This window comes from Chrysemys picta, chromosome 1 (assembly GCF_011386835.1).
Source record: "Chrysemys picta bellii isolate R12L10 chromosome 1, ASM1138683v2, whole genome shotgun sequence".
Taxonomy (NCBI): domain Eukaryota; kingdom Metazoa; phylum Chordata; order Testudines; family Emydidae; genus Chrysemys; species Chrysemys picta.
The window spans coordinates 137,818,617-137,879,564 of record NC_088791.1 but is presented as its reverse complement, the minus strand read 5'-3'; the positions used below and the strand labels follow the sequence as shown (position 1 = coordinate 137,879,564).

Sequence of the window (60,948 nt, the reverse complement as noted above, 5' to 3'; positions counted from 1 at the left end):
AGCGGGAGTGTCAAGCAATGTCTGCTGCTGCTGCTGCCTCTGCAACTGGCTGACTGCTTGCACTGTACTCTGCCATCACTAGCTACGTGCTACCACCTCTGTTGCTGTTATCTCTGCTGCTGTTCAGCTCTGCTGCGGTCATCAGTGCTGCTTGCCACTCACTGCCACTTCTGTGATGCCCCATTCTGAGGTTCTACCACTTAGCCCAGCTCTTAGTGATTTCTCTGGATAGTGAGGAATCTCTCTACTGTTGCCTCTTGTCTTCCATTGCAACACTGTCTTCACACCAGGTTGAAGGCTTAAAGCTGCTCATCAGTGATTTCAGCTCTGATAATCACTCAACAGAAACAAGAACTTTTAATTGAGTTTACTCAACTCTCCCTTTGAACACTAAAGAGAACAGAACCAAATAGTATCTAGAACCCTTCAAAGCAGAGCCCACACCACTAAATAAGAACATCTGTCCCTAACCATCTAACTTTCACTGGGATGTGACATCCCTACTCCCTACTTAGCAAGTGGGTTTGAGGTTAGGGTGACCCCCTCAATCAGGGCATGCTAAGCACAGTTCTGCTGCCCTTTACTCATACAGTAAGGATAACAACATTTCATTACCCCTGCATTCTAAGTGATTTGTATCCCAAAACCAGCCAAAATTTATCACTTTGGCAACAGTAGCTCTGTCTGCTGAACACCTAGGTGTGTGTATGCAAATATAATCTGGTCCTGAGGTCTTCCCCCCACCCCCCGTTTCTTTTTGCTGAATTTTCTTTCTGCTGCCATGGTTGAAACTCCTGCATGGGGATGGGGATCATTACTGAGACAGCCCCTTTACCCCAGTTTGTTTCCTATTGGTTACACTTCATATTGCTTGTTAGGATATAGATATTCAGGCCTATTTCCGATCGAAAATAAGGAAAAAGGAACTTGGGATTTAAGCTTGCTGGAAGTTCACCCCAATAAATATTGAACTGTTTGTACCTTCGGACTTTGGTTATTGTTGCTCTCTGATCATGCAAGAAGGAGCAGGGAAGTGGGAGGGTGAAGGAATAAGCCCTCTAAACATTGCTCTTTACAGAATGAGGCTGGGAATGAAATACTTCATTTTTACCTTATTACTTTTGCAGAAAAGGACAAAGAAGAGAATTGTATAATAACTAGTAAACCTCTATTGTGATCTGTCACTTTGCAATTTCACCCTTCCACCTCTCCTGAGAGGTGGTGGCATGATGATTCTCCCTCCCCAGACCTTCCAATTCAGGTGAGTTTGGAGTTAAAGTGGAAATGTGTTAGAAAAATAACAACAGGGTTTTATTCAGAAGTCAAATTCAAACTAGCACAAAGTGCAGTGAATACCGTATCTCATTTGAGCCAGTTACAGAGTGAGCCCCACTCCTCACCCACAGCCTCTCCCACCCTGAGCTTCCCAAATACAGTATTTTAGCAAGATACTAACAAGGGATGTAACTGGCTCTCAATCTCTCCTGCTGAAGAGCTTCTTCATATAAATAATTAAATATTCATTGGATAAGAAAGAGGAGACAAAGCAGGAGTTTGACTCTGTAGCTCAGTGGTCAGGGCAATCCCCTGAGATGTGAGAGAGGCCCAGCTCCAAAAATATTTTATCTATATCAAGTGGAACAGCTTCAGCAGGGAAGACTGAGACATAACCACCCCAGAATACTCAACAACTCAGTAGTTAGAGCACTCACCTGGGATGTGGGAGAACTGACTTCAAGTCCCTGCTCCAATTCAGGCAGAACAGGGATACAAACCTGGGCCTCTTACATTATAGGGGAGTGCTCTACCCACTAAGCTAATAATGTTATTAAGTTGCATTATTGTAGCACATAGGATCTCTAGTTGTGACCAGGATCCCATTGTGCTAGGCACTGTACAAACAGAACAAAAAGACAGTTCCTGCCCCAAAGAGCTTACAATCTAAGCGTAAAGCAAGAGACTTGTAGGGGAATAAAAGGAAACAATGAGACAATAATGGTCAGGCTGATCAGCATTCTAACCATTGTCAATATATTACAGGCATCATGGCAAAGGAGAGTTTTGCGGATGTATTTGAAGGTGGATGCTTTGTGAATGTTTTCAGGGAGCCCCTCCCACGTGTGCTGAACAGCATGGGAGAAAGTAGAAAGATGCTTGTCTGAAAATGTAACCCATGGCCAATGGAGGCTGGCATGATGGGCCCATCAGAGATGAGCATCAACATTCAATACCAAATGAGAGATGCTAGGTAGGGTGGGAAATGGCCAAGAAGGGACTAGAAGATGAATACAAGCAGTTTATATTTGATGTGATAGAGAAGGGAGAGCCAGGGGAGGAATTAAAAGCTAGGGATGACATGGGCAAAGTGATGGTGTACACATACACACACACGTATATACATACACCCACCAAATTTTTGACCTGCTTGCTCCTAGCTGTCTTTGTTCAAGGCCTGATCTGAATCTGATAGGTATGCTCCGAGCATGCCTCTGGGATCAGGCCCTGCAGGTGATAAAGGCAGGGTATTGCTTAGGTTGACAATCCTACTAGGGGTTATGCATGAGCTAGGGAACCAAGCAGCTCAGTGGCATCAGGAATTAAGTGATTTTGTGTATGTTCACAGGCAGAACTTAGGTGCTTAGGGGACTTTTCCAGCAGAACCTTAGGTGCACTAGGAATTTAGGCAGCTAAAGGGTTAGGCACCAGCTGAGCAGAGGTTTGAGGATCTCAGTGGTGCCTAAATGTTGGACTTAGGCACCTAAAATGCCTACATCCCTTTGTGGATCTAGCTCTGTGTACCTGAAAGTGTGAGAAGAACAGTGTTACATGGAGTTTAATGATATTATCCCCACGCACATGATGGAGACACCCCCTTTTCTCTGACTCCACCTTTCCAGGGTCACAAGGGTCCTCCTATTCCTTCCTACAGAGCTGCAAGGGAGTCCCTGGAAAAGGTGACAGCTCCATTAATGTAAAATGGGAGGTTAATTTCAGAGTGGTTGGGTCTTCATCTGGTCTGGGGTCTGTCAGAGGGGGCGCAGGAATAAGGGTAACTGAGTTAACTGTCCCTTTTATCCTGAAGTGTCCAGAGATTTCTCAGACTTTGGATCAACTGAAAAGAGAAAAATAATGAGATTCAGGGTGACAAAAACAATCAGTAAAATGTCATTCTCTTCCATGTTCTGCAGCTACCAGGGTGATGGTAGGCTAATATTAACGGCTTTCCCTTCCCCCTGCCCCAGTTCTTGTCATGCAAACAGAAAGCAGAAGACCAGTAGTAGTGCACCTTTGATCCTACCCCTTATAATTTATGGTCATTTTGGAGGGTCTGGGGGCTTTAGTACCACCTCTTCTGTATCCCATGGGAGGAGTAAGGAGTGAGGTTGTGCTCCAGTCAGGGACAGGGACTTCTTTGGCTTTTAGTATTTCTTACACCTTCACCCCCATTCCTCTTGCCTCTCCCGACTGGCTGCTTGACCTTATCTCAGGAGAGGAGTTGAGGCAGGACTGTCCTTCAAATGTCTGCTCGTATATTACACACCCATTCTGCCCAACAACACTTTAGCTCTATCTCTTCTCTCTTTTCACCTGATCTGCTTGTGAGCAGATGTAACACACAGTGTCTTTGTTCATACATATTAGTAAGAATATAAAAATATCAAAAGTCAAATGGGCAAACAAGACCTGAAATTCTGTCTCAGGCAAATATACAGGCCTGAGTACTACGTTATCATCACTAACACTCCTAAGAGCTACCCCTCTCCTCCCTAGCAAGAGGCACTGTAAGAAGAGAAGCAGGAGAACTAGCTACGGAATGATCTCCCGGTTACTCCATTTCCAGCTTCTCCCTCAAGGAGGCACAATGGAAAGGAGGTAGGAGCACGAGGTATGAGGGGAGCTCCCAAATACTCCAGTCTGGGCTTCTCCCAGCAAGGCTGCTGTAGGGAAGGAGGCGGGACAGCTGGTTGTGAGGGAGCTTCCAGCTATGCTACTCCCTACAGGAAGCACTGTAATTAGAGTGGCAGGAGCGCTAGCTGTAGCAGGTGCTCCAAGCTACTCCAGTCTCTGCCTCTCACAGCCAGCGGCACCGTAGGAAGCAGGGCAGGAGCTCTGACTGTGGAACCTCAGACTAGGGAGAGGGCTGAAGTGCTTTAAACTCTTACCTGTTTTTCTTCTCCTGAGCAAGAGGCCAACGAGAGCAGCAAGGAAGATGAAAGTAGCAATGAAGGCTCCCACAAGCTCTTTAGATGTTTTTTGCTCTGTTGGAGAAAGAGGGGGAGTCAGTGATGTGAAGCTCATCTGAGTCTGTTTCAGAGAGCTAAAATTCTTCACACAGATCACACACAGGGCAGGGTTGGGATCCTATTGGAGGAGAGATGTGGAAAGTTCCTGGGGAAAGATTAGGATCTCATTAGAGAGAAGTGACAGTCCATAGGGCAGCATCAGGTCCCATCAGGGGGAGAAGTATGTGGTGGGGGGAGGGCAGAGTATGCTTTCAGGCAAAGCTGACTTCTTATTGGGTAGAACAGTGCCACAGGGAGCAGGGACTATGCTGAGTTCCTATTGGGGAAGGAAGGGGGTGAGGGCAAAGAAGGTCCTGGTTCCCTTGGAGACAACAGTGTATAGGGGTCCTTGGGGCATGGTTAGGTTCCCAATAAGGAGTCCGCCGAGCAGGATCAGGGTCCAAGTGCTGCCTTTTTGCTCCCTTGAAATGACTGCCCCCTTAACAGAGTAAGGTGCTGCACGATGCAGAGAACATGCTTTACAAAGTGCTTTAGAGGATGCAATAAGAGCTGAAGAAGTGCAACTGAGAAGCCAGGAGAGGAAAGAAGGGATGGGGAATGAGGGCAGGCAGGGAAATTGGGAGAAATTGGAGGTGCTCCAAATGGGATGGGGTTATAGTACCCACCAATTGAGAGGTGAGGGAAGAGCTGGAGCTAGGAGATCAGAGGGTTGAAGCAAAAGCTGAGAGGCGGGGCAATAAGGAGCACTCACCCTCCTTTCCCCCTGTTTACCTGGTGCTCTGAGCTGGGCACTAGCTGTGATTGGCTCTTCAAGGGCCAGATGTGAGACATGACAGCGGTAGGTGATAGGTCCCAGCTCTGTGGCTGTGTTGATACTCAGGTACGAATTGATGCTGTAGGTGCCATCCTGGGCTTGCCTATGGCTGGAGAAGTATGTGCTTGAGCCTGAGATAGGGACCTTGTCCTTGTCATCAGGGGCCTCCCGTGTCCACTTCACCGACACATCCAGGGGGTAATAGCCAGAGATCTCACAGGTCAGGGTAGTGGCTCCATCCCCCTCACGTGACACCAACTCTGGGAACAAACGGACTCTTGGGGGCTCTGGAGGGGGTTAAACATGAAATTAAATCCAGCCGGTGATAAACTGTGTTTGAGGGGATGGAGTAGTACAGAGGAGTCCCTCAGCCCCACTGGGTGGAGCTGGGGAAGCAAGGAGGGGAGCAGAGAGATGGGGGAAGGGTGAGGTTCTGGTGAATGGGGCCTGTCTCCCCTATTGCCCCCTAACTAGGTATCCTTAGAGCATCATTGCCTCACCGACCAACTGCAGCTGGATGATGTTCTGGGCCTGGTGCTGGGGGGTGGACAGTAAACAAATGTATGTCCCTTCATCCCCCACACCCACTCCATGCAGGCTAAGTGATGCATCTCCAGTCTCCAGCAGTTGCCCCACATCCACATGGGCCGTTGACTGTTCTGCTTGTGCCACATCCCCCGCCTGATAGTGAAACACTCTACGTCCGCTGCCTCGGTGCTGCAGCCTCCACTCCAGCGAGGCCAGTGGAGAGCTGGAAGCCAAGGCAAAGCTGCAGTCCAGGGTGACGGAGGTGCCAAGTCGGGTACGCAAAGTAGGGGTGCGAGATGACAACTGGAATTCAACTAGGAACAAAGAGAAGGAGAAAGACGAATAGACTGAGACAGTGTTAAATATATGTGGTTATGGAAGACTCCCCCTGGCAGGACATCAGGGACTGGGTCACAGTTCCACCCCCTTGGAGGAAGCATGCTGTGGACTGATTGGCCATGCTGGGTTGAAAGGTTGGAGATGTGTCTCCCCGCAAGAAGATCCCATCCTGCAGGTTGCAGCGCTATTAGCAGGGTATGGGGAGTACGTGCATATTGCTCTCCTTGCTACACCAAACTCTTGGAGAGCAGACATAGCACTTGCCAAGGGTCACAGTGGTGTGGCAAATAATGAACATAAGAACATAAGAACAGCCATACTGGGTCAGACCAAAGGTCCATCTAGCCCAGTATCCTGTCTACTAACAGTGGCAATGCCCCAGAAGGAATGAACAGAACAGGTAATCATCAAGTGATCCATCCCCTGTTGCCCATTCCCAGCTTCTGGCAAACAGAGGCTAGAGACACCATCCCTGCCCATCCTGGCTAATAGCCATTGATGAACCTAACCTCCATGGACTTATCTAGTCCCTTTTCAAACCCTGGTATAGTCTTATAGTGACAGTGGTGGGGAGAACAACGGGGCCAGAATTGTGGAGTCAAGGGGCACAGAAATGCAAGGGCAGAGTGATCAAGGGGGCACATTGGTGGCCCAGCAGTTACATCCTGCAGATAGCAGGAGGCCCAGAGGGCCCCGTACATTTGAGCTTCCCTCAAGAAGAGGATTATCTATCCTGCTAACTCACAGCATGTGCGGTCCCTTTCTCTAGTTCCCTTAAGTCCCGGACTACAGAGTGGGGTGGTATTCCTGGGGTCTCTAGTTCCCATAGCACTCCTTGGTGTGGAGGCTTCAGCCCTGGAGTGTCTGGCTCCCCTAGTATTCCCTGGTGCAGTAGGTGCATTCCAGCACTAAGGTCTTTTCCCCTAATTTGCCACTTTCTTTACCTGTGGTCAGCACTGTGCCCTCCTTGCTTACAGGGACCTTCAGCCTTGGGTGCAGCACAACCATTCTGTCATCTTCCTCCCTGTCACTGCTGACCTTCAGCACCAGGGCTATGCTGATCCCACTGGACAACTTCAGGGTCCCCATGAACCAGGAGGCCTGGCTGGGCCCCTCATCTGCCAGGTGTAGGCTGTATGGAGAGATCTCACAGGTCACTTCCTCCCCAGCACAGTCTGCATGCAGCAGGGATTCCGCATATGGGACGGGTACCAAACTTGCTGTAATGAGAAAGAGAAGACATGTAGTTTGATGAATGGAACAGGAAAAACAGGATCAAGTTTCAGTAGGGACCTATTCTGGTGAGACGCCAAGGGCTGTCTACACCTAGTGTAAAATGGGGTCAGGCTGCTGCTATGCAAACACAAGAGCCTTAGCATGTAATATTGGTCTCCCAGCTTGTTTAAAGAAGTTCTTGTGGCGAATGAAGGAGTCATATGTATTATTTTTATGAATATCATATATTCTTCAGTTTACCTGTTTGCTTTAACTATGCAGCCAGACTGGATAATCTCAAAGGCTGTTGGGGGAAAACAACAGGGAACAAAACAATAACAGACAGACGATACCTTAAAGGAACAATAGGGAGAGCTATAATTTGGGAAATACCTACCTGCCTACATACCAACCATGCTAGCAAGGTTTATTCTTCCCAAGCCTAAACCTAGGAGCAAAGGGGATGCTGAAACATTAAAGGTCCCAGCCTGAAAAAGGAAGAGGTATTGAGGGCACAGCAACAGCTAGAGATGTGAGTCTGTCAAAGAGAAAATCTACTTGCCAAATCAATTATTGTTACTGAAGCACATGCCAATCTTTCTTGTTGCCTGCACTCTCTTCAGCTATACTCCACGTGACAAAATATGGGAGTGCTTTTAATAATTTGTTAATACTGTATATTGGCCTGGCTCTGGTGAGGTAGTTTTTGTGAGAATGTCTTTGATTAAGGTCTTCCCAACAGGTGACCATCTGGGATGGTCCAGGCAGATAGGAGAAGATGGCTCAAGATGATCCTGTAACAGCTTTGCCAACTTTTTCTTATAGCCCCCGCTGAAATCAAACATTTGCATGAGAATTTCAGCTTTGATTAAAAAAGTAAGTTTCTAACCATTGTGATTGAGGAGAAAAACTTTGTTTCAACCGCTAAGTAAAAATATTTTGTTTTAAAATATTTGATTATTTTGTTGGTCATTATCACTGGTCACAGGTTCCCAAGGGAAGGAAACACAGGTGCCCAAAACCTAGCTGGACCTGCACCGTGATAAGCAGCTGTCATACATGGGGCACTGGTCCCAGCCCTGATCCAAGTATGGAAGAATCACAAGATTCCATCCCCAAACAGACAAGGGCAAGAGGCCCAAGACCTGATTTGGGTTCTCTGAGAGAGACTAGAAAGGGGACTGAAGTGCAGCTAGTCCTGTAGCTGTGATAGTCCCCTTCTTGCACCCTCTCCTCTCCTTGTACCCAACCCTTATACCCCTGGCAAGTTGCAGACCCAGGGTGAAGTGTACGTTCTTCCACAAAGGAACTTTGTCCTCAGTTGAAGGCAGCAGGTTCTGTGGCTTGGTGTCTAGGTGGGACATGAGGGCAAGGAAATGTATAGTATAGACCACGAGCATAGCGAGATGTTTCAGAGATAGTCCAAATGTATAACATGCAGCCAGTTTGAAAAGTGCACAGTGAGGAAGGTGCTTGCAGAGCCCGGTGAACAGGGTAGCTGTAATTCTGCTGCTGGTTTGATGCATATTCATTATGATGATATGATACATTTTTAAATTACATTATCACACATGATTTTTCTCTGCTTTTATCATCAACTGGTTTGAACTCAGGACTTTCAGATCAACAACACAGACTTCTACCACTTGATCTCACTGGGTATGTCTACACTGCAAGTAGACACCCACAGCTGGCCTGTGCCAGCTGACTCAGGCTCAGGGGACTCATGCTGCAGAGCTGTTTAATTGCAGTGTAGACGTCCGGGCTTGGGCTGGAGCCCAGGCTCCAGGACACTGCGAGGTGGGAGGGTCATAGAGCCTGGGCTTCAGCCCAAGCACAGAAGTCTACACTGCAATTAAACAGCCCTGCTGCCTGAGTCCCCGAGGCCCAGTCAGCTGGCACGGGCCAACCACAGGTTTTTAATTGCAGTGTAGACATACCCAAGGAAGGAGTAAGTGGTAGCAGAAGTAGCCTGTGGAGCCTACAGATTAGGCACTAGAGGGTAGTGTGACACACTTTGCTAGAGGGTTACATAGCTGCTTGCTTGACAGCATAGAACTGTAGGTATCAGGATTCTCAGGCTCTCTCCTACCTTCTCCCTAGTCAAACAGCACTTCAGCACTCTCACTGCAGACCATCCTCAAATCCCCAACCACTTTTTTGCCACTTTCATGTCCAACCTTGAACTCTCCCCTCTCTTGTCATTTCCACTTTTCCACTCAAAATCTTGCTGATTTTTTCAGCAAGATTAGAAAAAGCCGCTCTTTCCTTCCCCTTTGCTATCTTCTCTTCCTTTTTCACTGTCACTGAAGCTGAGATCTCTCATCTGTAGCTTTCCTCCTCTAACCATTTCAGCAGCCCCACATCCCATCCAAGTGTGTCCCCCTTCATCATGTTCTCCTTTGCCCCACTCTCTCCCTTCCTACCCTTCTTCATTCCCACCTTCTTCCTTACCTTCACCCCACACCTTCCCTGTTCTCTACCTCTCTACTATCAACTTCACCATGCAACTTTGCACTCTCTCTCTCTCCCTGTCTTTATCTAAGGAGGAAGGAAGCTGTCCATGTGTTTATGACAGTGGTGGACTGCAGTTCAGGAGCCCAGGGTTGCACACTGCAAAATTGCCATGCAATAGCAGCTCCAACTGAGGTCCAGGGGTGCAAGTGCACCCACAGAAACCAGGTCCGGATAAGAACTGACTTGCACTGGCAGGACCACCTTAGGCAGGGTGTGAAAAAACATCCATCCCAAGATGCCCCGCATCTGGCCCTCATTTTTAAAGTTCTCCCACGATCCCGTATTACCCTTGGCAAGTCCCAGCGCCAGCTACTTGGCCTAGCAACAGGTCTCACCAACCAATACAAAATTCAGGCGGGCAGGGCAGCAGCCAATCAAAATATGATGTTGCCCTGGCCAATCATTAGGATCCAAGCTCACCCTCCTCTGCCAATTACAGAGCCAGAGAAGGAGTGTTTTTTTCTACCCAGCAACATGGAACGTGTGGCCAATTACAAAAACACACCAATGGAAATATCAGGCAGGCCAAGCCCGCCCTCATTGCTATCCGGCCTAGCAACCTCTCAGGAAGGGTCTAAGGCCTAATAATATCGGTACAGATTTAGCCAATCAGGAAAGGAAGCAAGGTGATTGACAGACCAATATTAACCCCTTGAGGAAGCTAGTGCTGCAGGCTGCTGGTTTGCTGTCCTTGCCTTAAGTAATGGAATTTGGGTGAAGATGGCTCACCCACTGCATTGAGAGGGGGTGAGGCTGGGAGTATGGAGCAGATCTTGGCTGGATCTAGGATGCCCTCACTGATCAGGAGGGCAATTCTTCAAGGTGCTGAGGTTGTTGAATACCTTGTGTGTGTTTTCCTGGACCACAGTGTCCTGTATCCACTGTCCTTGAGAGTAGCTCCTGGGATGCCCAGCTGAAGTAATCAACAGCTGGTGTCTGAGCCACTGTAACTGTCTTGTCCAGGGACAAAGAAGATTCCTTTGGTGGTGAAGGCAGCTGGAGCATTTCCCTCACTGCTTCTATCACATCTTCAGAGGTTCCCTCTAGTTCTAGGGAGGGTGCTCTGGCCAGCAACACCAGAGGCAACTGAAATCTTCTCCTCTTTGCTGAGACATTGGAGGGGACCCTGCTCCAAGATCTATGGGAGGGCAGGCCAATGAGGCCATGGTGGCAGGTTGTACTGATACTGGCATAACTGGGTATGCCCCATCCAATGCTAGTTCTGCACCAGGACTCAGTACTGCATGCTTCCGAGTACCCTTGGCAGTATCAACCTCGCTCCTCAGGTGAGGGTCCCTGCTCAGTGTGGTAGAGAAGGAGTATATTGGTGACAGGGATGAAAAGTAGCTCTCAGGAAACGGCAGTGCTAATAGTTGTGACAATGGCTCCAATGGTAGGGCTGATGGTGCCAATATCAATGTTGATGCCTGTACTAGCATTGGGTCTGGTGCCGAGAGGAGCAGTTCCCAGTCAAGGGCATATTTTGAAACTCAGAAGGGCTCCAGTTTTGAAGTTATGAAGTGTCGAAAATTGATAAAGAAAGTTAAAGACATCAAGAAAAAAACCATGCTGGCAGGTGCAAGGACAATAAGTAGTTTTTTAAGTGTATGAGGAACAAAAGAAATCCTAGCAATGGTATAGGCCCATTACTGGATGGAGATGGTAACATTAGAATAATAGGGTTGGAAGGGACCTCAGAAAGTCATCTAGTCAAACCCTCTGCTCAAAGCAGGACCAAACCCCAGACAGATTTTTTTACCGCAGTTCCCTAAATGGCCCTCTCAAGGTTTGAACTCACAACGCTGGGTTTAGCAGGCCAATGCTGAAACCACTGAGCTATAATGATGCTGAAAAGGCAGAAGAGTTCAATAAATATTTCTGTTCTGTATTTGAAAAGAAGCAGGATGACATACTCATATCACATGAGGATGATGAAGTACAGTATTTTCAAGAACTCAGTAACTAGGAATTATGTTAACCAATATCTATAAAGCACAAAATAATTTAAATCACCAGGTCCCTAGATAACTGGCATCCAAGAGTCATAAAAAAGTGTTGGCTGAGGAGATCTCTGGCCTGCTGATGTTAATTTTTAATAAATCTTGAAATACTGGGGTGCAATGGGGCACTCACCTCCTGAGTACCTCCTATTGGCTGGGTGAAGTACTGCAGTCCTCTTTTCCCCACTCATAGTACCCTCTATAGGTTGTCAACCTCGCTAGGCAGGTCTTCAGAGGCTCAGCCCTCTGGCCAACTCACTGTCCTCAACAGATGAACCCCTTCCGGGGTAGCAAAAGTCCAACAAACTATCTGCCCACATGAGGGTCTTCAACCCCATCTCTGGGACCTTTAAATCCAGTCCCTTCGCTCAGGCTTCTGAAGGAAACTTGTCCCCTTCTTGGGGCTTAGGCCACTTTGCTAGTGGCCAGTGGGGGAACACAGGCCCACCCACTACTCCAGGTCCCAACTCAGGAATCCTATAAACCACAACCAAAATACTGCTGCCTCCAGTTTGCTGCTATTCCCTGGACCTTTTCCCACATAGCTCCCTTCTCTTCACCCTTCCCTCAGGGCTGAAGTTCTCAGATCTTCTTCCTCCTCATGGAACACAAGTACCACCAAAACCCTCCCTCTAGTTCTCTCTCAAGCTCCTGTGACCAGCAAGGAGCACCCTGCCTTGTTCCTCTGGACTCAGCCAGGAACTGACCTGCTCAGGCCCAGCAGCAGCTTTTATTTGATTAGGGTTACCATATTTTGTGCCTCCAAATGGAGGACACTCCACGCCCCCCAGCCCCGCCCCCAGCCCCGCCCAACCCCGCCCCCTCCCCAAAGTCTCCGCCCCCTCCCCTGCTTCTCGCGAATATTTGATTCGCGGGAAGCCTGAAGCAGGTAAGGGGGGTGTGGGGGGAGGAGGCGCGGCCCAGGCTGGCCCCCCGGCGTTTCCAGCCTGGGTCGGCTCGGGCCCTGGGGTGCCGGCCCCGGCCGACCACCCCCAGCCCGCCCAGCACTGCCGGCCCCCGGCGGCCCGGCGCACCCCCCGGCTCCCTGCCGGCCCGGCTCCCCGCGGGCCCGGCCGACCCGGCTCCCCGCCGGCCCGGCTCCCCGCGGGCCCGGCTGACCCGGCTCCCCGCGGGCCCGGCTGACCGGCTCCCCGCGGGCCCGGCTGACCCGGCTCCCCGCGGGCCCGGCTCCCTGCGGGCCCGGCTGGCCCGGCTCCCCGCCGGCCCGGCTGACCCGGCTCCCCGCGGGCCCGGCTCCCCCCGGCCCGGCTGACCCGGCTCCCCGCCGGCCCGGCTGACCTCCCGATTTTCCCGGACATGCCGGGCTTTTGGGGATTTCCCCCCGGACGGGGATTTGAGCCCCCAAAAGCCGGACATGTCCGGGAAAATCCGGACGTATGGTAACCCTAATTTGATCCTCCTGGGCTCTGACTGGCTGCTTCTATGCAACCCTTCTAAGCAGGCCTGGAGGACCCATCTTCACTGCTCCTCTCCTGGGGCAGGGTGAGGTAGGACCACAAGGCCTCCAGCAAGGGGCTTTGAACGGCCAGGTACATCCTGTCACATGGGAAATTCCAGAAGACTGGAAGAGTGGTAATGTTGTGCCACGTTTCAAAAACAGCGAGTAGGATGACACAGGCAACTGTAGGTCAGTTAGCTTGATATCAGTCCCCGGCAAAATAACAGAATAGCTGATACAGGATTCAATTAATAAAAAATTTAAATGACAGAAATATAATTAATGCCTCTCCACATGCTTTTATTTTAAATAGATTTTGTCAAACAAACCTGAATTCATTCTTTGATGTGATTGCAAGTTCGGTTGATAAAAGCAGATGTAAGACACTTAGACTTTTGTAAGGTGTTTGACTCAGTACTGCATGCCAATATGATTTTAAAAATTAGCATTAACACAATATCAATACAGCACATGTTAAATGGATTAAGAACATTTTTGTCAATGATATGGAAGTAAATATAAAATCACTGCTGATAAAATTTTCAGATGACACAAAGACTGGCAGAGTGGTAAATAGCAATGAGGATGGGGCAATCATACAGAAGGAAGTGGACCAGTTGGTAACCTGGTGTGACATTATCTGACTAAAATATGACCATGTAGATCGGGGTGGGCAAACTATGTCCCGCAGGCCGGATCTGGCCCGTCAGGGCTTGGATCCGGCCTGCGGGATTGCCACTCCCATGGCACCACGGGCACCGCGCTGCTTCTGGGAGCGGTGCGGGAACAGGGCCGGCAGGCAGGGAGCCTGCCCTGGCCCTGCTGCACCCCGTTGCCAGCCCAGAGCCACCCCAGGTAAGCGGTGCCGGGCTGGAGCCCGCACCCCAAATCCCTCCTGCACCCCGCACCCCAACTCCCTGCCCTGAGCCACCTGCCACACCCTGCCTGCATCCCTGCCGCACCCCGCACCCTTCCTGCACCCCAAACTCCTGCCCTGAGCTCCCTCCCACACTCCTCCCTGCACCCCTGCCCTGAGCCCCTTCCTGCACTCTGCACCCCCTCCTGCACCCAAACCCCCTTCCCTGAGCCCCCTCGTACACTCCGCGCCCCTCCTCTGCCCCAACCCCCTGCCCTGAGCCCCTTCCTGCACACCACACCCCCTCCCAAACACTGCACTCCCTCCCGCACCCCAACCCTCTGCCCCAGCCCTACATTCAAGGCCCAGCATGCAATTTCCCCACCCAGATGTGGCCCTTGGGCCAAAAAGTTTGCCCACCTCTGATGTAGATCATTGTTGCTATCGCTGTTATATAATTGCAACAAATATTGTACAAAAGTTGTCAAGTAAGGTGTCTATGGAAAGGTTATGATTTGCTGAATATAATTATGCTATTTGTATGCATGTAACATTTTGTATTTGAAGTTATGAGCATTGGTTCTATACCTGGATTTCAAATGTCTTCGCCTGCGGTAGTGCTGACAAGGTAGTTAGCCAGCACATCTTGGAGGAACTGTTGAAATTGAGTGGCCCATCAAAAGAACATTTAACTCACAATGGAAGACGCCCACCTACCCTAAATGGACTTTCCTGTGAACGTGCTGTTTGAGGTATAGGTAATGGCTTCTACTGTGTCTAATCATGCACGGACATGTGACTTGCCTATGTGACTCCAAACATTATCTTGTCAACTATGATTTTCCACTAGCTGTGCTGAGGGCTTTGTTTGAAACAATGGGTTTCCCTCCACATGGCAGAAGCTATAAAAGGCCCTGGAAACACCTCCATTTTGCCTCTTTCCTGCTCCAGCTCTTTCCTGCTCAAGCCTCTGGACTATGGAATTATATCAATGGGAGCATTCTAACCAAGGGATCAAGGACCTTCTATTGATTTGGAAGCAACCAGAGACTTGACTTAAGCCAGCATTTTATTCCATCACTGCTACAAGCCTGAACCAAGAACTTTGCAATTATTGTATGTACCTGATTCCTTTAACCAATTTTAACTTTCACCTTTCATTCTTTCCTTTTATAAATAAACCTTTATATTGTAGATACTAAAGGATTGGCAACAGCATGATTTTTGGGTAAGATCTAAGTTATATATTGACCTGGGTATGTGGCTGGTCCTTTGGGATCAGAAGAACCTTTTGTTTGATTAAATTGATTTAAAGAACCACTCATCTCTAAGTCTAGTGTTTTCGGACTTGGACTGGAATGCCAAAGGAAACTGCTTTTATGACTTCTTGTTAGCCAGTGTGGTGAAACAGAAGTTAACTTTTGTTGCTGGTTTTGTATATCTCATGGGAGAATAACCACTAGTTTGGGGTATGTCCGCCCTATTTCTCAGCAGTTTGTCCTGAATTTGGTATTCTCAGTTGTGTTCCACAAAGGCACTGTTACACCTGGGCGCATTCAAACAATTTGCATTTGAATACTACAGCCAAATGCAAAACTGTACATCTAGGAACAGGAGATGCAGGCCCAAGTTATAAAATTGAGGCTATATCCTGAAAATAGTGACCATCCAACAGATTTAGGGGCTGTAGTGGACAAACATTCAATATGAGTTCCCAGTGTGATGCTGTGGCAAAAAGGGTTAATGTGATCCTTGAACATATAAACAGGAGTGTAGTGCGTATGCCCCTGGTGAAACTGATAATGGAATACATGTACAGATGTGATTGTCCACATTTTAAACAAAACGTTGAAAATTCTGCAGAGGGTTCAGAGAAGAGCCACAAAAATTATTTGAGGGCTGGAAAAAATGTTTACAATGAGAGGCTTAAAGAGCTCAATCTGCTTAGTTTATCAAAAAGAAGATTGAGAGGTTACTTGATTCCAGTGTATAAGGGCCTCCACGGGGAGAAAATATCAGGTGTGAAAGAGCTCTTTAATCTAGTGAGAAAGGCCTAACAAAGAACTAATGGCTGGAGGTTGAAGCCAACCAAATTCAAATGAAAAATAAGACATATTTTCTAACAGAGAAGGTGATTAGCTCTTGGAACAACTACCATCTCTTTAAGTCTTCAGATCACGATTGGATGCCTTTCCGGACAAACACCAGTGACTGGGCTCAATACAGAGATAAAGGGGAGAAATTTTATGGCCTGTATTATACAGGATGTTAAACTAGATCAGCCGTTCTCAAACTGTGGGCCAGGACCCCAAAGTGGGTCGCAACCCCATTTTAATGGGGTCGCCAGAGCTGGCTTAGACTTGCCGGGGCTTGGGGCTGAAGCCTGAGCTCCACTGCCTGGGGCCGAAGCAGAAGCCATGCGTGAGGGATTCAGCCCTGGGCACAGGGGCTCAGGTTACAGGTCCTCTGGTTGGGACTGAAGCCCTTGGGCTTCGGCTTTGACCCGTACCCTTTCCAGGGAACTATGGCTCAGACTTTGGCTTTGGCTCCCCACCCAGGACAGTGGGAATCATGCGGACTCAGGCTTCGGTCCCCCCTCCTGGGGTCATGTAGTAATTTTTGTTGTGAAAAGGGGGTTGCGGTGCATTGAAGTTTGAGAACCCCATAACTAGATTATCTAATGGTCCCTTCTCGCCTTAAAGTAGATGAATATTTTAATTAAAATCTATGAATATTCTGGTCCATGGCCTTGTCTATATTGGGACTTTAGCTACTGATATAACTGGGATTTTAGCCACAGTGCAAACTCTCTTCTGTATGATACGATTTATATCGCTGCAGCCAGATTATCACCAGGGCAGTTTATTCGCGTTTCAGTCTCCATCAGTGAAAATAATGGCTTTTCCTTTTTTCACTAGGAGTACCAATGCAATTATCTTAGAAGGGGACTGTGATGGTAACTCATTAATAAGTATGTGGTGCTCAGATATTGTGGTGGTGGGTCATGTGGGTAAGTAGTGTTGTTATAGCCATGCTGGTCCCAGGATTTTAGAGAGACAAAGTGGTTGAAGCAATATCTTTTATTGGAGCAACTTCTGTTGGTGAAAGAGACAAGCTTTCAAGCTACACAGAGCTCTTCTTTGGATCTCAAGGAGGGCTGAATAAGAGCTAGCTCTGTGTAGGTCAAAAGCTTGTCTCTCTCACCAACAGAAGTTGTTCCAATAAAAGATTTTACCTCACTCACCTTGTCCGTCTAATGTAAGTAAGTTGATAGATAGTGACTCTGTCTCTATTTACACAGCGCCCTTCATCCTGCTATCCCTTTGTCCATCACATGTCCTGTGAGTCCCTGAGGCAGGGCTCTGTGTTTTGAGTCTGTGCAGATTCAGTTCACTCATGGATTACTGTGGCTGGCATGGCAATTCTCCTATCCCCAGCTCCTCACTCACCTGAGACTTCAAAGATGATGGGAGAAGCGGAGTCAGTATTTGTGCCTGGCGCCTCATAATTGGTGACACTGTCCAAGCTTCCATCATCAGCAATGCTGACACCTCTCAGCACTAGGGTGGCAGGGTCTGAGGAGAATGATCCAGCAAAGGCACCCGGAAATCCACCCACAGCTTCCTCTATATAATGACAGTCCAAGACCACATCCACAGAGCGTAATTGGGACCCTGGGGCCAGCTCCACTGGCAGCTCTGCTGAGAAGAAAAAGAACCAGCTGAAAGGTGGGGTGCACACACACACATACACATACTTGCTGCCCCATTGGGACAAGACATTTGGCACTGACATCTTGCCCTTTGCTGGGGCAGCCCTATAGAAAAGGGGACGATCCAGGTGAGCCCTGGGGCACGCTACCACCACACAATTCCCCTCCTTCCCTGGAACACCTCCCCTTAAGTACCACTTCCCAGTTTGGTATTACTTGCCCATCCCCCACTGCCATCATCCTTTTGGAAGACCCTAGGCACTCTCCTATGATTATCAACTTATACTATCACACCGCCCCCTGGTGTCACCACCACAAGGTCCATCCATCTCTGGGGGGGGGGGGCATGGGGGCCCATTTGTCTAATCCCTTCTGGGACACAAGCTGCTAATCAACTGTTCCCCTCTTGCTCCCTGAGGCTATAATGCAGGGGTGGCCAAAATGTGCCTCATGAGCCACATGTGGCCCTTTTACCGTTAAGTGCGGCTCACAGAGCCCCCGCCCCTTCCCCCCATTCTCCACCTAACAGACGGGGGGAGGGAGCTTGGGCCCTCTGCCTTGCAGCAGGGTGGTGAGATAGGGGCTTCTGCCCAGAGGAGGCGGGGGGGTCTCGGGGCTTCAGCAGGAGCAGGGCTGAAACACCAAGCGGAGCCCTGGCAGGTGCGCTCTGGCTCTGGAACTTCTGAAGATTGTGCTATGCGGCTGGGAGGGTTTGGCCACCCCTGCTATAATGGGCCTTCTGAAGAGGCATCCCTGTAGACCAGCCAGAATCCCACAGCTGACACCTCCTAAACTCACCAGCCTTCAGAGCCAGTACTCCACAGATGAGGATGAGCCCTAGATTCATTTTGTCCCCCAAACAAGGGGTTCCAGACACCCTAAAACATCAGGCGTCTGTGCTAGAATCAAACTCTGAATGAGTCTTCAGCCTTCTAGTGCCTTTCCTTTCACTTTCACTCTGACAACCAAAAACAGACTGGAGAATATTAACTCCTTCCTTACCTAAGAGAGGAGCCGGTTAGCCTGAGACACTTGGAAACCAGATAACGGGAGATTGCAGGTTAGGATTGAGGGGCATCAGCAAAACTGGCTGTTTAACTCTCTGAATTGCATTTTTTGATAAAACTCTCCTGTGTCAGTCTCTTCCAAAATCCATTTTGTGCCACATTTTCTTTTTTTGAGATCCCCAAGCCTCTGTGGAGCCATTTGAATCTGTGTTCAGATGCATTTTTAAAAGATTTGTGCTCACAAAATAGTTTTTGCTGATCATTCTTCAGCTGAATAGAAGTGCTTGAAAGTTGTCTCCTATGAGTTACGTGTAACAAACTATCTGAGTTCAGTGGGTGTGACATGAATTCCAGAAACAAGGAAAGTTTGTTCTCAGAATGAAAAAAAAAAAAAATCTAGATTTAGAAAGTGAAGGAAAAAATCCAGCAACTCAACAGAGATGAGTGAGAAAGAGGCTAAGTATTTCTGATATACCAAAGGTTGACTAAGTTTCTCTGTCTCTCTCACATATACTGCAAGAAAATGGCTTTTTTTTAATTAGGGAGGAGCATACTGTTAGCCAAATGGGCTCGTTTCCCCCTGGAGCTGCCCAATTACCCCAAGGAGGCACGGGAGTCTAGAAGACGGCTTCAAGTTCTTTATTGATCAGTCAGCTGAGCGGGTGTCCCCCTCGACTCATGCCAGAGGGAGGAACACACCTTACAAGCACAACTGGGCTTCTCTTATACAGAGAGACAAACAACTTAGCGTGTCTAAATTCTGCTAACCTATGCATTGTTTAAATTCAGTTCTAGTAGTAATCAGGATACATCTGTTAGCTTCCCGTCCTTCACATTCCTTTCCCAGGGTCCGTCCAACCCCCTCCCCTTTGCCATATATCTTCTATACATCCTGTATACGTGCAGCTTCATGCATGGGAAACAACAGTGAGAGCTGAGATAAGCATGTTTACTGGGATAACAAGCAGAAGCCGAGATAAACATGTTTTTCAGTTTTTGGGCCTAACAAGATTCCCCCCTAAAAAGCATTTTGAGAGCCTTATGGCCCCCAATCCTCAGCCTTCACCGGCTGGTATAGGGCCATCATTTGTTGGTGTATAATTTGATTAGCCATTCGTCGGACTAATGCAACTACACAGGGAGCAAAGCAAGCTAGGGTTAATAGGGTTGTAATAAAGAGTACAAAGAGAAGAAGGCCTTCTCGGAGCCATCCCAGTTGCGGTAACCAGGACGTGAACCAGTCCATATTCCACCCACCCCATGTTTGGACCGGGACATGGGCTAGCTTCCTCATTTCTTTTGTTAGCTGTTTTACCGCCTTTCCATTATCATCTATTTGTAAACAGCAGTTAGATTAGTTTAATTTTGCACAGATTCCCCCTTCTTCTGCCAGCAAATAATCAAGAACTAGATGGTGCTGGTAGAGCACATTTCTCATCTGAGTGGACTGATCGACCAAAAGATCAAGAGCTGCAGCCGTCTGATTAGTTATTATTTCTAAAATGGCTTGCAGCCTAATTATCCGATTCAAGTTGTAAATGGGCTCCCTTGCTCCTGAGATCCACTCATTAGGATTCCATGAAGTTTGACCATAATGTTTTATAATTCTCTCAGGGGGCCACTCCTGAGCCCCCCATGTTTGAGAGCTTCCGGCAGTCAGGGTGGAATCCACGAACCGCCTTTCTTTAATTAAACCCTAATTCCCAATTTATTTCCCTGCATCTGGGGTAATAGAAAGAACAAGGGTCTTATATATCCAACATAACATATCCCAGACCAATTTGGAGGCAATCTTCAGTAGGCATAGGACCCGCAGATCCAATAATGGCCCTTTAGAGCCCAGGTTCCATTAGCAAAGGGGCCATTTCAGGTTTCCTCATTCTCATCGTCCTTTAGATGGTCAAAATATAAAGGATTACCTGGCCCTAAAGGTCCCCCTACCATTCCATTAACTGAACTGCAATAATCACATCTCCACGCCCCAGCTCCTGCTTTCCAGACACAATCGCAGACCCATTTTGGCTGATTGGTGCTAGACCAGAATTGTTTAAAACCCCATACTCGAGTTCCATTCTGATTCTGCCATGCCCATTTGAAACCACCGTACCACGTGGTTCTTGCTAGTGGTATTGTCTAGCTGGCAACTCGTGAATAGGGTGTCAAAGAACCCATCTTGTCCTACCGCCCTGCAACCTTCGGCCGTAGGGTAGTATTGTTTGGAGCATTTCACCCAACTATTATTGGTGAGCCTCACATGGGTCTGGTTCCATTGCCCCTGATATTTAGAGCAGTCATACAGATGACAATAAGGGTCCCAGCAATCAAACCCTGGGGATAGAGTCCAATCACACTTGCTTTCTCCCAAGTACACTCCCTCCCGCCTTGTCCGATTAAGGCAGAGAATACCCATTCCAGAAGAATACAGTCGCCAGGGGCTACTATCCTCAGTCCAAACCCCCGTTCCATCGTGGACTATACTCAAATTGCTGAGCCACCATTTGGGCTGTACCGGCTGGGCTACCCAAGGCCATTCATTTAACTCCCCTGGGCCTCCGCACACCCAACAGTTACTGAGGTTAATGGATTTTGCTATTGTCTCCCCCAGCTGTAAAAACCTATTTTCCCAACCATAATAGTGGTGGAAGCACATAAACAAAGATATTAACAATAATTTCATTATCTTTTTCTAAACAGTCCCTTTAGTCCGTCCAGTTGCTGATACTCACAGGTGGAGTCTTCACCTGTGCCACCCCGGGCGTCCGGAGCCGGGGCGGGCAGAGGGCTGGTGTCCTCTTCCGCTAGTTCAGTCTCCGGGTTAGGGTTCAGAAACCGCCTTACCCGCGTATAGTGTGTCCATTTGTCACTCCCAAGAACTTTGACTGCAGCTTGGCTGATGAGCGAGACAGTGTGCGGGCCGTCCCACCGTGGTGTTAGGGGGTCACGCTTCCACTTCTTGACGAGGACCTGATCACCAATCTGGAACGGGTACATGGGCTGGTCCAAGGGAAGGGCCTAAAAAGGCACCGCGTCGATGCAGCTGTAACAAAACAGATTGCAACCCAGAGACCTGTTTCCATAAGGAGTCCTTCCCCATTTCCCAGTTTACATCCTCCCGGAACCCCGGGATAATGGTGAAAGCTTAAGACCCTTACGTGGGGCCCTTCGAATGCGGGTAAGGGCGAGTGGTAACGCATCAAGCCACTTTAAACTAGACTCTGTGCCTAGTTTAGTGAGGGTATCCTTGAGAGTTCTATTCATTCTTTCCACCTGTCCCGTGCTTTGCGGCCTCCAGGGTGTATGCAACTTCCATTGTATACCGAGTGCCTGGGACACCTGTTGCAAGACTTCAATACAGTCATGAGTGGGGCTGGTCTCATAGGAAACCCAAGGGTCAGGCAATAGGGTAGCTAGGTTGAGGGAACTAACTGTCTCCAGGTTAAGTTAGGGGCTAGCAAGGGCCCTACCTCATATCTGGTATGTCGACTGGGATTTAGATGCTTTTCCCCAGCGCCTGTCCCCAGTATTTGAGGCATCCCGTGGGGAACCACAACCTCAGTGTCCCCCCCCCAGGGTAAACTTTTCAGCCTCCTGTACAAGGAGAGCGGTTGCTGCAACGGCCCATAAGCAGGCAGGCCACCCCTTGGCGACAGGGTCCAAGACCTTCGAATAGTATCCAATGGGTCGCCAGGTTGGCCCTGACCTTTGGCACAGGACTCCAGCTGCCACCCCTCCTCTTTCATGAACGTATAGGGTGAATGGCTTCCGGGAATCTGTGAGGGCTAGAGCGGGAGGCTGAACCAAGCCTTCTTTAAGCTCTCGAAATGCTTTTTCCATTTCCCTGGTCCATTTCTAGTGGAGTAGACCTTCTTTAGTCAAAGACTCATATAGTTGTCTGGCCTCTCCCCCATAGCCAGGGATCCAGAGTCGACAGAAGCCAGTCAATCCCAGAAAAGCCCTTAGTTCTCGGGGGTTCCGGGGCTGAGGGCTATCAAGTATAACCTGGATTCTTTCTTTGCCCAAACTGCGACTCCCTTGGCAGAGGTGGTATCCAAGGAAGGTGACCTGCTGCTTAACCAACTGAGCTTTTTCCTTTGATACTTTATATCCCTGTACCCCAAGGTGATTGAGGAGATCTACAGTTTGCTCCTTGCAGACTGTCTCTGTTTCAGTACTTAAGAGCAGATCATCGCAGTACTGAACTATGTTACATGCAGGATGGTTAGCCAGGAATGGGGCCAGGTCCCTTTTTAACTGGCTGCCAAAAATCTCGGGTGCACAGGTGTTGCGGAGTGTGGGGGAGTCAGGGCCCTGCACCCCTCTTCCCGAGATTCACTGCGACTCTCAACCAGCCAGTAAAGCAGAAAGTTTATTTAAGGACAGGAACACAGTCTCAAGCAGAGCGTGTAGGTACGACCAGACCCCCTCAATTAGGTCCCTCTGGGAGGTTCAGGGAGCTTAGACCCCAGCTTGGGGTTCCCTGCGTTGCACCACCCAGCCCAAACCGAAACCAAACTCCCAACTCCTCCCGCTGCTCCTCTCCTTTGTTCAGTCTCCCGGGCAGAAGGTGTTAATCCTTCCCACCCCCGTTCCTGGCTCAGGTTACAGCTCAGGTAGCTTCCTTCAAGGGAAGTCCCCCCTCCTCACTGCAATCCCCCTGCAACATTCCCAGGTCAAATCTGCCCTGCTCCCTGCTCCGTCACAACAGGTAAGTCCTTGTGGGACAACGGTCCAAAGTTATTGAGCTTTGTAGTGGGTATCTGGGTCCTCCCACTCAAAGGCAAACAGTCTCTACTATTAACTTGTTAATTTGTCTTAGGTCCTGGACCAACCGATACTGCCCATTAGGCTTAGGCACCCCCATTATTGGAGTATTGTATGGGGACGTGTCTTCCTTTAACCACCCGTACTGCAAAAACTTTTGAATCAGGGGTTTTAACCCGATCCGAGTGGTTAACTTAAGGGGGTATTGTCGAATTCGGACTGGGCTGCTTCCCTCCTTAAGGGAAATATGCACTGGTGTAGCATTCCTGGCTCGGGCCACGCCTCCTTTCTCTGCCCAGACCTTGGGATTTACACACACACACACACCCCAGCCAGCTGGGGCTGGCTTCCATCACTTCCCTTGCATTCCAGGGAGTGATCTCTAGCATTTATGAGAGCCATCTGATAATTAGAGGCTTGTTGCTTAGGGATTCTGACTTCCATTGTCCCGTTATCGAATGAGATCTCCGCCTGTAATTTAGTGAGGATATCTCCTCCGAGCAGCGCTATGGGGCAGGAGGGACTGCAAACAAACTGATGGGAAATTTGACGGTCCCCTATTTTTACTAGGAGAGGCAAAGTTTTTTCCAAAGCTGTAGTTTGTCCCTCTATCCCCTGGACTATGGCACGTCCCCGAGCTCTATCTCGGGGAGCCTTATTAAGGGGGAGCAAACTAAGAGTGGCCCCAGTATCAATAAGGGCTTCAATTGGGCGGCCCTCCACTTTAATTTTTACTGTGGGATCCAGGCTGGCAGCTTGTGCTGTCAGGAGGGGCCGCTGGGTTCCCCGACCCCCCTATGGGGAAGACTCCTCCCCTGAACGTCCTGTACTGTTGTAGAGGATGGGAAGGGACGGAGTTTTATCTTTACGTTCCTTTCCTTTGGGCCATGGCTAAAACGTGGGCCCCTTTCTTCCGAGAACGGGGGATTCTGTTGCTTCCAATTATATAGATCACTAGTGGTAAAGGGAACATATACCATAGTGAGATTACCCTCAGGGGCAGAGGGAATCACAGCCCGCAGACAAGATTTCTTAACAGGGAAACAGGGTTTCCTAACAGGGGCACGGGCCATTAAGGTTTTAATAGTTTGTGATCTACATTTTTGCAACCATGGGGGATGATTGGCCACAAGGTCCTGCCAAATATCTATATAGGGATATTGGTCCCAATGCCCATCCCAGGTCACAATAGTATGTACTGCTTGTACAACCCCTGGTTTGAGCGTCCCTCCCTCGGGCCATTCCACCCCGAATGTCATCCATTCAAGAGTACAGAATTTTACAAGCTTGTCTTTACATAATACAATTCCATAATTAGCCTGGCGTCTAAACGCCTTCCAGTTATCCAGCATACATCCCAGGGGTGTCCAGGAGAAGGTGCTTTGTCCGGACCCCATTATGCTTTACCCAGAGTTTTCCGAGACAGAGATATCAAGAGGGGGAAGAGGTATAGATCTAGTTCTAACTCAGATATCCGCTGGGTCACGAGGTTCGGCTGACCCCCCTTGCAATCAAGATATCCTGGTCATCGGGTTTCCCCTTGCAGGAGTCTTGGGGCGGCTGAAGTCAGCTTAAGCCTCAGACCTGTCAGCGGCACTCATTCATCTTTCACACAGATCCTTTAATCAGTTACAATCTCGGTTTCCAACACACCATTAAGAGGAGAAACAAGATTACCCCTCCCAGAAACAAGAGTAATCCCTGAGGTTTCTCCAAGTCCCAATAATTGTTAAAAACGGCTCATGGACTTGTGGAGTTAGTTACGTTACTCATTGACCGTTATTTGCTTACCCTTTAACCAAAAACACAACAAGACATTTACAAAGCTACAATAATGTTAACATACCTTCCCGTATACAGGCTGCCTAGGGGATTTCCACTGTCCAACCCACACCTCGGGGGCGTTATTCCTCAAACCCAGGAGGTAAACGCACTTACCGCCCGAAGTGGCCGCGTCCGGCAGTCAGACTTCCCCTCCTTCTGAAGCCGTCTTGCTTCCATGTCCTTCAGAGTTCTCTTCAGAGAGGACGCAGCCGCCCCGGCCGATTGTGACGATCCGAGGCCCGAGCAAAGCAACAGCTCGAGGTGGCCACTCCTCGGAATCGCCCTCGGCCGTCGGTCAGTGCCCTCTACAGGGAGAGAAGTCCCGGCGGAGTCGCCATTTGTTAGCCAAATGGGCTCGTTTCCCCCTGGAGCTGCCCAATTACCCCAAGGAGGCACGGGAGTCTAGAAGACGGCTTCAAGTTCTTTATTGATCAGTCAGCTGAGCGGGTGTCCCCCTCGACTCATGCCAGAGGGAGGAACACACCTTACAAGCACAACTGGGCTTCTCTTATACAGAGAGACAAACAACTTAGCGTGTCTAAATTCTGCTAACCTATGCATTGTTTAAATTCAGTTCTAGTAGTAATCAGGATACATCTGTTAGCTTCCCGTCCTTCACATTCCTTTCCCAGGGTCCGTCCAACCCCCTCCCCTTTGCCATATATCTTCTATACATCCTGTATACGTGCAGCTTCATGCATGGGAAACAACAGTGAGAGCTGAGATAAGCATGTTTACTGGGATAACAAGCAGAAGCCGAGATAAACATGTTTTTCAGTTTTTGGGCCTAACAATACTGTTATCTTCACACAGATGTACAGGTGTACAGCTATGCTGTGTTGGAAGTGTCACCTTAACTTTGCTTTTCCTTGCTTTATGTTTGTTGTTTGTTTGAGTTTGAGGGTTTGTTTTTGTTTGTTTGTTTTTGGTTGGTTTTTGTTTTTCTTTTCTTCCTTTGAGGCTGTAAAGGGTTTTGCATGTGAACTTCACTTGTTTTGGGAAGAATTGGGGGTAGTGAAGGGGGTATGATTGAGGTGCATCTGTAGGAGGGCTTCCTGTATACAGTAAGCTGCTCCACAGGTAGACCCTCAATCATGACCCCCTTCATGCTGGAGCTGTGACTCTCATGAGGATCTGAATGGGTTTAAGGTTTTACAGTGTTCCCCTTTCCCCAAAAAACAATCCAGTGGAATGGCCTTCCACCCCAATATTACCACAAACCGACCTATACCTTGGGAGTGTTTGAATGAGCCCTTTGAATTCCAGGTTTCAGAGTAGCAGCCGTGTTAGTCTGTATCCGCAAAAAGAACAGGCGTACTTGTGGCACCTTAGAGACTAACAAATTTATTTGAGCATAAGCTTTCGTGGGCTACAACAAATTCATTCCATTCTATGCATCTGATGAGGTGGGCTGTAGCCCACAAAAGCTTATGCTCAAATAAATTTATTAGTCTCTAAAGTGCCACAAGTACTCCTGTTCTTTCTTTGAATTCCAAGGATCCTGCATCTTTTTCTGAATCTGCCATGTTTCCTTTTAACTCCTCTCCACAAGCAGAACCTCCCTACATCCATTCCCCACCCTAAGCTGACCCTTACACAGGATCAGTCATGACACATGGCTTCAGAGGCAGATTAGTAGATGTTACAGTCTTCTGTAGCAAGCTGAGTTGAAAGAGAGAGGTTAGCATGTGAAATCTACCAGGCTTTGTCAGAGAAGCAAAATGGTGCATAGCTTTCCTTCCTTAGTGTAACTCTGGATTGCTAGAAAAAGCCTCAGAATTAAACCTCCCACATTACTGTGAACCCGTTTTCTCTCCAAAAGCACTGGGAGTCATGCTGAAATTATACCTTATGTCCCAGAATTCGCTGCACCTCCATGCATCCTTCCAAAATGATGTCACCTGTCCTTTAACACACAGCTTCTGAATGCTCTGTCCCTCCTCCCACCCAGATGAAATGCATTTCTTCCTTCCTGAACCCAACGTCCAGCCCTGCTCCATGTCTCTCCACATTGCCCTTACTTCTGAAAGTAATGCAACATACCCTTTTCTCCCTGCCCTGACACGCTGCAGTCAAGTACAAGGAAGTACAGAACAGAGCTCAAAAAATGTATGCTGTTATTTCTCCTCTGTAGTGAGGAGCTGTTATTACAGCCAATTGGAAAAGACACCCCAACCACCTCCTCGAGTCCCACCATACCATTATCTCCGGCGTCTCTGAAGCAGAAACCTCAGAGCTCCTAGCCCCCACCTCCCAACCGGGTACAGCTAAGAGTGGCTGGGAGGGGAACCTGTCACGTCCCATCATCCAGTCACTGGGGCTGGGTGCAATCTGCCTTGGCCAGTGGAGTATATACAGAGTTCGCTGTGAAATCCTCCCTCTCTTGTGCGGGTTCAACATCTTTTACTGCGTATTTCATGGTGACTGTTCTGTAGTCTGTGCCCACAGCTGTGTGTGTGAACGAGACCTGTGAGTGTTGTATATTGTGGTGCTGTCTCTTTAAAACGTGTCATACTGCCATGTCCTCCCCTTGCCAGGGAGCTCTCACGTGAGGCAGAGACACTCGGCGGCTGCCTGCTCCGTGTGCAGGAGCCATCTTGTTATGTCTATAGTAAAAAGGTACATGTGTCTGGTCTCACTCTGGTTTCCTGCAGTACTCGGGCTGCAGCGCGCTCACAAAGACAGTGACACCCGCAGCTGCGGCTGTGCAAGCAGCGCTGTCTGGCGTTAGCAGTGACCCCAGGCTGCAGGAAGTAACTGTTTTTGCCAGGACACAGCGTGTCAGTAAATGGTGCAAACTGCAACACACACAGACAAGAAGCTGCAATGCACAAACCAGCAGAAACCAAACAGAAGGCACAGAGAATAAAGACACAGTGAGTACACAAAAGTGAAGGCAAAATTAAAGCAGTTAAACTAGAAAATAGTATTTAAAAAAATCCTGAGCAGCGAGGATTGCAAGTCAACCCCACCTTTATCTTTCTTTTGTGATCTTGCTGAAAATTGAAGGAGATGGGAACAAATCTTCCAGATCTGTATGAAAACCTCAGGAGCAGATAAAAAAGAACAGGGCATAAAAGTAGCCATTTTACTGCACATAGTGGGAGAGGAAGCTCTGGAAGTTTATAACATTCTTACAGCATCCAGCTGAAAATGCTTCAGTTTTGGATGAGATCTTAACAGTGCTTAGAAACTACGGCAACCGTAAGAAAAATGTTGTCTTTTGAACGGTACCAATTCTGTAGTGGTCTCACCTACACTTAGGGGAAGAGCAGATAGACAAGTATGTCATAGAGCTGAGGCAAAAAGCAAGAAATTGAGAGTTTGGAAATACTGAAAATGATATTCTCTGGTACAGTACTGTGTTCAGTGTCACTGATAAAAGGCTAAAGGAAAGGTTGTTGAGGAAAGTGGAAACCTGATTTGGGCTTGCAGAAAGCAATAGGCATTTGCGGAGCCTCACAAAGACACAAAATAGAGATCCCGTCTTGGCCACATACTGACAAGTTTGTAGAGGCTGTTATACAAAAGAATACTCAGGGCATCATGGGGAGGGCCCAGCTGCTGGTGAGTCCGAGCAAAGCAGACACACCAACCACTCACACAAAATTTCTGTACACACTGTGGTATGACAGACAGCCTATGGAAAAACATGTCACAAATGTGGAAAATTAAATCCCTATTCTATTTGCAGAGTTTAATCTTAATATTGGGGTGGAAGCTAAATGTTTTCTAATTCACCGTTTGAGAAAGAGAGCAGGTCCGATCCAGATAAAGCAGTCTGTTGTTGTGCTTATAGCATATGGTGATTCCAGAATATACTCTTAAGGGGAAGTCACCTTAACAGTGGCAACTGTTAAAGCTAAGGTCAGTCTCCAATTGAAGACTTCACCTTAGTGATGAAGACTTAATCGCTAAGGCATTTACAACACTACTGTTAGGCAGAGAAGCTTGCATACAGGTACACCTAATATGTATGTGGGTATGCTGCATACCAAAGCACCCAGCACTAAAGAAGAATTGATTGCCCAACACCTGGAATTCTTCAGGGGACTAGGAGAGTTCTGTGGGAAACATCACAGATATACAGACCCATCAGTCACCATTGTCATGTATGGCTGCAGAACTACACCTTTTGCAGTGACAGAGACTCAGAAATTCACTCAGACAGTTAAGGAAAGAGTCATAGCCAAAGTGAACTCACCCACTCCATGGGTTAGCAGTTTAATCATAACTGAGACAAGGTATGGGAAAATTAGGATTTGTTTGGATCCCCGATGCCTTAATAAGACTATATTGAGACAGCATTACTCTATCCCCACACCAGTAGATGTCCGTTGCTGACTAGCTGGTAAAAGCATATTCATTATGCTAGATAAGAAAGATAAGATAAGTCTCCATGCCTTAGTGAGGAGTCAGTGAAAGCAGGAGTCCCCGGGCGGCGGCGGCGAGAGAGCCCCGCGGGCTGCCCAGGCAGCAGCAGCCGGGGCACGTGGCAGGAGTCCCCGAGCGGCAACGGCGAGAGTAGGGTGACCAGATGTCCCGATTTTATAGGGACAGTCCTGATTTTTGGGTCTTTTTCTTATATAGGCTCCTATTACCCCCCACCCTTGTCCCGATTTTTCACATTTGCTGTCTGGTCACCCTAGGCGAGAGTGCACCGCGGGGCTCCACAGAACAGCAAAGGATATGCTGAGAGGAAGCCATCAATGACTGCAGATAGGAGCCATGGAACTAGTTATGTGACTAGAAGGAGTTGGGCTCAGAGGCAGATTGTCTCCAGATGAAAGGATATGTGAGCTGTACCATTTCACAGAACTGTATGTGGTAAAAGTGTAAGGTGATGGTAGTGTAAGAATTTCTAGAACTAGGGATTATATAGTCACTATAAACCCCTGGCTGGAGATGGACAAGTATCTACTTCCTAAACCACAAGATTTATTTGCAAAACTGACAGAGGGAATGAAGTTGAATAAACTAGACTTGCATACCAGCAGATGGCAATGTAGCCAGATGCAAAAAAAATTCTGTCCACAAAAGGGGTATTTAGGTATGAAAGATTACCCTATGGGGTAGCTAGCACACCTGTTCTGTTTCAATGAATAACAGATCAGGTACTGCAGGAGGTAAATAGTGGTGTCTGTTATTTGATGATTTATTAATAACCGGGAGGACTTCAAAGGAACATTTAAAATATGTAGAGGGGACACTAAAGAGATTACAAAAATATGTTTTAAAGTTAACAGAGATGAGTGTGCTTTTTTTTTTCAAAATCAGGTTACTTGTTTGAGGCATTGTGTAGATGCAGAAAAGGTTTACCTATTAAAAGAGAATATAAAATCAGTTGAGAACACTCCAGTGCTATAGACGGTCTCAGAGCTTAGATTGTTTTTAACCATGTTAAATTATTATGAAAGATTAATTCCAAATTTACCAACATTAATTGCAGAAACTATAAAGTGGGTTTGGAAGGAAAAGAAACATAAAACTTTTGAGGTAGTGAAAAGGAAACTAGTTCCAGCCTATTGGTACATTGTAATCCTGAGCTTTCCATAACTAGGGCCCTGAGAAATTCGCAACTATGCAGAAATTGTGGAATTAGCCTAGTACTGCAGTTTTTCCTACAGCAGGGAAGTAAAAGTGGGCACCTGTACGTTCTGGTCTCATGCTCAGGAAAATCTGTAGCCTCACATGAACTTCTGCTTCGACGTAACACTGCCTGTGGATGCCTGCTTCTGTCACTCCGTTGTAGGGGAAATCGCAGCAGTTTGGGGTGATTCAATGTCTGCTTTTATACAAAGGAATGTAGCAGTGACCTTTCACTGATGGCATTCTGTGTATGTCCTGTGAAATTTGTTACTTTACCTGTGACAGTGCTGTAATTAAAAAACAAACAAACAAAAAAAAGATTTTCTCAGGGCTCTACCCATAATCTAAATTTAAATTATTAAATAAATAAATAAAAAATAAATAAATGGAGATATCCTATCTCCTAGAACTGGAAGGGACCTTGAAAGGTTATTGATTCCAGCCCCCTGCCTTCACTAGCAGGACCAAGTACTGATTTTGCCCCAGGTCCCTAAGGAGTTTTTTAAGTATATGAGGAACAAAAGAAATCCTAGCTATGGTATAGGCCCATTACGAGATGGAGATGGTAACATTAGAATATCAGGGTTGGAAGGGCCCTCAGAAAGTCACCTAGTCCAACCCTTTGCTCAAAGCAGGACCAATCCCCCAGACAGATTTTTTTTACCACAGTTCCCTAAATGGCCCCCTCAAGGATTGAACTCACAAACCTGGGTGTAGTAGGCCAATGCTCAAACCACTGAGCTATCCCTCCCCCAAAGTACCTGGAGATGCTGGGGAATGAGCCCAAGGCCTTGTACATGCAAAGCATGTGCTCTACCACTGAGGTACAGCCCCAGATCTAACCTAACCTGTGACGCCTCTCCTGGAGGAATTGGGCCTGTCATTTCACACATTTGTAAAGATGGGAGTGAAAAATCCATAGCATTTGCTTGCAGAACATTATCAAAGGCTGAAAGATAAGACTCACAAATTAAAAAAGAAGCGTTAGCATCATTTGGGAGGTTATTAAATTCCATGAATGCCTGTTTGGGAAACAATTTACCTTAATCACTGATATAGAATCATAGGGTTAGAAGGGACCGCAAGGTCATCTAGTCTAACCCCCTACTAAGATGCAAGATTTGTTGTTTCTAAACCATCCAAGACAGATGCTGTCCAGCCTCCTTTTGAAAACCTCCAGCGGAGAAGCTTCCACAATCTCCTGAGACAGTCTGTTCCATCGCCATATTGTTATTACCATTAGGAAGTATAATCCACTGGTAAAAATACTGGGCCCAAAGGTGTTCCACCACTAGTGGCAGCAAGGCTGAAGAAATGGGATTTGATCATAGCTGCTTACCCGTATGACATTTATTATAGACCATCAGAAAAACATGCTACCGCAGAAGCACTCTCCTGTTTGCCCCTTTACACAGGGAAAGAGTGAGGAAAACTCTGCTTATGGAGTCTCTTTCCTAGATGACCTTCCTATTACAGCTAATGAAATTGCTCTGGAAATAAGAAAAGATCCCATTTTGGTTAAGGTGATGCACTACGCACTATCAGGGTGGCCAAATCATATAACATAACAACTTTGCTCGTACTATTTCAGGAAACTGGAGTTATCCCTGTAGGATGGTTGTTTACCATGGGGACTAGGGTTGCCTGGTGTCCAGTTTTCGACTGGAATGTCCGGTCGAAAAGTGACCCTAGTGGCTCCGGTCAGCACCACTGACCAGGCCTTTAAAATTCCGGTTGGCCGCCCACAGCAGGGCAGGCAGGGTTCCTGCCCAGATCTGTGCAGCTCCTGAGAAGCTGCCAGCATGTCTGTCTGGCTCCAAGGCATAGGGGCAGCCACGGGGGCTCTGCACGCTGCTCCGAGCACCAGCTCTGCAGCTCCAATTGGCCGGGAACCCCAGTTAATGGGAGCTGTGGGGTGGTGCCTGCAGGCAGGGGCAGAGCGCGAAGCTGCCTTGCCGCACCTCTGCCTAGGAGCCAGAGGGAGATGTCGCCGCTTCTGGGAGCTGCCTGAGGTGAGTGCCACCCAAAGCCCACATCCCAAACCCCCTCTTATGCCCCAACTCCTTGCCCCATCCCTGAGCTCCTTCCTGTGCCCAAACTCCCTCCCAAACCCCTGCCCCAGCTCGGAGCTCCCTCCTGTGCCCCAAACCTCTCATTTCTGTAGAGCCCGCACCACCAGCCTGGAGCCTGTAACCCCTCCCACACCCTGCCCCAGCCTGGAGACCCCTCCCACAGTCCAAATCCCTTTGCCCCAATCCCCAGCGTAAAGCCTCCTCCTGCACCCCAAACCCCTTATCTCCACCCCCACCCCAGAGCTTGCACCCCCAGCCGGATCTCTCACCACCTCTCGCACCCCAACCCCCTGCCCCAGCCCAGTGAAAATGAGTGAGTAAGCGAGGGTGGGGGAGAGCGAGTGACGGAGGGAGGGGGGAATGGAGTGAGTGGGGGGCAGGACCTCAGAGAAGGGGCAGGGTAAAGTTGTTCGGTATTGTGTGATTAGAAAGTTGGCTACCCTAGTCCTTTGTAAGGCAGTAATGACGTTTCTATGAGAAGCAGGGAATGAGGAGGGAAAGTTGTCTGAAGCTTGAGTCCAGCAGAACTAGCCTTATCTGGATTTTAGCTTTTAGTCCATATTGTATTACAACCTATATTGGTTTCCTGACAGCCCCTCCTCCAGGTTTTTCTGTTTAGGGTAGAGAGTATTTGTATGAAATTACAAGGGGGGATGAAGTGGGAAGAAGATGCGGTAAAGCAGGTATTGGGATCAGAAACACATCTGGTAAAAGGGGGGGATAATGAAGAGGCGTATAGATAAACTGTTACCAGATAAAGGCTCAGTACAAGTACAAGATGTGGTTCCTGAAGTTGATTTAAACAGAGTCTGAATGAGCTCTTCACTGACATCTAGTGATGAGCTGGGGGAAGAGACTTCAGGAACCAACCTTGTTTGCATAAAGAATACAAGATACAAAGGATACAGACTAACACGGCTGCTACTCTGAAACTTGTTTGCATAGACACGCCTATTGTGCCAAGATGTGCAGCGTGTTGGAGTGGCTTTGCCCAAATGACCACTTTTGGCTGGTGTAGGATTGCAGGTTACTTTGGTGTTGAGTGCAGGGGTGAGGAAAGGTTGTTGTCCTTGTTGTGTGAGTGGGGGCATCAGAACTGTGCTTGGCCTGCCCTGATTGAGAGGGGTCACCCTCAACTAAAGAGCTTTCACTAAGCAGGTGGCAGGTGTGCCAAAAGCTAGTGGAGAGGGGACATAGAAGGCTGTGATTAAGTGTCTTGATGTTTTTGGTCTCGAGATGTAAACCTTGCCTTTGTTTCTGGGACCTTGAAGTGAAAAAATTCTCTAAGTTATATCTGTTCTTATCAGTTTAATTCTGCTGTGTCTAAGGAGTCCCCTTTTACTCTCTTCTGTTTAATAACTAAGCTGATTGTACTCACTTGGGAGTCTTTTGTTTTGTTACAGATCGCTAGAGCTAAAGTTGCTGATACCCAGGTGTATGTGCTAAGCTTAGACCTGCTGTGGGGCAGTATCTCCAGTCTGCTTTAGTAGCAAGGCTGCTCTTCTAACTGCTGAAAGCACTGAGAGCTGTGTTAAGTAAAGGGACATCAAGGCATTGCAGAGGTTGCAGTAAAGTGGCACAATGGTGGCGTGAACAATGATGCAGACAGAGGCCAGTGGCCTAGTGACTGACAATGAAGCAGCCAGCGGCATGGTGAACGATGAAGCAGTGACAGCAGCAGACAGCAACACAGCGTGAATGGTGCAGCAGCAGCTGAGGCATTGGTCAGCCCCTCCCCCATCCCACCAAGGTGGGAGGAGAACTCACCAGAACGCTCCTCTGAATTCTGCATCTTTGCTGACCAAGTACAACTGTGAGTGCAGTGTAGTGGAGGGAGAGGGGAGTGGCATGTTAAAGGAACACTTGTTTGTCAGACTCACACTGCAAGGTGAGAACCTGAGGCAAAGAACACTGCCCAGTGTACTGTGGGGTGGGTGTTTGGCTCATGGTCACATGCTTGTGGCATTTCCCCAAATTAATGCTGGCTTCCTTTCCCCTTTTTATTGAAAGGTTTCTTTTCTATACTCAGACTCAGTGCTTGCCAGAGGGGAAGAATTGCCTCTTCGAGGTCCCCAAGGGCAGTGTAATTTTTCCCAGATTGCTGGTGGGGGACTCAAGCCGCTTCTGGGTTATATTGTTAAGAGGGATCCCTAGACATTGAACCCAACCCCACCTGGCAGAAGAGTTACATTTGTAAAAACAGTTACTTCTACTCTAAAGAGCTAATAGAGAAAACCTGCATTGCCAGCTGCTTCCTGGCCAACTAGCCACAGGTCGAGCTCTTTCACGTGGACATCTTGTCTGTTGAGCCAGAGGACTATGTGATGGGTTGAGGAGACCAAACTAGCCAGGAAACATGCATGAATCTAAGGAACACCAAATATTGCAAGAATCATAATAAAATCATGCGAGTTCACACTGCTAACTCCCTTGAGCCCCTTTGAAAACCCCAGTGGAAGAGTAAAACTTTTATTTCAGGATGAGAGAGAGTTCAGTGCAGTGACTTGCTAGCTAACATTCTGCATCTAAACTGAAACACAAAATGGCTACTTCCTCACAGCTGCCCCAACGTCAGAGAGAGTGTTTGTCTACACTGCTGAAAATCTGCTAAAAAAACATTGTTCAGAACAATTTCTGACTTCAGATCAAATTCGGCGAGTAGTTTCAGCCAAGCAAAAAAATTGGAAATGTCAAAAAGTGTTTCAACATGTTTGAACTGAACTGTTTAGACATTTTATTTTGAAAATATAGTTTCGCATTGACATTTTGTTTAGAAAATGTCACCATTTCATTTTGACATGTCATTTTAAGTTTTTCATTTCATAGAGAAAAAACAAAACTTCTGGTTCAGTTTGAAACTAATTTTTCCCCCCAGATTTTCAGTTTGGTCACTGAACCAAAATATAAATCATTGACTCAGCTCTATACTCCAGTGCTCTGTCCAGTCTGAGTTATAAATGGCTCATGCTGTTGGGGCTTTATTCAGATTACACCACTGTTGCACTTAGGCTTTGGCTACAATGACGCTGTGCAGCGCTGCAACTTGCTGCGTTCAGGGGTGTGAAAAAACATCCCCCTGAGCGCAGCGGGTGCAGCGCTGTAAAGCGCTAGTGTAATCAGTGCCTGCAGTGCTGCACACTCGCTCGCAGCGCTGCAAGCTAATCCCCTCGGAGAGGTGGAGTACATACAGTGCTGTGAAGTTCCGAGTGTAGCCAAGCCCTTTGTAGAGGAAGAAGCAATGATCATGTATCTCTCATGGATATAACCACTCAGCCACTCCCATCCCTGTTAAATTCCCAGTCACCACCCAGCACTTACTCCTATAAAATACTTTACCCAGATCCTTAAAGGTGCCTAAATACCCTTGTGGACCTGGGCCCTTGCAACTTCTTGACATTGAACCCCGACATCGCTATCCCACTGAATTTGTCCCTGTAGATACCCCCAAGTCATTGTGTGACTTTTAGCCTGCTACATACTCAGCTAATCTATGGCTTCTGAAACTGTAAATAAGCAGCCACTCAAAAAAGAAAAAAAATACCCTTTATATATCTTGCTCCACCATGTCTTATCCTGTAATCAGGACATTTTTGCTCTGCCGGTCCCCAGCTATTGCCAGTTGCTTTCTTGCTAAGGTGCACACATACATGTGGTCAGATCAAGGCCAGGACACTAGGTTATCTCTGAGAACTGCCATGGGGTGTTTATTTTGCTCTGGTGAGGCCATGAGAGAGTACAGGACAAGGTTGGGCTTAACCCCTCTGGCCTAGCACAAGACCTTGCACACAGCAGGAACTGCACACAGGGATACTACCTATGCTGAAATCTGCTTAGCTGGGGACAAATAAAGCTGGGGTTTAAGGTAGACCCCAAGACGACGACTCCTGAGGAGACCCAGTGCTTGGTAAATGTGACAAACATGGTCAGTAGGGGATCTTGCAGGCTCCAATCACGGAGCAGTGAGGGGGTTGGCATCAGAAGAATGGGCATGCCTGACCCCTGCCTGCTAAGCTATGGGCAAATGTTCCTCTCAGCCAGTTCTTCTAGTCCCCTCCCCCACCACAACACCACTTGCTGTGTGTGTAATCTGCAGGTTACTATAGCCCCCCATAGGGAGCACCAAGGCCAGGGTAGACCAGAACACCATGTTTAGCATTTCATGAAGTCACATCTGCTTGTGTCTTCCCCTGCCCCCCCCCCTTTGTGCTGAGCAGCCTGAATGCATCAAAACGGAGGTGACCCAGAGCTCCCTCCTCTGCACAAAAGGTAAGGGCATCTCTCCAAATTCTGTACTGCTGAGACTAGAACCAGCAGGGAGGGCAGCAAAGGGAGGGAATCTACAGTGTCTCCCTCAGTTCCCAGCTAACATGATATGCTCAGAATACCCCCACGTAAAACAAACCCTTGGTGTGAACTGGTAGCTAGGACTCTCGCAAAACACTGTGAATGCCAGTTATATTGCACTGCCCCTAATATTACATCCACACTAAGGACCAAGGACAGCCAAAACTCCATCAAAATCCACTCCAGCAAATCCTTCAAAAGGAGCTTGCAAGTGGACAGCAAAAACCAACTGCTGCTTCAGCAGACTGCCCTGCCTGATGTTCCCTGTATGTGAATGGCAATGGCTGTGTCTATGGGCATGGCAACACTGGAAACTTCAAAGCGCTGTCGCGGGAACACTCCTGGGGCAGTGCTTTGAAGTGCGAGTGTGGTTGCGTGCGAACTCTGGGAGAGAGCTATCCCAGTGCTCCTGGTAATCCACCTCCACGTGCTCCCAGCGCTTGGAGCCTGTTTACACTAGTGCTTTAAAGCGCTCTGACTTGCTGCGCTCAGGGAGGTGATTTTTCACACCCCTGAGCCAGCAAGTTAGAGCGCTATAACATGTAAGTGTAGTCAAACCCTATGTGCAGCTCAAAGATCCCCAGCCCACTGCCCCTCACTGTGGGGCAGCTCCACCCAGTAATGAACCATTCTTGAGTTTGCCTCTTTTTTGTTCTTTGGTACATTCATTCTTTTTGTTTCTTTTGTTCTTTGTTTCATTGTTTCTTAGGCTTTTTGTTTCATTCTTTCTTTCATGTATCCTGTTCCTGTGTTTCCTTCACGGTTTTGAAGGAACTCTTTTTCTTAAGCCTCTTCAGATCAATTCTGCACCCAGAAGAGTAGATTTATTTTTTTAGCTTTAGAATCTCTGAGAGGTACATGAGGCAACCCATTTTTCCCACTGCTGTCTGTCCAGAGCAAATGAGTCACTCCATTGTAAGTTGTCTCCATGATGGCAGCATCATTTTCAATCATCCTGCTCAGAGAAGTAGATGCATTTCCAAGTGAAATTTATGCCAATTACATCCTATTGCGCTCTTTTTGGTTTTCCTCTTTCCCAGGCAGTGAGGTTTCTGGGTGACATTAACTGCAATGGATTGTGTCTCCATTGCAGATACAATCATCTGCAGGGAGGAGTCTGTGTGCTGTAGTAGGAGTCAAAATTGAATCTGGATCTGAACTTAATGTGGAAAAGAGAGGATAGAGGCAGATCTGTCAGAAAGGTGTTTGAGAACTGCCACAGTGTTAAATGCAGGATGGGAGTGATTGGGATTTTATTGTCAGGATTATTTTCCCTTTATTATAGACAATCCTGAGATACAAGATCCTCGTGCCCAAAAAGACATCTGGGTTCAATCTCTCTCTGCAGACATTGAATGCTTCCTGCACAGCAGCCTTGCAGCAAAGTTTGATCTGCTCCTTTCAGACAAGTCACTTCCCACCATTGCCCCAGCTCCCTGAATGACAAGAACCAGCCAACTGGGAAACGGGGGAGAGGATGGTTTAAAACAGGATTACCGATTATAAATATTGTTACAAATCTGGGGCACCCAAGGACTTCCCTGTTGTCACTCAGCTGAACTGCATGGCCTCTCAGGGCTGCACTATGACTGTGTGCATAGGACTTGGCTTCTCCTACCCCAAAAACCTGGGCCTCAATGACTGGAGTAAAAGGAGATTCTCCACTAGATGTTAGCAGTATAGAGCCTGTGATACACAACTAAGCATTTCTGATTCATCCAACAATGCCCTGCAGTGCATATATATACTAAATAGCTGGGTACAGTGTTAGTGCTGTTTTATAATGGGGATGATTCACCTTTACTCCCTGCAGCCCTTTAGCCCTCCCTGGGCTCAGTCGTTAAGTAGTCCCAGCCCTGGTATGGGGCCATATCCCCAGCGCTTCGTCCCTGGAGATACGACCTTCCTACGGCCGGGTTCAGTCCCAGCATCTAGCCAGGAGCTCCTTCTTTGCTCCCCCGGTCCCTACTAGCAAATTGTCTTTGGCTCAGTCCTGGCAGCCAGCCAGGAGCCTCTCGCAGCCCCAGTCCCTTCCCTCACTTAGCTGTCTGTGTGCCTGCTGCTCTTCAGCCAGGCACACACTCCTTTCTTTTCCAGCTCCAAACAGCAATTAACTGCTGATCTGTTCTACAGCTCCTTTTATATGGCCCTCCTGGCCCCGATTGGCTGTTCTAGCAGCCCCGCTGATTGATTGCTTCCGCGCAACCACTCTAAGCCGCTTGGAGGCTCTCTCCACAGCTCCTTTCCTGGGATGGGTGTGGCAAACCCTGAGGCCTCCAGCAGGGGGCCTTGGGCCTAGTCCAACCCATCACAAGCCCCCAGATAACAAAGTCCAATAATTTTGGATCATGTCCCTGTACTGTGGTCCTAGTGAAACACTTGAAACATTAGCTCCCTCACTCTGCATGGAACTTACTGTGCTTCATGGCAAAACCCTTTCTGTCTCTAGGTGTTTATAGAGCACCAGCACCACAGAAACCAGGCACTGTATTAAGAGGCCTCCACTCAAGCCCTGTCCCTCCAGGGGGCCTTTCGCTACCCTCTCTCTCTTCCATGTCATTAAGTTATCACAGTGCAACAGGTAAATCAGAAAGATCTTCACAGGCTATTCGTGCTCTGGAGCAGAACGTTTCCTCCTCATTCGTGGTCCAGACTAATCCAGTCTCTCTCATTTCAGTTATGCCAGGACGTGCAATAGCTCCAGTATGGCCATTGTTGATGGTAAGATGCTCTCAGGCTTCATCCCTTCAGATCATCCTGGTAGAAGGTAAAGGATGGGAGTGACGTGAATAAACCATCCCAGGAGCAGAGGGGGTTACGGGCTGTTATACCCTGGGCTGGATAAAAAGGAAAGGACCAGGCCAGCCAACCAGCTTTCTGAGCCATGAGGGCATTCACTGGAGCCCACTTGGCTCAGGACACATTGCCATCCCCTTCACTCCATACAACCAGTAACCCACTTAGGCCACACACTCACACACACACACAGCCAACCAACCTACAGACAGATTTTATAGGTATCTAGGTATTAAAATACGTTTGAAAATTTGCCTCCAGTGATTATTTTGCAGTTCCCACTTTGACCACTAGATGCCACTGTTGTTTCACAGGAATAGAAGTGGTGAATCATAATATCATCACATAAAGAACAGGAGTACTTGTGGCACCTTAGAGACTAACAAATTTATTAGAGCATAAGCTTTCGTGGACTACAGCCCACTTCTTCGGATGCACTCCTTTTTGCGGATACAGACTAACACGGCTGCTACTCTGAAAAATATCATCACATAGAATATCAGGGTTGGAAGGGACCTCAGGAGGTCATCTAGTCCAAACCACTGCTCAAAGCAGGACCAACCCCAACTAAATCATTCCAGCCAGGGCTTTGTCAAGTCTGACCTTAAAAACCTCTAAGGAAGGAGATTCCACCACCTCTATTGGTAACCCGTTCCAGTGCCATTCACATGGGCATTTCTGCAGGATCTGGGATGCCTCTTATATTTAATGCTTGTTAATAATGGATCCTCTTTCCCATAGCCTTGTTTAAAGCTTCAGGATGATCGTGTGATGATGCAGGTGGAAACCAAGAACACCTGTGTCCCCTTCTACATGGGGAACAAATTCAAAAAAAATTTTCCCTCTGGTGTTATATATGTCTACAAGTTTTAAACAGATGCCTTTTGAAAATTTTTAGTCTCAAGGCCAAAAATCTTAACAAGACAACTGTAAAGAAACTGATCAGGTGAACAGGGACTCTCTGGGCTCTCACCTCTGCCATGCAAGGTGAGAGCCCTATGTATTTGGAATCCACGTCAGTAGGTCTTTGGTAAAGAGAAATTGATATTAAAAGAAAACATCTAATGCTATCCACTGTCCTCCCATTCCCAGGTCTCTCAGAAGAATATCAGTTTATCTTTCTCAGCTGAGCAAGAACTTCCTGTGTCCAACATCAAACCAGTTTCAGTGCTGATCTACGGTTACTATAAAAGAGGTAGGAGGCCTGGCTGAGATCCTTGTCTATTTCCACTAAACTGGGTGATGTTTATTTGCACTTTGCTGTTGGTACCTTACCACAATTGACAAAGGGCCACAACCAGCCTGTGTGTTGGATGTTAGCCCCATGTCCCTCCCAGGTGCGGCCAGTGGACTCACTGGAATTCACCAGACCCTCCGTGTATGTTGTAGCTCTGCCTTGGGAAGGGATCAATCCAAAATGGAGAGATTTCAAGAGAGTTTCATCAAATATTTAGTGACTTACTGAACATGTCAGATTCTGCCCATGAGTTTATAGATCAGCTGTGAAGACAGGTCATTCTGAAACAAGGGAGGCTGTGAGCCAGGGGAACTCTTGGTGCCAACTGGTGGAAAACACAGGGATGCATAAGTGTTACAGGGATCCCCCTGGGCCTGGTATTTACATAGTACTTTGTCAGAGTCTGATGCAAGATCTCTACTGAAATCTTGTGTCACACTGGCCATCATAATCATTGCAAAATTTATGTGTGGTTAATATGTAAGGAGCTATGTATATATAATGAAAATTATGTTTTAAGTTCCGTGAGTTGGGTGCATCTACCAGCAGTGGATAAGCAAGTTTCTTTCAGCCAGAAAATGTTTATCTATTGGTCTGTCTACATTTAAATTGAATATTGTATACTTCAGAATGAACACCTATTTACAGTCTGAGCAAAATACTAATCAAGTGATTGCAAAGTCTCTAGTGAAGACAATGGCTTTTTTTTTTTTTAAACTACAGCTGTAGGGACAGAAACAAACTCTGCATCTTTCCACCGAGGCGGCAAGAGGTCAGCATACTTGTATCATGAATGGAAAATCACAGCCTAGGTTGGCTGTAATACACTGGAAGGATTTGGGGTGAGTTTTTGCTCTGACATGACAAGCAAAGTATAGGCTCTCGAATGCATGTTATGATTTTATTTTATATGTAACACTGTTTCCAAAATTTCTGCTTTTTATCACTTAAAGAGCAGAGATTCCAAAAAAAAAAACCCTCTCTCTGTAAACAAATCTAAGTGCTGTTTGTAAAGCAGAGCCATGTTCTACAGTGTAACTGACCCGCTGTGCTGTACTGCTCATTGGAAACGGCAGATTTGGAGAAGCTGAGAGTGTCCAGTGGATCAGGGGGTTAGCATTGCAGGTGGATGCTTGGATGGCTCAAGGGTTGGATTGTATCTCTCATTAACCAATAAAGAGAGCAGGGCCTGGAAGGTAGTGCTTGTCTTGCCAGGGGCTGGTGGTGTTGGGGAACTGACCCACAGCAGGTGCAGACAAGGCTTCCTCATGCTCAGGGTGGGGGGTAGCAAGGTCCCTCACATCCATGGATAGCATCACACAGGCTTCAACTTCTCAAAGGTGTTTGTGAGTTGGGAGTACTCTAACTGGGGCAGGGGACATTTAAGTGGCAGTTACAGCAGTGGTTTGATAGAATGTGACATTTGGGTTTTTTCTTTTCCAGGCAAACACGTCTTGTTGAGTGCCGCACAGCCTGTGGTCAGACATCTCACCCGGAAAGCAGCTGCAAGTCTGCAGCGATTAGAGCAACATGTGAGTGATACTCTACATAGAGAGTGATAAGAGTGGGGAGAGGGGAAGGGGGGGGGAGGAGGAGAGAGTGGGTGGCATGCAGAGATGTAGTTAAATGAAAGGAAGAGCTGTTCCAAATCCAAAATGCTCTGAGACAGTTTGTAAGGTATTTGGAAATGAGCCCATGTCACTGGAAAAATATACAAGATTTTGCAGATGTTGGGCTTGGAAATGAATCCCTTTTTACAGTGAAAATAAACCTATTCCTGAGCAGAAAATGGGCCCATCAGGTGGGATTTTCAAAAGCAACTAAATGACTTAGGAGCACATGTGCTATTGAAAGTCAGTGGGCAGTGTACAGCTGAGGCACTTTTGAAAATCCCACACATCAGCTGAAGGTGACTCTGGGATCGGAATTCTTGCATATTCAGGATTTGAAATGTCTCACGGTGTTGATCCTGTAACAGCCACTTCAGGGAGCTTAATGGAAAAGTGAAACATGTGGGGCATGAAATTGTCTAAAACATGGTGAAAATCTCTGTGCTGAATTCTACAGCTGCAGTTTCATGCAGCTGCAGTGGTTTGTAGAGCAGGAAACAAAAGGAAGTGGGATTAAGTGTGGATTTTTTCCCTCCTGGCACAACTAGAATTCCCATTAAAGCCAATGGAGCAGAGTCTGATCTCTCGCTCCAGCATAGATCAAGCGTAACTCCCATGAAGTCCACAGAGTTACAACAGTGAAGGAGAGCGCATGGGTGGGGCCCAATGGGTGGGGATGTAGGATTGCTCTGCATGGGCCCAAACAGGCTGATGTTTCATGTAATTAATAGAACCCCCCTTTCAGGACTAGCCTGTTTAGCTGTACAGAATGACATTTTCTGGGGAGAAAATTGGGTTCTTTTTGGTGCAGACTCCCCCTTTTCATTGCTGTGACAGAGTGCTGAGGTCTGACCGGTGGGACAGCAGCTGCATGGCTTTAGCCTCAATTAGTTCCCCCAGGGATAGCTGCTAGTGCAATTAGCCAATCAGAAGGAGAGGCTGGGGAGGTAAGAAACAAATTAGACCTCAGCTGGCTAACCTGATACATCAGGAAGGAAATGCTACAAGGAAAGGATGACTTGGCTAGCTGAGTCCAGACTGAAAGAGTTCCCAAGACAAGGAAATCTCTTCCTCCTAGGGCCCTGGTAAAGATGGACTGAAAGATGTAGGATTAAAAACTGTGATGTTGCCCTGTACTAGTGTTGGTGGAAGGGTTTGGAATAAAATACAGACTGAACACTAAAAGAAAGTGGGTCTGAGCAGTTTCTAGAGCATCAGAGGATGGACAGAGCATCACCCTGTTACAATCACTCATGGGTTTTACTCTGTGTTTTTTTCTTCCTCACAGGACAAACATGGAATGTGACTGAGGAAAGAAGCCAGACAGCTTATTTACCTCTGACTATAGACTCTTAGTAAATGTTACACTTACAATCTGATTGACTGCATGCTGTGACTGTCCAGTGGTAACTTGGCTAGATTCAACCCTAGTGTTTATATCCCCTCCATGAACTCCCTCCAGCTCTATAAGACCACACATGACCCTGGTTCCACACAGACTGAGAACAGTAGTTGGTCAAAGCATGTAACATTCCCCATAATAAACTTCTCAAATTCCACATGCCTGGGTCCTGGTTATCTTGTTCTCTCTGCACACTTTAGTGGCATGAAACTGAAGAACACTTATTGCTAGTAAACTCAATATTATTGCACTACAAAAGGGAAATGCTAACTTATGAACACCCCAGCTGACCAATTCCAAAATTTCAGGGAATGTTCTAGGCATCAGTGGGCAGAACCTTGCAGATTTTGAAGAAACATGGATAACTGGAAAAGCCTGATTTCTACTGGTGCATGTGTAATTTAAAGTCAGGCCTAAAGCATGCCCATTTGCTGCAGGCAGAGAAATCTCTGGTGCCCCCTGCTGCTGCCTACACAAATCACAGGCAGTGTGTTTAATACGCTGCTGTCTCTCCATTAGGTGGATTGCTATGCCTATGTAAGCAATGATGTGTGCAATTTTTAGTTAGAGCGAGAGGCAATCCCAAAAAGACAATAACAAAAGGGTAGTGGAGTTGTGCATGACTCTTGGGTGAACCATCAGGAATATTGTGGGCAAGGCAAAGTATCTATTTCACAGCTCTGCCAGTGGCCCTCAGGCCTGCCCTGCAGCCCCTGCTATTCCAGTCCTGGGCTCCCCAGCCAGCTCTGCCAATGCTTCTCAATCCTGCCCTGCAGCCCCCCTGCTTTTCCAATCCTAGTTGGATTTTAAGAGCACTATTTCACTAGGTCTTCCACAAATTTCCATCCTACATAAAACCTGAGCACTGGGATTAAAAAAACCCACACACCTCTCCTTTGCGAGTAAGGGGAAGGTAAATAAGAAGAGGACTGTACCATTTAAAGGACAAAGCGTCCCTTTGCCTTGTCCACCTCACAACACCTTCCCAATTACTCAGCCCATTACAGGGAAAACAAAAGGAAAGTTGGCACCACTGCCTTTAGTCTCATTCGGCACTGAATCAGTCACCCCCTCCCCTCCACCCCCTTCCTTTCCTTGATCCTTGTCCCTAGGATGTACGAGCTTTAGGTCAATGCTCAGTTCAGAGAATACCGCAATTACCCTAATGCAGGATAGGATCCACACAATCAGTGAGTTGCTTGTGTCTGATACAGCTGGAGCCAGTGATTATGGGGCCCCTGTCATGTGACTGTCCCCTTGTCAATCTGACCCACATCATGTTTTTGGGACCAACACATACAGTCTAGATTGTTCCCTGTACCCCTTCATATCAGAGCATTAAAACAAGGAGGGGAGGTCCTGACTGACCACTAGATAGTGTAGCAAGGCACCTCCTCCACCCTAACAGGCTCACTGCTTCCCCCTCTGGCAGTGGGGGCCTGGAGTAAGTCAGCCCCACTCTGGATGATGTTTATTCTCCTACTTGAGGTTTATTTCTCAATAGTTTCCAAGTAGGTCTCAGAGCAGGCCCAAGGAGTGCCCCTCCACCAAAAAAAAAGAAACATGTTCATAACACAAACCAAAGGGGAATACCTTTTCCTACCCCTCTCCGGGGGCATGTGGCCTCTTATTGGTCCTGGAGTACCAGTTCTTCCCCTAAACAGGCAGGGAGCTTCCACAGTAAAGAGACAAGCAACCATCCAACCTGGAGAAGCCTTTCTCCCTGCTGCTACTAGCCCTGCAGCAGCTTGTCTCTCACCTGAGGAGTGGTTTTTAAAAGTCTCAGGTAGTCCTTAATGGGACTCAGGTGTCCCTACTTGACCTGAGGTTATAAGGAAAAGGGTCTTTCTCATTCTGGGGCTAATATACCCATCCACTTCCTGGAATCCAACAGGACCCTGCTCTTACATCTCTCCAGCCTGACTTTGTCACAATAGTAACAAGCTAACAAGGCTGACTCTAGGGTTAAATGCTGTGGGCATGCCTACATGGCCCTGCAGTTTGAACTACAGTGGGGTAAATAGCAGTGCACGCTAATGTGCTACACTGTAACCGCACTGTGTAGAGCGGGGTGGGCAACTACAGCCCGCGGGCCACATCTGGTCCGCGGGACCCTCCTGCCCAGCCCCTGAGCTCCTGGCCCAGGAGGCTAACTCCCGGCCCTTCCCCCGCTGTCCCCCCTGCCCCAGCTCACTGCGCTGCTGGCGTAATGTTCTGCGTGGCGTGCTGTGAGCTCCTGGGGCAGTGCAGCTGCAGAGCCGGGGTTGCATGGTAGCTGCGGCATGGCACGGCCCCAGCCTGGCGGCACGGCTGTAGTGCCGTCAGCTATCAGTGCTCCAGGCAGCTCAGTAAGGGGGCAGGGAATAGGTGGGGTTGGATAGAAGGCAGGAAAGTTCAGGGGGGTGATTGGGATGGGGGTGTGGATAGGGGTCAGATTGGTCTGAGGGTGGGGAACGGGTTGAATGGGGGAAGTGGGGGCAGTCAGGAATGAGAGGAGGGGTTGGATGGGACAGCGGGGAGCAGGCAGGGGTTCTGGGGGTAGTCAGGGGACAGGGGTTGTATGAGGCAGGAGTCCCGAGGGGGGGGGGGGCGCAGATGGGATGGGGGGTGGGCCACGACCCCCTTCCCTAACTGGCCCTCCATACAATTTCCAAAACGCGATGCGGCCCTCAGGCCAAAAAGTTTGCTCGCCCCTGGTGTAGACCTTGTGAGCGCAAACTATAAGTTACGTAGTTTGCATTAATGTAGTCCTGTTTCAGGAGTATGGCAGTGCAAATTTTGTACCTTTTATTTGCACTTGCAGGGTTTATGTGGGGCAGTTACAGCAAAGAATACTAGTGCACAGTGCAGTTTGCACCCCTCTAGTTCAAATTGCAGGGCCATGTAGTAAGCCCTTAGAGAAAAAAATAATGAAAATACAGTAATGATTAGTGTAGACAGCATTTCCACCAATAGATGGTGCTGTATCTTTATCTTAGTGTTATGTTGTTGTTTTGTGTGTTATGTTGTTGTATCTGATGAGGGGAGTTTAGCTGGGAGTTCAGTCCTGCCTGTGGTGCTGCAGTTATTACTTGCAGTGTCCCAATAAATACTTTGGGTTCTACAAGCAAGTATTACAACTGGTGGCACCAGCTTCAAGATGGCAAAAGCAGATTTGCCTGAGAAGAAATGAACTGATCTTGCAGATGAGACTGGAGTCTGTGAATAGTTGGCAGACTTTAAGCTGTTGCTCTCTGTTAATGAGTGGTCTGGTGAAAAAGCAGCACATACCTAGCAGTGTGTTTGGATGGTGACTACAACTAATTTTACCTTCCCTCTGTGGATCATGTTTTTTATAGACAGTAACAAGAACATTTGTATGACCACCATGGGGGGAGATGCATCATTTTGAAATACTGGAAGGAATGGCAAGCCAGGAAGTGGCAGGGAGGGAAACATCTGAATCTGGAACTGGCAATGCAGAGAGGGGGGCCTATGCCTAGTGGCGAGCTGTGAGAGAATCCCATTTATAAACTGTTCAACAGAGGAGCTTCATAAGCTGATGATGAAGAAAGATCACATACTGGACAAACCTAAGGGCCAAATTATACACAGAATTACAAATGTGGAAGCAGAAAGTTATGTTTCCTTAAAGGGATCAGCTGTTAATTCCCAGCCCCAGTGTGACTCCTGTGCAGCAACTCTAGAAAGGATTGCAAGGGAAATGGCTAAAATATTGGAGGAGGCCCAGGTGCAAGCTATGCACGGACCTCTGGTAGGTCAGAGAGAGACTGTTTCCCGAGTGGGTCCCAGACCAGATGACGTTTGCGGGTGATGCAGAGGCAAAGACCTTGGGAGATGAAATTGCCCAACAGTGGGAAGCCACACCCAGAAAAACTAGAAGTTGCTGCAGCAGTAGGGCCACCCTACTAAATGGGCTTTTATTGTGGTGACCGACATTTCCAATGATGTTGTACTGGGAGTAGATTTCATCTGAGGGAATCACAAAATCCTGGTGTGGATGCTGGGGGGCAACTTCTGGACCTTCAAGATGCCTCTACCATGCCTACAGGGTGATAGCCCTGTGGTAGCTCAGAATAAAGCAGCCGTAGAAGGCAATGAAAGGACCTGATTAGAACAGCTGCTTTAATGGCATACTAGTGTATTTCCCAAGTTTTTCATTATTCCTGGAAGATAGGATCGGATGCAATATCAGACCGTTCTTAAGCCTGGGATTGTTCCAGTGGGACAACTTCAGCCTGGAGCTGCAGGAGGAGCAAAGGTGAGGTGGGAGGGCAGAACTGATGTGGGGCAGGATTGAAGCAGGGTTGAAAAGCAGAATGAATTGCTGGGCAGGGGACAGGCTGATGTGGGGGTGAGAGTTCCCATAGCAGGAGCCAAAAATCACCTTAATAAATTCAGGCGAGAGGGCTACACTAATTGTCATACGGACGTGGACACACACACAGATGGACTGACACAGACCCACTGGGTATAAGCAGGGGGCGTTCAACAATCAAAAGTTAGGCAAAAAATGCAATACAATATTTTTTTAAAAACTTGGTTTGGGGCCAATGTAATGATTTTTGGGCCCTGACTCATTATTTTTGAACTTTGGGGTTGGCAATACTGGAAATGTCACAGCTATAACCCCTATGGAGTGTGAAAGGGTGGGAAGAGGGCACGAGGGTGGGAGAGAAGGAAGAGGGGAGGCTGATATGAGAGGATGTGGAAGGGGCACAGCTCAGCAGGGAACCCTGCTGGCAGTTGCCCAGCTCCACAATGTTTAAGGCCTGTCCATTACCTGTGTAATGGAAACCCCGGGCCAAGCAGCTGCAAAGAGTGAGACAATCACCAGCCCCCAAACTTTTCCTTTGCTCCAAAGATTGGAGGGAGTGTGGTTCAGCTGCCCTATAGGGAACCCCACCAGCAGATGGTCAGTCATTTACTGTGTGTTGGCCTAGCTCCATGCTCATCATAGCCAGAGCAGCAGCAGTTCACCCTGTGTGAGCTGCAGGTCTGCTGAGCTGATCCCACACTCTCCCAGTAGGTGGGGGCACACTCACTGATCAAGGAACACCACCTGGCAGCATGAGACAAGGTTCAGTCACCAAACAGAAGGAACAAGAAGACAAAAAAATAAAAATAAAATGTGAATAAAAAAAATCAAATATTTGAAAAGAATTAAAAAAAACATTTTTCTAATTGATTTTTTTTTCCACAAAAAGGAAATTTCTTTGGCATTTGTAGTCTTCAAAACAGGAATTGTGATGAATAATTTTTCATTAGAAAAATATTTCCTTAGCTGTCCCATGACATGCTTGGGCAGGAGTTAGTACATTTCTGACTAGCAGAGGAAGCTTTTGAAACAGACTGGTGCATACAGGAAAGAACACACACATATCCTGATCCAGAGAGATTTGTCTCAGGTGTGTTTAAAAAAAGGGTCCCAACAGTCTCTCATGTAAGATACAGAGATTAATTCTTATAAAACTCAGACTGAACTGCAGAAACCACAGAACCTCATCTACACAAGTCTCAAACTCCCGCAAGGCCTGAGTGAGGAAGAAAGTGGTTTCTTTCCCACCACTTATTTCCCCTCAAGCAATGCCGCTCCTTCCTCCCTGCTATTAGCTCCATCTCTTACATAAACATCCTTATAAGCGATAACAGCTGCTGAAAATCACATGTGCACTCATACAAACATACAGCTGTAAATAAAACTGTGAAACCCTGATAATTTGGCTCTTGGGAAGTGTGTGCTCTCTCACACTCCTATATATTTTTAGACTGTAAGAGTTTGCAGGGCAGGGAATATCTTTTAACATATATGTCTGTACAGTCCTCAGTGTACAGTGGGACCCTAATCCTGACTGGGGGCTTCTGAACACTAACATTATTTGTAATTATTTGTATTACTGTATTAATGGGTGATTAGCAAAGTCCATTTTTTAAATTCTCAGCACTAGGCCAATTCTCTAAAAGATTTTCTCCGTGCTAAGAGCATATCTGCAAACATTCTGCAAAATTTCTAGTTTCTACACCAAACCCCAGAGGTGCTATTGCTGTTCACTATAAGGTGTGTTTTGTTTTGTTTTAAGAATGGTAAAAGTGTATTTTTTTCTTTTTCTTTGTGTTTACAAATGTCTGGCCTATTTTGCCTATTTTGTTCTTTAATCACCTAGATTAGAAAATTTCAGCCTTAAAGATAAAAAGTTATAAAGAGGTGGAAAGGATCCCTTTAAAATGGAAATTGTCCGGCAATGTTACCTTTAGTCTGGAGCACAGGTGTTGACCTGCACTCCACCTACAATACACACAAGAAGACAACACACACAGCTGGATGTGGCTCTTGGTGGTCAGCTCTTGTTATGAATTCACTCGGTTTTGGCAATTCTCTTGGATAAATTTGATTCAATAAAACTGGTGACCTCATGTGACCTTAATTTCTCCAAAGTGCAGGCTTCATAGTAGAATTGGTTGAATAATGAAAAAGATTTACAAATAATCTCAAACTGTTCTACCCAACTCATACCCAGCTCCATGAAGGAACTTAAGGTGTGTAAATTGCTAGATTGGCTAGTAGGCTAGTTCAGACCAGCATGTGAACAGCTGAAGAACCATTAGTGGAGAATGAGTAGCTTTTAGGCCCAGACTTGTTCCTTGGTGAGGGTGTCCCCAAGCAGGGGCACCTTGGGCTTGGCAGCTGCAGGGACCCGGGGTCCCAACTCTAGTTCGGGGGGGGAGGGGATTACAGGGTGATCAGCAGCCCCTCTCGCTTGCGCCACAATTTCAGGAGGGTCACATGATAGATTCGGCACTCTTTTTGCTGATCTGGCTGGTGGATCTCATAGATAATGGGGCCCACCTGGCGGATTACCTCATGTGGGCCCTGCCATCAGGCTAGAAGCTTGGCCTCCTTGGAGGGGAGCAGTACGTGGTCCTGATCCTCTGGTTCAAAGGTCCGAGTGCGCTCCCCGGTTGTAAGTCCTGGCCTAGGCCCCCTGGACGGCCTGCAAATTCTCTCTCACTAGGTCCCCGGCCTGGGTTAGGTGTTGTTGCAGTTACATGATGTACTGTAGGAGCCCCTGGATCTGGGTTGGCGCCTGTTCCCAGGTCTCCAGTATTAGGTCGAGCAAACCATGAGGTTGACGCCCATACAGTAGCTCAGATGGCGAGAACTATGTGGAGGCTTGCGGTGCCTCCCTGATGGGAAGCAGTAGAGGGGGAGGATCAGTTAGTCCCAACAGTGCAAGTCTTTAGGTGGAACTTTCAGAGTATCTCCTTGAGGATCCAATTGAAGCGCTCGACCAGTCCGTTCATCTGGAGGTGATAGACTGATGTCCGCAGCTTCTTGATCCCTAGGAGGCCACAAATTTCACGGAGCAGCCAGGAGGTGAAGTTTGTCCCCTTGTGTGTCACAATCTCCCAGGGTAAGCCCAGCTGAGCAAAGATCTTCAGGAGTTCTGCCACGATGCTTCATGCGGTGGCGTTGCATAGGGGGATTGCCTCGGGAAAGTGGGTGGCCTAATCCATCACTACCAGGAGGTAGTGGTAGCCAGCAGCGCTTTTAGCGAGAGGCCCCATCAGGTCCATCATGACCCTCTCAAAGGGTGTTCCCATCACTGGAAATGGGACCAGGGGAGCTTTCGGTACCCCCGGAGATACCGGCAGTTGGCACTCAGGGTAGGAAACACAGTAATCTTTGAGATCTCAGTGTACATCCGGCCAGAAGAACCAGGCCAAGACCCAAGCCAGGGTCTTCACCTGACCCAAATGGCTGGCTGTGGGGACGTCATAAGCCATTCTATGTACTGTCCACCGGTGACACTGGTGGCATGACTAGCTGGGGCCAGGGCTTGCAGGTCTGAGGATCCTGGGAAACCCTCATAGGCACTTCCCTGTCAGCTCAAATCGTGGCCACTGAGCTGCACGCTATAGGTTCATTGCCACCCTGGCAATGTAGGCCAGCTGATCATAAGCCCTGCTGAGGGTGGGGTCCTCCCTTTGGTTCTAGCTGAAGTCAACCCCCATATCCAGGGGAGCTTCCCAGTCGTCTGACTGGGTTGGAGTGTCTCCTCCGGGGATGCTGAGACCCCCCCACATGGGGTTGGTGGGTCACCTGAGTGAGCCTCCCTGCACACCTCAGCCTGCCCTCAAAGGGGTCTCCCTTGAGGGCCATCTGCTCTGGCAGGTCCCGAAGGTTTGTGGTGTGCAGAGTCCTGGTGAACTCCGGCCAGTCAAGTCCAAGGATGAGGGGATAAAGCAGCTTCAGGGTGACCCCTACAGTTATTACCTAAGTCACTCCATCCACAATTAATGGGACTCGAGTGCTCGGGTACACCTTCACATCCCCATGGATACAGAGGAGCCGAATCTGGCCAGGTCACTTGCCGGGGCAAGCCCCTGACACACTAAAGTCTGCCCACAACCAGAGTCCACCAGGGCGTGTACCTGTTTCCTGCCAAGGTCCATGGGAATCAGCACCTTGGCAGTGGGGCGCCAGCCGGCATGGGTCTCTCCTGTGTACACTTGCACAAAGGAGCAGTCCATGGTTGGGCACTGTCGCTGGGGGTGCCCAAAACTGCCACAAGTGAAACAGAGTCCAATCTTGGTAGGGACAGTCTGGGCCTTGGCTTCCCCCTCCGCTATGGCTTTCAAGCGTCCCGTGGGACTCTGGGACAGGTTGTGGCAGGGGACCATTGTGATGGCCCTTGTCATGGTTCGACTCCCAGTGGACTGCTATTTTAGGACTGGAGGGTCTTTTCTGAGGCAGAGGTTGGGGGGCTTCATGCCACTATCATGGTTCCAGGCATCACAGGGACCTGTCCATCCAGGAAGTCCTCCATGAGGCCAACTGCCACCTTCAGGGTGGTGGGTGTATGTTGCAGGACCCAGACACTCCCTCGGGGTAAAAGGATATGCACAAACTATTCAACAACCACCTGCTCAGCTACTTTGGTTGCAGAGTGCCACTTGGGTTGGAGCCACCACCAGCAGGTGTCCTTAAGGTCCTAAGAGCGGATAGGTCTTCCCCCAAAACTGGTGCCAAAAGGTTTTGTGGGTGAAGTCTAGGTTGTCCAGGATAGCCCTGTTGTCGCGGGTCTCATTGTTGGGGAGGCTACAATATATGGCCTAGGCTTCCCCCATTAGGTAGGGGGCCAAGAGTGTGGCCCATTGGTTTGGGACCCACCAACAGGCAAGATGATCCACTCAAAGATTATTAGAAAGGTCTCTGGGTCATCTTCTGGTTCCATTTTTGTGAGGTGTACTGACAACACGGGGGTCACAGAGGTAGTTGCTCTTCTGGGAACTGGGCTGGAGGCGCTAGGCAAAAGGCAGACAGTTGCTGGAAACACTGCTGTTGGTACTCTAGCTGCTGGGCCCCAGCTGCCAGATCAGCTGCTGCTGCTGGGCCCACAAGTTCCTGGAGCAGCTGCTGTTGTTATTAGAGCTGGGCGGCCTGTTGCTGCTGGCGGCCCTCAGTCCACCATTTCATCAGCTGATCCAATTCCAGGGGTAATACTCGGCCTGATGGCGGGCTATGAACAAGTGCAGTCCCCCTCTGTCTCAAGGGGCGAGTGCTGCCCTCATTCTGCACCATGTGTAGGAGTGCGTGGTTGTCCCTCCCCATCAGTCACAGAAGGAGGCCATGCCCCATCACTCTCAGATCCGTAGCAACGCAAGGGTTATTGGGCGATAGCAGTCTCTAAGGCCCTGGCCCTCTAGGCAGGGCCAAGAGGCAAGTAATCCAGCGTTCTGCCTCAGGCAGGGCAGAGCAGCAAGTTAGAGGCTCAGGCCCTCAGCCAGGGTGGAACACCAAACAGTCTGACGTCCTAGCTCTGGCAGACAGCAGACAAACACAGTCCTCCTGACCTAAGGTGGGGGGAGGCTGCCACCCCAGAGGTGGGGTTGGCAGCAGAGGCTAGGGGGGATTCGGCCCATCCTACTCCACTGAATCCCAGCCCAGGGCCCTAACAGTGGTGGAGTGTTCCGCCACTGAATCAGCAGGGTTCCAGCCGAAACACGCTGACTTGGATTCAGGCAACAACACAACCTGGACTACTTCCTACACTCCCCTCGCTGGGTACCTGTATGTGGGGGTTTTCCTCCGTCTCCCTGGGGTACACCACTAGCGGCATTCCCAGTAGTTCCTCAGTGTCCAGGTCGGCTGGCAGCTCTGGCAATCCTGGCAAGTCCTCAGCACTATAGAGGTCCTCTTCAGGCTCCCGCTTTAGCAGCAGGTGGGAGGCATATGTCTCCCTCAGCGGCTCCAGTCCAACTGAGATGCTGAGCCCACCTTTTATACTTCTTGTCCTGCCCCTCTGCTTCCAGCGGGGTGGGCATGGGTGTCCTGGTTGTGCCCACCACGGGGCGGGGGGTGGTTCTTCCCCATCAGTCTTGGAGGGAGGCCATGCCCCCTTGCTACAAGGGCCCTGAATCCATGCTGGTGTGCTTGGCTGGTGGCATGGGGCGAAGCAGATGTTAATACTTGACCTACGCCCTTACCTGCCCACTTTTCAGTGTGAAGACAGCAAAAGTACAGGCACCTGGCCTCATGTTTAGAGTCCTCCAATGCCATTCCCACAATGTCCTGCTTCTGTATCTCCTGTCATATCTACCTACTCACTTCCCACTTGCCCTCTATGCACTGGAAGCTATCTGATAGCTCTTCAAGTAATGTCCATATGGGTGCTCCACTACAGATGCACATACACCTCTCGAGGCCTTGATCAGAGATTTCTAGCTAGCAGTGCCTGTTCAATCCATGCATGCGTCCTTTGCTTCCTCATGGCAGGCACTGAGGCTTTATAGGAGTGCGTGGGGTGAACCACTTGGAGTTCCTTCTCTACCATCTTGGCCCAAGACGGTGCACTCGTGTGTCCATCTTGAGCATACTCAGCCTTTCTCTTCACTTCTTTTAAAGTTAGTTTAGTTTAGCTTTGTTGTTAGCATTAGTGTAAGCGGGAGAATGGTCCCGCTATTGTGGGGAACTTTCCTGGCTTCTGCACTACCCCGGTGAAGTGGGCTAGCGAAAGGATCCGAGTCCTCGCTCCCACTTCCTTTACCCAGAGGCCTCCCTGCCCTTGAGGACTCCCCTTCCACTCTCCTGTCTGGCAGAGTCCTCGTAAACCCTGACAAGGCTGGGCCCAGGATTCCTGGGGGGCTCGACCGCCAACCCTGCTGTGGTCACCCAGGACAGGGGCTAGGGTGTCCCCACTCCGCGGTACTCTCTCTGCACCGGGCATCTCCCTGACCCACTGATCATTTCATACAATTTAAAGCAAATACAAGTTGTTTAATTAACAATTAATTTAAAAAAAGAATAAGGAAAAATGGGAAAGGTTAAAGGAAAACACATCACCCCGCTCTGTGGCAGGGAACATCACAAACAGTGTCTCTGGAACATCAGGACCGTTCACAGTGTGTTCCTTGTAGGTCCCAGGCTCCTTCTCAGGCCCTGGCTGTGCTGCAGAGACACTGTGGGTTGGACACCTGCTCTGGTGGTGGCCACACGCTCTCAGGCTCTAGGTGGCAGGACCCTTTTTCCCAGCATCGCCCCTGCCCGGTCGGGGTTACGATCCCCCTCCAAGTCTGGCCTGCAGAGCCTCTTGGCTGAGGCGTCTCCCTGTGCTGGGCCCACTGCCCAGGGTCCCCCTCCTCTCCCCAGCTGCTCACCACACCCAGCTCCGGACTGCTCCAGCCCCAGCTCCAGCTCCACTCGGCCTCAGCACGGCTGCGGCTGCTGCTCTGCCTCCAGCTCCCTGGGCTGCTTCTCTGGCCCCTCTGGCTCTGGTTACTACAGCTCTGCCCCAGGACAGGTCTGCTCTGCAGGCTGCTTCTGTGACTCTGCTCCCAGCTCTGACCTGCTTCCCGGCTGCTTGTCTGGCCCCTCTGGCTCTGGTTGCTGCAGCTCTGCTCCCAGGGGAGGTCTGCTCTCTCTGGGCTGTGCTCTGGCTTTGGGGCTGCAGCTCTGCTTCCAGCAACTTAGCTCGGGCCCTGCTCTCTCCTTAGCTCGGCCCCACTCTGTCTGACCCAGGCAATTCCAGTTCACACAGAGGACGGGACCCCCCTGGCCTCCTGACTCTCTGATTAGCCTGCCCGCCCTGTCCATCAGGCTGATCTGGAGTATTGGCCTCTCCCCATTGCTTCTGGGGACTGTCAGTCTCAGGGTCCTGATTTGCCATTGACCCTTCCCCTTTTAGTGCTGGGAGCTAGCCAACCAAAACACCCCCACTGAATGTTAGTAAGGGGCAACAGTCCCCTTACATTAGTATAGTTAACGTAAGAGGATTGCTTTTTCTCCTCTCTTTACTCCTATGAGATTTGTCTTCTAGTGGGGTATGCCTAATTCCCCAGGCTTCAAATGTTGTTTTTTTCTGTTTCTTCCATTGACCTCCCCGTCCCCCCGTCCCCCAATGGGAGAACGTGGAGGAAAAAGACTCCTTGGTTTCTGTTAGGGGTTCTCCTACAACCCCTCTGGAAATCTACCTTCACTCAGGGAGGATGTTGCAGTGCATCAAGCATGGTGGAACCGGCCCTATATGCCAGAATTTGTTTCCCTTCTCTTGGCCTTCACCGTCACCTCCTCATTCACTCTTTTCTCACTGCTATCTTTGCAGCTCTGCTCTACTTAGTTCTCCTCTTCTCACAGCTGGGCAGCTGTAGATTTTTCGTTTGTAGATTTCTCGTCAAGCCCATAACCTTGGGCCTGGGCCAGCGTCTTATCTTCACATGGAGCTAGTTAAAGTGCCGAGTTAACCCATTCTCTGCTTTTTTCTTTCTCCCCGCCCCCCTCTCTTGGCCTCAAAGGAATCTTCCATTCCCCACTCATACATCTTTGATCCTCCCCAAAATGCTTTGTGATGCTTGCAACAGCGTTAGCCACATACAAGGCTGATGTGTCTTCCCCAGGGACTCCCTGAGGGAGGGGGCCATTGGGGTGTGACATGATCAGGGTAGACAGCACTGTTCCAGGGCTACACCATGTGACAAGGACCAAAATGATTGGACCTCCTTGGATGAAAGTCTTACTCAGCCACAAACTTGCAGTTCTAGTAAACTAGATTGTAAACTATCAGGTGGTCATGGCTAAATATAATTTTACTAATTATAGCAAACTCCTGGGCTTTACTAAACACCTGTCACAGCAGGGAATAATTCCAATCAATTGTTGCTGAGGGTCAGCTGTTGGCCAGAATGGCTCTTCAGGCATCCTTTAAATCACCAGCCAGTCTGGTCACCACAGCATACTGGCTCTTGCCGGTACGCTGTACCGGGCCGTACTGGCTTACTTTCACCTCTGCTGTTGACTCATATTTAGCTTATAATCCACTATGAGCCACAGATCCCTTTCCACAGTCCTTCTTCCTAGTCAGTCATTTCCCATGTTGTATGTGTGCAACTGATTGTCCCTTCCTAAGTGGAGCACTTTGCATTTGTCCTTATTGAATTTCATCCTATTTTCTTCACACCATTTCCCCAATTTGTACAGATCATTTTGAATTTTAATCCTATCCCCCAAAGCACTTGCAACCCCTCCCAGCTTGTTATCGTATGCAAACTTTATAAGTGTACTCTCTATACCATTATCTAAATCATTGATGAAGATATTGAACAGAACCCAACCCAGAACTGATCCCTGCGGGATCCCATTCGTTATGCGCTTCCAGCATGACTGTGAACCACTGATAACTACTGTCTGGGAACAATTTTCCAACCGGTTTTGCACCCACCTTATAGTAACTCCATCTGGGTTGTATTTCCCTAGTTTGTTTATGAGAAGGTCATGCAAGACTGTATCAAAAACCTTATTAAAGTCAAGATATATGACATCTACCACTTTCCCCCATCCACAAAGCTTGTTACCCTGTCAAAGAAAACTATCAGATTGGTTTGACATAATTAGTTCTTGACAAATCCACGCTGACTGTTATTTATCACCTTATTATCTTCTAGGTGTTTGCAAATTGATTGCCTAATTATTTTCTCCATTATCTTTCCTAGTACAGAAGTTAAGCTGACTGGTCTGTAATTCCCCGGGTTGTCCTTATTTCCCTTTTTATAGATGGGCACTATATTTGCCCTTTCACAGTCTTCTGGAATGTCTTCCATCTTCCATGACTTTTCAAAGATAATTGCTAATGGCTCAGATATCTCCTCAGTCAGCTCCTTGAGAATTCTAGGATGCATTTCATCAGGCCCTGGTGATTTGAAGACATCTAACTTGTCTAAGTAATTTTTGACTTGTTCTTTCCCTATTTTAGACTCTGATCCTACCTCATTATCACTGGCATTCACTATGTTAGTTGTCCAATCGCCACTGACCTTCTTTGTGAAAATTGAAACAAAGCACCTCTGCCATTTCCACATTTTCTGTTCTTGTCTTACCCTCCTCATTGAGCAACAGGCCTACTCTGTCCTCGGTCTTCCTCTTGCTTCTATTGTATTTGTAGAATGTTTTCTTATTTCTTTTTTATCCCTAGCTAGTTTGATCTTGTTTTGTGCCTTGGCTTTTCTAATTTTGTGTTATTTGTTTATATTCATCCTTTGTAATTTGATGAAGTTTCCACTTTTTGTAGGATTCTTTTTTGAGTTTTAGATCATTGAAGATCTCCTGGTTAAGCCAGCGTGATCTCTTTCCATACTTCCATACAAAAAGCTAATGTACTCAATGATTTTTTTGCCTCTGTCTTCACAAACAAGGTCAGCTCCCAGACTGCTGCACTGGGCAGTACAACATGGGGAGAAGGTGACCAACCCTCTGTGGAGAAAGAAGTGGTTCGGGACTATTTAGAAAAACTGGACGTGCACAAGTCCATGGGGCCGGATGCGCTGCATCCGAGGGTGCTAAAGGAGTTGGCGGGTGAGATTGCAGAGCCATTAGCCATTATTTTTGAAAACTCATGGCGATCAGGGGAGGTCCCAGATGACTGGAAAAAGGCTAATGTAGTGCCCATCTTTAAAAAAGGGAAGAAGGAGGATCCGGGGAACTACAGGCCAGTCAGCCTCACCTCAGTCCCTGGAAAAATCATGGAGCAGGTCCTCAAGGAATCAATTATGAAACATTTAGAGGAGAGGAAAGTGATCAGGAACAGTCAGCATGGATTCACGAAGGGGAAGTCGTGCCTGACTAACCTAATTGCCTTCTATGAGGAGATAACTGGCTCTGTGGATGAGGGGAAAGCAGTGGATGTGTTATTCCTTGACTTTAGCAAAGCTTTTGATACGGTCTCCCACAGTATTCTTGCCGCCAAGTTAAAGAAGTATGGGCTGGATGAATGGACTGTAAGGTGGATAGAAAGCTGGCTAGATCGTCGGGCTCAACGGGTAGTGATCAATGGCTCCATGTCTAGTTGGCAGCCGGTTTCAAGCGGAGTGCCCCAAGGGTCGGTCCTGGGGCCGGTTTTGTTTAATATCTTTATTAATGATCTGGAGCATGGTGTGGACTGCACTCTCAGCAAGTTTGCAGATGACACTAAACTAGGAGGCGTGGTAGATACACTAGAGGGTAGGGATCGGATACAGAGGGACCTAGACAAATTAGAAGATTGGGCCGAAAAAAACCTGATGAGGTTCAACAAGGACAAGTGCAGAGTCCTGCACTTAGGACGGAAGAATCCCATGCACTGCTACAGACTAGGGACCGAATGGCTAGGTTGCAGTTCTGCAGAAAAGGACCTAGGGGTCACAGTGGACGAGAAGCTGGATATGAGTCAACAGTGTGCTCTTGTTGCCAAGAAGGCTAACGGCATTTTGGGCTGTATAAGTAGGGGCATTGCCAGCAGATCGAGGGACGTGATCGTTCCCCTTTATTCGACATTGGTGAGGCCTCATCTGGAATACTGTGTCCAGTTTTGGGCCCCACACTACAAGAAGGATGTGGAAAAATTGGAAAGAGTCCAGCGGAGGGCAACAAAAATGATTAGGGGTCTGGAGCACATGACTTATGAGGAGAGGCTGAGGGAACTGGGATTGTTTAGTCTCCAGAAGAGAAGAATGAGGGGGGATTTGATAGCAGCCTTCAACTACCTGAAGGGGGGTTCCAAAGAGGATGGAGCTCGGCTGTTCTCAGTGGTGGCAGACGACAGAACAAGGAGCAATGGTCTCAAGTTGCAGTGGGGGAGGTCCAGGTTGGATATCAGGAAAAACTATTTCACTAGGAGGGTGGTGAAACACTGGAATGCGTTACCTAGGGAGGTGGTGGAGTCTCCTTCCTTGGAGGTTTTTAAGGCCCGGCTTGACAAAGCCCTGGCTGGGATGATTTAGCTGGGAATTGGTCCTGCTTTGAGCAGGGGGTTGGACTAGATGACCTCTTGAGGTCCCTTCCAACTCTGATATTCTATGATTCCTATCTTTCCTACTCAGTGAGATAGTTTTCTCTTGTGTCCTTAATAATGTCTCTTTGAAAAACTGCCAACTGTTTTCAATTGTTTTTCCCCTTAGACTTGCTTCCCTTGGGATTTTACCTACCAACTCCCTGAGTTTGTTAAGTCTGCCTTCTTGAAATCCATTGCCTTTATTGTGCTGTTCTCTCTCCTACCCTTCCTTAGAATCATGAACTCTACCATTTCATGATCACTTTCACCCAAGTTGCCTTCCACTTTCAAATTCTCAACCAGTTCCTCCCTATTTGTTAAAAT

The 60,948-nt window shown here is 48.1% G+C and overlaps 1 protein-coding gene and 2 long non-coding RNA genes across 15 annotated transcripts; 2 read left to right on the top strand and 1 right to left on the bottom strand.

The window, feature by feature from the left end:
• Positions 1-1,289: 1,289 nt before the first annotated feature.
• Positions 1,290-27,517, bottom strand: TAPBPL (TAP binding protein like). 3 transcript variants are annotated; one of them, XM_065584811.1, is made up of 8 exons: positions 27,476-27,517; positions 18,483-18,642; positions 17,422-17,670; positions 6,870-7,145; positions 5,559-5,900; positions 5,016-5,345; positions 4,164-4,259; positions 1,290-3,112 (listed from the first exon to the last, which is right to left on the bottom strand). In XM_065584811.1, the coding sequence occupies exons 2-8, from the start codon at positions 18,529-18,531 to the stop codon at positions 3,072-3,074; spliced, it is 1,383 nt and encodes a 460-aa protein (XP_065440883.1). In that variant the 5' UTR covers positions 18,532-18,642; positions 27,476-27,517; the 3' UTR covers positions 1,290-3,071. The 3 variants fall into 3 exon arrangements, with proteins under 3 accessions (XP_065440883.1, XP_005313465.2, XP_005313464.2); XM_005313408.5 differs by lacking the exon at positions 27,476-27,517 and having other exon boundaries at positions 18,483-18,686; XM_005313407.4 differs by lacking the exon at positions 27,476-27,517 and having other exon boundaries at positions 17,422-17,673; positions 18,483-18,648.
• LOC135981605 (uncharacterized) lies at positions 22,837-23,591 on the top strand. Its single transcript, XR_010598705.1, has 2 exons — positions 22,837-22,970; positions 23,397-23,591. It is a non-coding gene; the product is annotated as an uncharacterized LOC135981605 (long non-coding RNA).
• A 122-nt stretch (positions 27,518-27,639) lies between the features above and the next one.
• LOC101949736 (uncharacterized) lies at positions 27,640-44,483 on the top strand. 11 transcript variants are annotated; one of them, XR_006173525.2, is made up of 8 exons: positions 27,640-28,152; positions 34,341-34,750; positions 39,959-40,002; positions 40,819-41,064; positions 41,170-41,272; positions 42,038-42,156; positions 42,758-42,846; positions 44,213-44,483. It is a non-coding gene; the product is annotated as an uncharacterized LOC101949736 (long non-coding RNA). The 11 variants fall into 11 exon arrangements; XR_006173521.2 differs by having other exon boundaries at positions 39,959-40,048; XR_006173515.2 differs by lacking the exon at positions 40,819-41,064.
• The last annotated feature ends 16,465 nt before the right edge of the window (positions 44,484-60,948 follow it).

Coding starts and splice junctions, on each gene's coding strand:
- TAPBPL (XM_005313407.4), bottom strand. CDS start 18,531: ATGAATCTAGGGCTCATCCTCATCTGTGGAGTACTGGCTCTGAAGGCT. Junction 5,901..6,869: donor GGGCACAGTGCTGACCACAG/GTAAAGAAAGTG, acceptor CTTTGTTCCTAG/TTGAATTCCAGTTGTCATCT. Junction 4,260..5,015: donor TGCCCAGCTCAGAGCACCAG/GTAAACAGGGGG, acceptor TTTCTCCAACAG/AGCAAAAAACATCTAAAGAG.